Source organism: Phalangium opilio, unplaced genomic scaffold (assembly GCF_054372755.1).
Source record: "Phalangium opilio isolate 3A_F unplaced genomic scaffold, DU_Popi_V2 ptg000060l_1, whole genome shotgun sequence".
NCBI lineage: Eukaryota > Metazoa > Arthropoda > Arachnida > Opiliones > Phalangiidae > Phalangium > Phalangium opilio.
The window spans coordinates 5,180,617-5,247,675 of record NW_028324177.1 but is presented as its reverse complement, the minus strand read 5'-3'; the positions used below and the strand labels follow the sequence as shown (position 1 = coordinate 5,247,675).

The 67,059-nt window shown below is 36.1% G+C and overlaps 3 protein-coding genes across 3 annotated transcripts; 1 reads left to right on the top strand and 2 right to left on the bottom strand.

Annotated features, from left to right (window-relative positions):
- Positions 1-20,163: 20,163 nt before the first annotated feature.
- Positions 20,164-21,468, top strand: LOC149666731 (uncharacterized protein F54H12.2-like). The gene has a single exon (XM_089841636.1). The coding sequence runs from the start codon at positions 20,164-20,166 to the stop codon at positions 21,466-21,468; it is 1,305 nt and encodes a 434-aa protein (XP_089697762.1).
- Positions 21,469-22,117: 649 nt separating this feature from the next.
- On the bottom strand, positions 22,118-23,821 carry LOC149666730 (uncharacterized). Its single transcript, XM_089841543.1, has 4 exons — positions 23,578-23,821; positions 23,000-23,508; positions 22,649-22,937; positions 22,118-22,585 (listed from the first exon to the last, which is right to left on the bottom strand). Exons 1-2 carry the CDS (start codon positions 23,819-23,821, stop codon positions 23,030-23,032), a joined length of 723 nt encoding a protein of 240 aa, XP_089697669.1. The 3' UTR covers positions 22,118-22,585; positions 22,649-22,937; positions 23,000-23,029.
- Positions 23,822-23,932: 111 nt separating this feature from the next.
- LOC149666729 (uncharacterized) lies at positions 23,933-26,481 on the bottom strand. Its single transcript, XM_089841542.1, has 3 exons — positions 24,902-26,481; positions 24,461-24,830; positions 23,933-24,396 (listed from the first exon to the last, which is right to left on the bottom strand). Exons 1-3 carry the CDS (start codon positions 26,192-26,194, stop codon positions 23,933-23,935), a joined length of 2,127 nt encoding a protein of 708 aa, XP_089697668.1. The 5' UTR covers positions 26,195-26,481.
- Positions 26,482-67,059: the final 40,578 nt, after the last annotated feature.

The window sequence follows — 67,059 nt, the reverse complement described above, 5'->3', positions numbered from 1 at the left end:
AATATTTTTTCATGATCATACAATAGTTATCCTTACATTAATTACTATTTTAGTAGCTTACATACTAACAAATACTTTATTTAATAAATCCTTTAATCGATATCTTTAAGAAGGGCAAGAAATTGAAACATTCTGAACAATCGTACCAGCTTTCATACTAATTTTTATCGCTTTCCCATCATTACAAATCTTATACTTAATAGATGAAACTAGAAGACCTAATTTAACAATTAAAACAATTGGGCACCAATGATACTGATCATATGAATATTCAGATTTCAAACAAATTTCATTTGATTCTTACATAACCCCCTTAGATGAAGAAATACCGATATCAGCATTCCGATTATTCGATGTGGATAATCGAACAATCATTCCAACAAATATTAACATCCGAATACTAATTACTGCAGCTGACGTAATCCACTCATGAGCAATACCCTCCCTAGGAATTAAAGCAGATGCTATACCAGGGCGAATTAATCAAGTACCTATAATCTCTAATCGTTCAGGATTATTCTTTGGGCAATGTTCAGAAATTTGTGGGGCTAACCATAGTTTTATACCAATTATCATTGAAAGAATCCCTGTTAAACATTTTATCAACTGAATTAACAATTCTGACTCATTAAGTGGCTGAAATTTTTAAGCAATGGTCTCTTAAACCATACTATGGGAATTTCCCCCTTAATGAAAAAAAATAGTTAAAATCTTATAACAGTATCTTGTCAAGATATAATTACTTTAAGTTTTTCTTAATACCCCAAATATTCCCAATAAACTGATGATTGCTATCACTTCTTCCTATCACTAACTATATTAAATCTAATTAATATAACTTTTAATAAATCCTTAAAATCAGAGAAACATCTTAGAAAAAATATTAACAAAACATCAAACTGAAAATGATAACAAATCTTTTTTCTACATTTGACCCTTCAACTTCATCTAATTTATCAATAAACTGATTATCACTATTTATCCCATCTCTTATACTACCCCATATTTTTTGGACCAAAAGTAATCGTTTCTCAATTATCACACAAAAATTTTTTCACACTTTACATCTAGAATTTAAAAATATTTTAAATTGAACATTTACTAATGGAATCACAAGTCTAATTTTAAGATTAATTTGGCTCCTAGCAATTAATAATCTAATAGGTTTAATACCTTACATTTTTACAGCTACAAGCCATATGGTAATTTCATTAACTTTAGCCTTACCTTTATGACTAACCTTAATACTATTTGGCTGAATTAATAACACAAACAAAATATTTGCCCATCTCTTACCTAATGGTACCCCCCCAGCTTTAATAATATTTATAATTTTAATTGAGACTGTAAGAAACATCATCCGACCCATCACCCTTTCAATTCGACTATCAGCTAACATAATTGCTGGCCATCTTTTATTAACTTTATTGGGCAACCAAGGTACAATTATAAATATAAAAAATAACTTTTTAATTATTAATACACAACTAGTATTACTAACTTTAGAACTAGCCGTAGCTATCATCCAAGGTTATATATTTATCATCCTGATCTCATTATATACAACAGAAGTGCATTAACTACCTATGAAAAATTTCCACCCATTCCATATTGTTGACCAAAGCCCTTGACCTCTCACCGCTGCCCTAGGAGCATTATTCATAACAACAGGAACAATCAGATGAATCCACATTAAATCCCCACTACTTGTAACTCTTGGACTTTTCCTAATTATCATTACAAGATTCCAATGATGACGGGATATTCACCGAGAAGCTACACTCCAAGGGAACCATACATCTAAAGTTATTATTGGGTTACAATGAGGAATAATCCTATTTATTATCTCTGAAGTATTTTTTTTTTGTTTCATTTTTTTGAGCATTTTTACACAGAAGCCTATCCCCTAATGTAGAAATTGGAATAATATGACCCCCAAAAGGAATTGAACCCTTTAATCCCTTACAAATTCCACTTTTAAATACAACTATCCTTTTATCTTCTGGGATTTCAATTACATGGACACACCATAGAATTCTAAATAATAACTTAAGCTAAGCTAAAAAATCACTTTTAGTAACCATTTTACTAGGAGGCTACTTCACTATTCTACAAGCCTGAGAATACATTGAAGCCTCTTTTACTATTGCGGATTCAATTTATGGCACTACATTTTTTGTGGCTGCAGGATTTCATGGGCTACATGTATTGATTGGTACAACCTTTCTTCTAATTACAATAATCCGATTAGTTAACCTTCACTTACCTACAACTCACCATTTTGGATTTGAAGCAGCAGCATGATACTGACATTTTGTTGATGTAATATGACTATTATTATATTCTTTAATCTATTGATGAGGAGGGTGTTTATTTAGTATAAAAAGTACATTTAGCTTCCAACTAAAAAGTTTTATTTAAAAATAAATAATATTTATATTAATGCTTACAACAGCTCTTACTCTAAGTATAATAGTCATACTACTATCCTCAAATCTAGCCAAAATACAAAACCCTTCCATGGAAAAAAATTCTCCATTCGAATGTGGATTTAACCCTTCTTATAAAACACGGGTACCTTTCTCTTTACAGTTTTTCTTAATTGCTTTAATCTTTATTATTTTTGATGTAGAAATCATCTTAATCATACCCTCACCTTTATTCCTATTTAAATCTTATATTATAAGAATCTCAGTATTTAGATTAATTTTTATTGTTACTCTAGGATTACTTCATGAATGAAAAGAAGGGAGATTAAATTGAGTTTAGGTTAGTATTTAAAATTTATAAAATCTAATTTGCACTTAGAAATTGTGTCCCACCTAGCCTTTTAATAAAAGTGAAATTATCACATTCAGTTTCGACCTGAAAATTTGAACTAACATTCTTATTTTAGAGGAAACCAATAAGGAGGCGTCTTAATGTTAATAAGAATAAAGACTAATAAAGTCCTTCTAAAGAAGTTAAAATTTTTAAAGCCCTTCTATCTTGACTGCTTCAAAATCATATTATAAATTTAACTACTTAAATAAAAACTTAATAAAAAAATTAAACCTAATAAAAGTAAAAGAATTTGAACAAATAGGGTATTATAATATATTCGCTGAAAAACATCCCCTCATAAACATAAAACTTTTTCAACTCCTGAACCCCCAAAAATTTCTCCTCAACCTAAACCTCCTTTTACAAAAGAAACTCTATTAAGCTTAAAAAATTTACTTATAAAAAACGAAGCCAAACTTAATAAAAACCATATAGAAATAAAAAATAATTCTACTATAAAGATTTATAAATATTTCTCTAATAGGTAATCAGAACCAAAAAATTAAAAAAACACCAATTAATGTAAATATTTTTTCACCAAGAGACAAAACAACTAAAGCACTATAATCAAATAATAATCAACTCATTACACCGCCAAAAATTACCCCCAGTACTGAAAGAAAAAAAATAGAAAAGTTTATCTCTTTTCTTTCAGAGTAATTAAAAAAATTTACCCCTATATACCCATTTAGTAATAAATTATAAATTAAACGTGATCTGTAAACAATTGTAGAAAAAACCCCTAAAAAAAATAAAAATATATAATAACCCACACCCCTCTATTAAAAATAACTCAATAATTAAATCCTTTGAATAAAAACCACAACTAAAGGGGATACCCCCTAATCTTAAAAAACTTAACAATATACCGTAACCTAGCATAGGAGAAAAATTTAACAAACCCCCTAATATCCGAATATCTTGTAACCCATTACCCCCATGAATTATAGAACCAGCACATAAAAATAATAAAGCCTTAAAAATTTCATGAGTCAATATATGAAAATAAGCTCACTCTCAAAGACCTAAGGATAAACTGAACATTATTAAAGCTATTTGACTTAAAGTTGATAAAGCAATGACCCTTTTAAAATCTATTTCTATACATGCCCCCACCCCTGACATTAATAAAGTTAATAATGAAATATATATTATAACTCTCCCATTAACTCTAAATAAAAAAAGATCATGAAAACGAATTAATAAAAAAACCCCAGCTGTCACTAAAGTAGAAGAATGAACTAAAGAAGAAACAGGGGTGGGGGCAGCTATAGCTGCTGGAAGTCAAGAAGAAAAAGGAATTTGAGCTCTTTTAGTTATAGCACCTAAAAAAATACAACTAAATAACCAAACAGACAAAAGGTCCAAATTTAAACTATTAAAAAAAATAAAATCCCAACCCCCCAAATTTACTATCGCGAGAATACCTAAAAGAATTCCTACATCCCCTACCCGATTTCTCAAAACTGTTAATATACCTGCATTAAAAGAACGAATATTTTGGTAATAAATTACCAAGGCATAAGAAATTAAGCCTAAACCGTCCCAACCTAATAGTAAACTTATTAGGTTGGGACTTAAGACTAATAAAGCTATTGAAAGAATGAATAATAAAACTAAAGAAAAAAAACGTACCTCTCTCCCATCACCCATCATATAAGAGTGGCTATAAACAAATACAAAAAAAGAAATTAAAAGAACAACAGATAAAAACACAACCCCCACTCAATCAAATAATAAAATAAAACCCCCACTCCCAGAAACACTAAACAGTTCATACTCATACAAAAATACTTGCCCAGTTATTAATAAATACAAAGCCATAAAAAAAAAAAAAATAGTAAAAAACCAGCTCAAATAAAAAAATTTGACATTTACTTAAAAGGAGCCCTATCTTTAATTCCACAAATTAAAATTTTTTATTAAACTACTTAAGTAAATAATAAGACCCAGGTTTAAAACTAATAATAACAAGGGATAAATATGCCCCCATAAAACCAAATTTTCCCTTAAACTTCTAGGGTAGAATCTTCTAAAAGTTCAAAATCGACCATGTTGGCTCAAAGAAAATAAATATAGGGAATAACATCCAGCCAAAAAAAATATACACCCTAATGGAAATATTAATCAACATCTAACCTGAACTATCCCAAATGAAAGAAACAATTCCCCCACTAAATTTAGAAAAGGAGGAGCGGCCATATTTCTTACACTTAAAATAAATCACAAAAAGGAAAAACTAGGTAAGACTAGGATTAAACCACGAAGAAGGAGAAGTCTTCGTGTATGCAAACGCTCATAAATCATATTTACAATAGCAAACAACCCAGAAGAAGTAAATCCATGGGAAAGTATTATAATAACAGAGCCAAGATAACCATAAACTGATAGTCTAAAAACGGTATACTCCTATTGGATAGAATCCCGTTGGACCGAATTCAGATTTCTACAATTGTAGCCAAATTTAAAACAATTTATAGCCCAAGGAGCGATTTTCTGCTGAATGGGAATATTTATATGGAAGAGCTTTCGACTGAATGGGATGGGTTTACACTTATAAAATCATAGCGTTTTCCTTAAGTTGCCGAGCTGGAGTAGCGCAATAGATAAAGTGATTTGGATGATCGAAGAAGTTAAAGGGATAGAATCAAGGATTTCCGACTAGTACAAGATGAGGGCAGTTTTAGGTAAAAAATGTGCCTAAAATTATGTGTGCCAAAAAAAAATCGAATTAAAACGTTTAAAATTAAGAAAAGTACGTTAGATATTTTGAAATTCAAACTAGCCGCGAATACCGTCCAACTTGTTTTGTTACCCTAGTGACGTTGCTAACGTCCACTCATTCATTGGTTGTTTGGAAATAGGAGTATATAGGGGAACTCAAGTTGAGGATAGTAGGTTTTTTTTTCCGTCGTCTGCTACAGGAGCCAAATAGAAAATGTCATCGTCGACGTCGAGTCGTAGCTCGGAATCCGAAATATCAGACGGGCCTGACTCTGTAGTAGAATCCGATAGTTTAGACTCGGTTGAATCTTTCGAAATTCGTGAGTCAAGTGAGGAAAATTCAAATTCGGATAATTCGTTACTTGGTAGACTATGAAATGACAGAGATTTGTCCGAGTCTGTATTGGTACAGTCAAAAACAACGCACTTTCTACGACATTTTGGCAAAGGCTTAGTTTCCATGATCGATTTTTTTATTCTAAGTGGCCCTAAATTCAAGCTTTTAAGATTTAGTTTTCAAATTAAATGTGCTAAACCTCTTACTTAAACGATTTAATTGCTATGAAACTATTTAGCTTCTTTCACGCCTCTCAAAACACGTAAATCGAAATAAAAGTTAAGGCCAAGTTTATTTGTGATCCACAAGTGAAATAGTATGAAAACTACTGTTAGTCGTAAAGCTACCATATCTTCAAATAAGAGGAGCGTATGGAGGGGTGGGTAGATGTTTCAACCGTGTTTTTGCCAAACGACGCAGGAGGGGGTAGTGATCGGAGCAGTCCCAAAAAACAATACTTTTAAAAATTAATTAAAAATAGTTAAGTTTTTAAAAGTATCAATATATATATATATTTTTGAAAACGTAATTTTAGGTTCTATCTGATTTTAAAATATGAAATCTTTTCATTAGTAGCCAAAACATCGATTCTATCCCTTTAAGCAGCATCGAGCGCCGTCAGTACTTGGGAGGGAGACCTCTTACGTTAGGTAAGGTTAGGTTAGGGTTAGACAATTTCAAAAATGAAAGATGTTTACTGAAATTTATTGAAGAACGTTATTGGTGAGCATACATATTATTTCCTGCAATGTCAAGAAGTTTAATAAGAATATCAATTTTATTGTTTGGTCTGGTCTGGTTAGGTTAGGGTTAGGGTTAGGGTTGGGTTGGTTTGGTTTGGTTTGGTTAGGTTAGGTTTGGTTTGGTTTGGCTAGATTAGGTTAGGTTAGGTTAGGCTAGATTAGGCTAGATTAGGTTAGGTTAGGCAAGGTTAGGTTAGGTTAGGTTAGGTTAGGTGAGGTAAGGTTAGGTTTGGTTAGGTTAGCCTAGGATAGGTTAGGTTAGCTTAGGTTAGCTTAGGTTAGGTGAGGTAAGGTTAGGTTTGGTTTGGTTTGGTTTGGTTTGGTTAGGTTTGGTTAGGTTTTGTTAGGTTAGGCTAGGCTAGGTTAGTTTATGTTAGGATTGGTTTGGTTAGGTTAGGTTTGGTTAGATTAGGTTAGGTTTGGTTAGGTTAGGTTAGGCTAGGTTAGGCTAGGTTAGATTAGGTTTGGTTAGGTTAGGTTAGATTAGGTTAGGTTAGGTTAGGTTAGATGAGGTAAGGTTAGGTTAGGTTAGGTTAGGTTAGGTTAGGTTAGGTTTGGTTTGGTTTGGTTTGGTTTGGTTTGGTTTGGTTTGGTTTGGTTAGGTTTGGTTAGGTTTGGTTTGGTTAGTTTAGGTAGTTTAGGTTAGGATTGGTTTTGTTAGGTTTGGTTAGGTTAGGTTAGGTTAGATTAGGTTAGGCTAGGTTTGGTTAGGTTTGGTTAGGCTAGGCTAGGTTAGGCTAGGTTAGGCTAGGCTAGGTTTGGTTAGGTAAGGTTAGTTAGGTTAGGTTTGGTTTGGTTTGGTTTGGTTTGGTTAGGTTAGGCTAGGCTAGGCTAGGTTAGTTTAGGTTAGGATTGGTTTGGTTAGGTTTGGTTTGGTTAGGTTTGGTTAGGTTAGGTTAGGTTAGGTTTGGTTAGGTTGGACAATTTCCAACAATGAAAATTAATTACTAAAATTTATTGAATAATGTTATTGGTGAACATAAATATTATTTGCTGCAATATCAAGAAGTTTAATTAGAAAATCAATTGAAAAATAGGAATGAAAGGAAAGTTCATGATTGGAAAACCGCCCAAATTGCGGTATTCGGTCTAATGGGATTCGGTCGAACAAGACATTCGATCCAATGGGATTCGACCCAATGGTAGACAATCCTAAAAACACCCCCAAGAAATATACTTATATGCCCTACTGAAGAATAAGCAACTAACCCCTTTATATCTCTTTGGGACAAACATACAATTCTTATAATTACCCCTCCCCCTAAAAAAAAGATAAAATAATATCGCCATACTCAACTAAAAACCCTAAATATAAGGGGATTAACCGTAGCATACCATACCCCCCTATTTTTAGCATTACACCAGCCAAAATCATTGAACCAAAAACAGGTGCTTCTACATGAGCCTTTGGTAATCATAAATGCACTATATACCCAGGTAACTTAATTAAGAAAGCTAAATAAATAAAAAAAAATAAATAAGAAGAACTCCTAAGACTAATTAGGCTATAGTAAAAAAAATTTATAGTACCTAAATCCCTCCCTATTCATAACAATCCTAATAAAAGAGGTAAGGAACCAAATATAGTATAAAATAACATATAAATACCAGCCTTTAGCTTTTCTGGTTGAAAACCATACCCAACAATTAATAATAAAAGAGGAACTAAAGAAGCTTCAAAAGAAAAATAAAAATATAACAAATCTGTAGCTAGAAAAGTGAGCACTAAAGTTAATAATATAGATATACATAAAACTTTATATAATAAAAAATTAGAATTTTCCCTTTTAATCCCGCCTCTGGCTAATAAGCCTAAATATAAAATTCAAAGGGTTAGAAAAACTAAAGAATAGCTTAACAAATCACATGCAAAAACTATAGAGATTTGAGAAACTCCCTCTATAGGATAAACTATTACTCAACCTAAACAAGATAGGCCTAATAAAGTTAACAAAACATAATAAGGTAATTTTATTCTTAGAACTATTAAAGAAAATCAAAAAAAATAAAGGCTAACATTGTAATAAATTTAAAGAGCTACAAAGTTCCCCCCCATATCCCTTCACTAATCTCACTAGAATTCCCAGACCTAAACTTCCTTCACATACTACCACAAAAAGATAACATTATTATAATACAATTATTTACCCCACCGGAGAACGAAAATACCAACAACAAAAAAACAGATAATATTAAAAATTCTAATCTCAAAATTACTACTAACAAATGATAACGTCTTAACACTACACATATTAATCCCCCAAAAAATAAAAAAAAAACATAAAAATTTAATATAACCATTAAAGCTTTAATAGTTTATAATAAAACCTTGGTTTTGTAAACCAAAATAGAACTAATTCTTAAAGCTTTAAGAGAACCACACAGTAACTTTAATTCCCAAAATTAATATTATAAATTATAACTATCTCTTAAAAATTTTACTTTTCATATTAACCTCATTGATATTAATTAGTATATACACAATTCACCCCTTAGTTATTATTTTAAGATTGATTAGATCCGTTATTATTATTTCAATAATAACCTTTATAGCCACAAAAATTTCACTATTTGGCTATATAATTATTTTAATACTTTTGGGGGGATTAATTATCCTATTTATTTATATAGCTTCAATTGCCCCAAACGAGCCTATCTATACTAAGCATCTTAAACTGTTGACTCTAACTTCAATTTTAATCACAATAATAATAAAAATTTTTGAAGAATTTTACCCCTTGGGTTCTAATAAACCAAATGAAATTATTATACTAATGAGAAACCCTACTCTAATTACATTAAGTGCCACATATTTATTTATTACCTTAATTGCTGTGGTACAAATCACAAAAATTAAAAGAGGACCTTTACGATCGCAATTTTAATTAAAATGACAATACCAATTCGAAAAACACACCCACTAATTAAAGTAATTAATTCTGCCTTAATTGATCTCCCAGCACCTTCTAATATTTCTTATTGATGAAATTTTGGATCCCTTCTAATTTTATGCTTGATTCTCCAAATCATAACAGGAATTTTTTTAGCTATACACTATACCGCTGATGTAAACTTAGCTTTTAATTCATTATCTCATATTATACGAGATGTAAATATAGGTTGGATATTCCGATTTATACATGCAAATGGAGCTAGCTTATTCTTTATCTGCATCTATTTACACATTGGGCGAGGGTTATATTATGGGTCTTATAAGTCTTCTACTGTTTGGATAACAGGGGTTATCATCTTATTTATTTTAATGGCTACAGCATTCCTAGGTTATGTGTTACCTTGGGGACAAATATCTTTTTGGGGAGCCACAGTCATTACTAACCTATTCTCTGCCATTCCTTATATTGGAAGAAGCTTAGTTACATTATTATGAGGGGGTTTCTCAGTTGATAACCCCACTCTGACACGATTCTTCACTCTACATTTTATACTTCCTTTTATCCTAGCAGCAATAATCTTTATTCATATTGTTTTTCTCCACCAAAAAGGTTCTAATAATCCCTTAGGTTTAAAAAGAAATATTGACAAAATCCCTTTCCACCCCTACTTTACTATTAAGGACGTTTTAGGGTACTCAATTGTACTAACTTTATTCATCTCCTTAGTTTTAATTTCTCCCAACCTTCTAGGAGATCCTGAAAATTTCAACCCTGCAAATAGCTTAGTAACCCCTTAACATATCCAACCTGAATGGTACTTCTTATTCGCCTAGGCAATCTTGCGATCTATTCCTAATAAACTCGGAGGTGTCTTAGCCTTAGTATTATCTATTGCTATCCTAATGGTTATACCTTTAATAAAAAGAAATTTTCAAACACTACAGTTTTACCCTCTAAACCAAATTCTATTTTGGTCATGAGCTAACATCCTAATTTTATTAACCTGAATTGGAGCTTCACCTGTTGAAGATCCGTACCTAATAATAGGGCAAGTTCTTACTGTATTATATTTTTCTTATTTTATTACTAACCCTTTGCTTACTTTAATGCAAGATAACCTAATCAAAAAAATTTAATCGTTTAGCTAATTTTTAAGCATTTGTTTTGAAAGCATTTTATAGGTTTACACCTAACGATTTTCAAAATTTGAAACTAGACTAATACTACCCCAAACACAAATAAGAAAAAACCTAAAACCAAGGGTAAAAATCTCTTTCATGCTAGCATCATCAACTTATCATAACGGAAGCGAGGGAAAGAACCACGCACTCATAAAAAAACAAATATTAAAAATAAGACTAATAAAGAAAAACTTAAATTTAAAACAAAAAATAAATAAAGAGTAAAAATACACATAAAAATAATATTAGAATACTCTGCAATAAAAATTAAAGCAAAACCCCCTGCGCCATATTCAATATTAAAACCAGATACAAGCTCTGATTCCCCTTCAGCAAAATCAAAGGGGCTACGGTTAGTCTCAGCTAAACAAGAAATTACTCAAATAAATAATAATAAGAAATACAATACAAATTTACTAGACCCAAAAGAATCAAAAGTAAAGAGATTATAATCCCCGGGTAAAATTACTAGAGACAATAAAATTAAAGCTAATCTAACTTCATAAGAAACTGTCTGGGCTACAGCACGATAACAGCCTAGCATTGCATAGGCTGAATTACTTCTCCAACCACAACCTAATAGAGGATAAACTCCTAGACTAGAAATAACTAAAAATAAGACTACTCCTCAAACTAAATTAAAACCTTCCCAAATAAATAAAAATAAACTATAATAAATAAAAGCCAAAAATAAACCTAAAATAGGTCTTAAGTAAAATAAACCCTTATTTCTTAAATAAGGTCATACCTGCTCTTTAACTATTAACTTTAAACCATCAGCAAAAGGTTGTAATAATCCTATAAACCCTACTTTATTTGGACCTTTTCGAATTTGGATATACCCTAAAATTTTTCGCTCTAATAAAGTATAAAAAGCTACTCCAATTAACATACAAACTAATAAAAACACATAACTCAATAACACTATTATTAAAGAGAAAAACTTCTATTAATGAAGCTTAAATTCATCGCACTTAATCTGCCACATTAATTAAGTATTATTATTTAATTTATACTAAGTCTAATAAGTAAATTTATTTCTTTTACTTTCAAAAAATAATGTGCTAAAACACCAAAACTTAGGGCCAGGCCCTAACAGCCCTATATCTCTTAAATTTCATTTTAATAACTTTGATTTATTATATATTACTCCTTATTTTTTACAATAATAATTTTTACAAATTAATAAACACACGTTATTAATACACTTTAATATAAAAGATAAATAGATTAATTTAAAAATAAAAGAAGTTTTTACACCCTTAATTTTTTTTTTAAAAACCCTTAAAAATTAAGGGTGTAAAAGACATAAATAATATTTTAATGTCATAACGTAAACTTTTAAATTAGTATTAAATATGACAATGTATTTATTCTTAATAAAGAGAGCCTCAGGACAATTTTTAGAAATGTCAGAATGCCTACTTTTAATTTTTGGGTTAATTTATATCTTATCTAAGGAACTTATTTAATTTTCATGTGAACATGGTATAATTAAAAAACATTAAAGCCTATTTTAAATAAGTTTTATTTACAATAAAATGTATACTATCAAAGATAACATTTTTCAATGATCCCATTTGGGCTTTATAAATTTCACCCCTAATTAAATTCTAAATTTAACTCAATCAATCTGACAAAATGGAGACTAAGACTAAAAAAGAGTAAAACTTTGTTAGCTTTATCATAGCCACCCTTTATTTTTATAAGGTACTTTTTTACTATAAAAATTTTTTAAAATAATTTTGATTAAAAAATCCTTTCGTACTAATTTAATCCATGAATAATTAACTAAAGATAGAAACCAACCTGGCTTACACCGGTTTGAACTCAAATCATGTAAAATATTACTAGTCGAACAGACTATCTTTTAAAGCTCCTGCACCCTAAAGAAATTTTAATTCAACATCGAGGTCATAATCCCATTCTTCGATTTGAACACCCTAAATGGATTATGCTGTTATCCCTAAAGTAACTTAATCTTCTTCTCAATAAAATTGGATCAAAAATTTTAAAATATATTAGTTTTTAACTTTAACATACCACCCCAGTAAAATTTTTAGTAAAAAATAATATGCCTAAAACTAAATTTTACTTAAAATAAAGCTTTATAGGGTCTTATCGTCCCTTAAATAAATTTTTGCATTATTACAAAAAATTAAAATTCAAAGTATTTTTTTAAGACAGCTAATTTTCGTTAACCCCTTCATACAAGATCCCAATTAAGGACCAAATGATTATGCTACCTTTGCACAGTCAGTATACTGCGGCTATTTAATAAATAATAATACCATAGAGCAGGGCTTATTTTAATTTAATACCTTTGATAAACAGTCGATAAAATATTTTGCCAAGTTCCTTAAAAAAATATAACTTTATTTAAAAGGTACCTTTTAAACTTATTAAAAATCCCTTAAATATTTTTCTACTAATAATCTCATTATAAAAAAAATTTTAAATTTTTTAACCTTCTTTTTATTTAATTAATATAAATTTAATAAACATATGTTATTAAACAAATAGCCACTTTAAAGCCTACATATCCATAATTAATATTGTTATATAATTATTAAAATACTAAGCTTAGCCCTAATAAATTAAATATTTAAAAATAACAAAATCTAAACACCTATCTAAAATAATTTTTAAAGAAACCAGATATCAAAAAAAAACGGATAACATCTCACTACTATATAAAAATCTAATTAACTTTTGTCACAGTTAACTCTTTAATTAAATTTATATAACTCTTATTTTTTCGGGAAAAAAAACATTTTAAATATTAAAATTCCCTGATACAAAAGGTACTACATTTAATTTATTCTATAACCATAAAATTATTTTCCCTCACGGAACAAGCAAATAAAATTTTTCTTTAATAATAATAAGTATTTAAAATAAGTATTTTTAATAATAAAATTACAAAACTTAATTAATAAACTAACCTAATCAAAATGCCTCTTAATAAGAAGATCTCCTTAGTGTAAATAAATTGCTATAAAAGCTTCATTTTGCTAATCTAGATTCAAGTTCCCTTAAACTTACTTTGTTCCGACTTATCTAGCTTTAAAAACCAGAGTGACGGGCGATATGTACATGTTTTATAGCCTATTTCAAATAAGCATGTTATTCTTAATTTACTAGCAAATCCACTTTTATAATTTAATTTCATTAAAATTAATCCACAAGTTTAATTAATGTAACTCACCTCAACTTTTAGCATTTACCACACCTTGATTTGAAGTTATAATTAAATAATTATTTTGAAAACTCAATCTTTCTTAAAAAGTAAACTGACAACAACGGTATATGAACATTAGCTAAAATAAGATTTTATGGGGGGTATCAATTAAAGGGCAAGTTCCTCTGCTTGGTTAAAACACCGCCAAAATTTTTAATTTTATTTACCTAGTTTAATCCTTTAAGGAATTTAATAAATTAGAATAATAGGGTATCTAATCCTAGTTTTTAAACCTAATCTTTTAAGAAACGTTTTAGTAAAATAAAACAATTATAAATTTAACCTAAATAAAAATAATATTTACTAAAACACATAAAATTTCTTACCTCAAAAATAATCTTATTTTACACCTCTCGTCTAACCGCGGCGGCTGGCACGTTTTTCGCCGGTATTTAATTATTTAATCTACATATAATTCATTTAATATATAAAACCAAGGCCTCATTAATTTATTATCTCTAAACTTTAGATAAAACTTTAAAATAATAATAAGAATATAAGCCTAAATTAAACTGTTTAGGACTAAAAAGAAAAACACGTTATGACTAAAAATATATTAACCTAATAACTTAAAACTTATAAATAGTCTAAACTAAAAAAGTAAGCTAATTAAAGCTTTTAGGCCCATACCCTAAAGATGAGAACACCTCCTTTTTTAAATGTTAATAAAACCTCCATCTTTATCTTTTATTATAATAATATTATTAGGTACTCTAATTTCAATTAGAGCTACCTCATGGTTTCCAATTTGATTAGGAATAGAAATAAATATCATTGGGTTTATTCCTTTAATTATTAACAAAAAAAATATTTTAACATCAGAAAGAGCACTAAAGTATTTTACTATTCAATCAATTAGTTCTTCTGCTCTACTTTTATTTTCAATTCAAAACAATTTTTTTATACTAAGAACAGATATTATCACAATTGCTCTTTTAACTAAACTAGGGGCAGCACCTTTTCATTTTTGAGTGCCCTCTATCACTGAAAATATTTCTTGGAACATAATAACATTACTTTTAACATGGCAAAAGTTTGCACCCTTAATAATTCTTAATATTCATAATAAAATATCCAGCCTAATTATCTTAACCTTAATTAGCTCTACTATTTGGGGGTCATTTGGGGGGCTGTTTCAAACAAGAACAAAGAAAATATTAGCTTTCTCTTCAATTGCACATATAGGATGACTAATTAGTGCTACAATATGTAGAACTAATATAGTTATAATATATTTCTTAATTTATTCTTTATCCTTAATCTTTGCTTCTATAACCATAAAGGCCTTAAAAATAAACTCAATCAATACTACTTTATTTACAACAAAAAAAATAAAATCTTAATTTATACTCTAATATTGAATATAGGAGGGATACCCCCCTTACTAGTGTTTTACCCCAAGCTAATAGTCCTATCAATATTAATCAAATTAAATTGAATAATCCTAAGTATAATTCTTATTATAAGAGCTATAATAAATTTATTCTTCTACATTCGCTTGAGCTATGTAGCCCTAATACTAAATTCTTTCTCAAAAAAAATATTTTTCAAATTTCCTCAAGATACTCCCCTTATTTTATTATTATTTTATTAAGAGGGCCAGTAATCAACATATTTTACTAAAGCTTTAAGTTAAACTAAACTATAAACCTTCAAAGTTTAAAATAAATTTTTTTAAGCTTTAGAAAACTCTCCTTAAAATTTGCAATTTTAAATTCTAAATAAAATATAAAGCCAAAACTTTTAGTAAAAGGCTTTTAAAGCCATAAATAAATTTACAATTTATCTCTTATTTTTCAGACATTTTACCGCGATGAATATTTTCTACTAACCACAAAGATATTGGTACAATATACATAATTTTTGGGATATGGGCTGCAATAATTGGGACAGCCCTTAGTATACTAATCCGAGCTGAGTTGGGACAACCTGGGTCAATAATAAATGATGATCAAATTTATAATGTTATTGTAACCGCCCATGCCTTTGTTATAATTTTCTTTATAGTAATACCTATTATAATTGGGGGATTTCGAAACTGATTAGTCCCATTAATATTAGGAGCCCCTGATATAGCCTTCCCCCGACTTAATAATATAAGATTTTGATTGCTTCCCCCTTCTTTTTTACTATTACTATCATCAACAATAGTAGAAAACGGAGCAGGAACAGGATGAACAGTATACCCCCCTTTATCAAGAAATATTGCTCATACAGGAGCATCTGTCGATTTAACCATTTTTTCCTTACACTTAGCAGGTGTATCCTCAATTTTAGGTGCTATCAATTTTATTACTACAATTATTAATATACGAACACAAGGAATAATTATAGAACGAATATTAAAAAAAACATTAAACTGAAAATGATAACAAATCTTTTTTCTACATTTGACCCCACAACTTCATCTAATTTATCAATAAACTGATTATCCCTATTTATCCCATCTCTTATACTACCTCACATTTTTTGGACCAAAAATAATCGTTTCTCAATTATTACGAAAAAATTTTTTACACTTTACACCTAGAATTTAAAAATCTTTTAAATTGGACATTTACTAATGGGGTCACAAGTCTAACTTTAAGATTAATTTGACTCCTAGCAATTAATAATCTAATAGGTTTAATACCCTACAGTTTTACAGCTACAAGCCATATGGTAATTTCATTGACCTTAGCCTTACCCTTATGACTAACTCTAATACTATTTGGCTGGATTAATAGTACAAATAAAATATTTGCCCATCTTCTACCTAATGGTACACCCCCAGCTTTAATAATATTTATAATTTTAATTGAAACTGTAAGAAACATCATCCGACCCATTACCCTTTCAATTCGGCTGTCAGCTAACATAATTGCTGGACATCTTTTATTAACTTTATTGGGTAACCAAGGTACAATTATGAATATAAAAAATAACTTTTTCATAAATAATACACAATTAGTATTACTAACTTTAGAACTAGCCGTAGCTATTATCCAAGGTTATGTATTTATTATCTTAATCTCATTGTACACAACAGAAGTACATTAACTACTTTAGGAAAAATTTCCACCCATTCCATATTGTTGACCAAAGCCCTTGACCTCTCACCGCTGCCCTAGGAGCACTATTTATGACATCCGGAACAATTAGTTGAATCCACATTAAATCTCCTCTACATTTAAATCTAGGATTTTTCCTAATTATCATTACAAGATTCCAGTGATGACGAGACATTCACCGAGAAGCTACACTTCAAGGGAACCATACATCTAAAGTTATTATTGGCTTACAATGAGGGATAATCCTATTTATTATCTCTGAAGTATTTTTTTTTTGTTTCATTTTTTTGGGCATTTTTACATAGAAGTCTATCACCCAATGTAGAAATTGGGATAATATGACCCCCAAAAGGAATTGAACCTTTTGATCCCTTACAAATTCCACTATTAAATACCACTATCCTCCTATCTTCTGGGATTTCAATTACATGGACACATCATAGTATTCTAAATAATAACTTAAGCCAAGCTAAAAAATCACTTTTAGTGACTATTTTACTAGGGGGCTATTTCACTATTCTACAAGCCTGAGAATATATTGAAGCCCCTTTTACTATTGCTGATTCAATTTATGGCACTACATTTTTTGTGGCAACAGGATTTCATGGATTACATGTGTTAATTGGGACCACCTTTCTTCTAATTTCAATAATCCGATTAGCTAACCTCCACTTACCTAAAACTCACCATTTTGGGTTTGAAGCAGCAGCATGATACTGACATTTTGTTGATGTAGTATGACTATTATTATATTCTTTAATCTATTGATGAGGAGGGTATTTATTTAGTATAAAAAGTACATTTAGCTTCCAACTAAAAAGTTTTATTTAAAAATAAATAATATTTATATTAATGCTTACAACAGCTCTTATTCTAAGAATAATAGTCATACTACTATCCTCAAATCTAGCCAAATTACAAAACCCTTCCCTAGAAAAAAATTCCCCATTCGAATGTGGATTTAACCCTTCTTATAAAACTCGAGTACCTTTCTCTTTACAGTTTTTCTTAATTGCTTTAATCTTTATTATTTTTGATGTAGAAATCATATTAATTATACCCTCACCTTTATTTCTATTTAAATCTTATATTATAAGAATCTCAGTGTTTAGATTAATCTTTATTGTCACTCTAGGATTACTTCATGAATGAAAAGAAGGGAGATTAAATTGAGTTTAGGTTAGTATTTAAAATTTATAAAATCTAATTTGCACTTAGAAATTGTGCCCCACCTAGCCTTTTAATAAAAGTGAAATTATATCACATTCAGTTTCGACCTGAAAATTTGAATTAACATTCTTATTTTAGAAGAAACCAATAAGGAAGCGTCTTAATGTTAATAAGAATAAAGACTAATAAAGTCCTTCTAAAGAAGTTAAAATTTTTAAAGCCTCTAACTTTAACACTGTTTATTAATCAAAAACATAACTTCTAATTTTTCTATAGTGTAATTAAAACACCTGATTTTGTCATAATCAAAATACTCTAAAGTTAGAAATACAAAAAATTTAATTTATTTAAGAGAATCCCTTCTATTTTTACTATTACGATACGATAACAGCGTTGATACATTTTCTTAATTCCGAAGTAGAGAAAGCTATATCTTTATCGAAAAGTAGTACTGATAAAAAGGTTCTGATATTTGACTATTTTCCGTACAAACGTCGGGTCTCAGTCACTTTGAAGAAAGACTACACAGTTATCTTATCGGGGTTCTTGGCAATTACACTCGGTTTTGCGAGAGAAATGGTTGAAGATTTTCGTATCACCGATTATTATCTAGGAGATTTTACGGTCGATTTGAATTAGGGTTCTAAATCGGTAAATTACCATCGTAATTTACACGGTAATTTACCAGGGTAACTGTAATTTACGATTTTCCCGGGTAAATTACGAAAACGGTAATTACCCTGGTAATTACCGTGGTAATTTACCGTCGTAAATTACCACGATGGTAATTTACCACCGAATTCTCATGTCTTTCTCTTGGAAAATGGTCTAAAAGCTCCATATTTTGCTCTAGCCGCGCATGCACACTTATTTATTTTCATGAGACATGAGTAAGTCATAGAAATCGAACAGTAAGCGTGGAACAAATATGATTAAGGAAATGAAATTTTATTTTCTGGTCTATTCTTGTTATCGAGTTATGTACGACACTATGCTTTGAAAGGTTCAAGTGGTATTTTTCAATATTTAGCTTAGAAACGATCAATATAATTTATTTTTGAATTTTCGTAAATTACCATGAACGGTAATTTACGCGGTAAATTACCGCGTAATTTACCATTTTCCAAAATTACCGTAATTTTCGAACCCTAATTTGAATGTCGGTATGCATTCATTGTTCATTTACTCCGACATTGTGGAAAATCGAATTGTAGGTGACGTTAGTTCCCCTCTACTTCGAATTGTGAGTGTACAAGGGAAAGACGGTGATACTGTAGATAAAGACTTCATACGTCCTCATTATATCCCCGTCGCTAGTAATTCTTTTCACACAATAGATATAAGTATTACTAGCGAATTGGGAATTCCTGTTCAATTCGAACGAGGTAAAGTTCACGTCACGCTACATTTCAGACCGAGGAGAATATGGACGTCGTTATAAGTATACGGTAAGAGCTACTACCATCTTCATTTGATAAGAAGATATTGAGAGAGTCGAGTCATGGCGATGGATTACGAGAGATATTACTAAAATCAAGCGCATTTTGGTTCGAAATATAATCCGGAGTATGAAAATTATTATACTTTTCAAGCCGGAAACGGAAGTATTCCGGCGCAACGCGGATACGGGTTAGCTAACATAGTAGCCTCGGCATTTAGACGCGTTTTTCCACTGTTTAAAAAGGGAGCGATTTTTCTTGGAAAAAAAGTTTTAAATACCGGCGCGAAAGTAGCTACAGATGTCGCTAGCGGTGTTCCGTTGAAAAGCGCGTTGAAAACGCGAGGTACCGAAGCCGGAAAGGAAACGCTTTCACAATTTAGCGATGAAATTAAAAATAAATTAGGCGCGTCAGATATCGGAAGGGCGATGACGGGAAGCGGTTTTAAAAAGAAAAGAAAGAAGTCGAAACTGATTAGTTCGGTCGTGAAGGCCAAGAAGAGAAGGTCAAGTCCTATATATTCCGACATTTTTACGAATAGATCAACGTTAAATACGCGGAATGGCGTTGATTCATCCTAAATCGGGTGTCCTGATGATTTCCGAGTTGGATTTATTCGAGGTACCGCTTACTCAGTCTGGCATAATCGGAGGCGAGTGGATTGAGTTTGATCCGGTGTCCAACGTAGACGAAAATGCTACCATAACGTTCGTTATTCCCGGAAATTCCGAAGGTTACATCGATATTTCCAAAACCCTTTTACACGTTCAAGCCAAAATTATCAGAGCCGATGGTGAAGCCATTGATTACACGAAGGAAGTTGTGGGACCGGAAAATTTATTTTTGCACTCGCTCTTTAGCGAAGTGCACGTCTTTATGAACGAGAAATCCGTCACGGCTTCCGCTCAAAATTACGCTCACAAAAGCATGATCCAAACATTGCTAACTTTTGGTGGTCCGGCGAAAACCAGTTTCTTAACGAGTTCTCTCTTCTACAAGGACACGGCGGGTAAATTCGACGACCCCCTCAATAACGATGGATTTAAGTCGAGAAAAGCGATAGCCGCCAATGGCGTAATAGATATGATGGGTGTTGTTCATACGGACATTTGTCAGCAATCGCGGTACCTCCCGAATATGCTGAACCTAAAGTTCAAATTCACCAAAAACCCAAACGAATTTTGTCTTCATACAAATACCGATGTGAAATACAAAGTCAAATTCGAAATGGCGTGTTTGTATATCCGGAAAGTTCATCTAATTAATGAAATATTAATTGCTCATTCCAAGGCCGTAGAGCGCGGGACAATGAAATATCCGATTATCCGATCTGAATGCAATTCGTTTTCCATCGCTCAAGGATCCAAAATAACAATTCGAGACAACTTATTTAACGGTCAAAAACCGAAAAAAGTTGTGATTGGCCTGCTCGATCAGAACGCGTATTTAGGGGATTATAAAAAATCTCCCTTCAATTTTCAAAATTTGGGGGTTAATCATATAGCTTTGCACGTTGACGGGGTTTCGGTGCCTCACAAACCGTTATCTCCTAGTTTCAAAGACAATCTGTACTTTAGATCGTACATTAATCAGTTTCTGCAAACTGGACAATTTAATATCGACGAGGGCAATTTTATTTCAAGAGAAGAGTTTCCCAATGGGAATTGTTTATTTGTTTTCGACTTGACTCCGGACCTCTCTCATTCCATCGAACATTTTCAATTGATAAAGAACGGGAGCGTACGTTTAGAGATAAAATTCGAAAACGCTCTTACCCAGACTGTTTGCGTTATCTACTATAGCGAGTTTCAAAATTTGATTGAAATAGATAAAAATCGCGCGGTTTTCTTTGATTATTCGAACTAAGATTATGGATACGCTACAATTAACTGAAATATTGAAGAAAGATTCCGCGACCAAAAATTTCTTTCAAGGTGTCTTTGCGGCTAATAAATTACCTCGTCACGTCACTTCTTTTCCATCGGTTTACGTGGTCAATACGGGGTTAGCAAATACTCCGGGTGAACATTGGACTGTTATTTATTTCTCGAGAAAGAAGAATTGCGAATTTTTTGATAGTTTCGGTTACCCACCGGATTTCTTTCAGTTTAACTATTTTGTCGAGAAAAATAGTTCAACCGTGACTTTCAACTCGAAGCAACTGCAAAACAACACCAGCAAAACGTGCGGGGGTTATTGCGTATATTTTACTTTAAATAGATGTCGAGGAATAAATTTGTACGATATCGTTAGTAAATTTTCCAATAATACAAATATTAATGACCTTATGATTTCCGAATTTATGGAGAAAAAGTTTTCAATAAAATTTTTACCTTAAAACATTTTATTGGTTTTCTTTTTAAATCAATTAATGAAACATTTTTCCAAATTCAATAGAATTACAACAAATATTAGATGCATTTTGATTTAAATACTCAGAAGTAGTTACAATTAAGTATTTACAAAAAATATTTACATTTACAATTAACTATTTACAAGCAATAAATAAATCCTGCTCCCTTATATCAACGTGACCGTACGCGAGAGTCGAAATACCGTCGGGGAGAATGAAACGCTTGTCATCAGATGGATTCAAACACTGTTTTACTTGGCGCACCGAAAAAACTTCGTGTTTGTGACTGGTAATGCGCTTCATTTCCGCCGACGTCCGAGCACGGTTTACGAGGCAAGCCTTGTAATCTTCGTGCTTCACGCTCTTTTTAAACGTTCTTTTGTCAACGCCCTTAGCGGTTTTTTCTCAGCTCCGGTGGCACTGATCATTGAGTACATTTTGCTCCTGTAACCGCAAAACTCGGCTATTATCGCGCCATTCATTTCGTCTTTAAAATAGCCGAGTTTCTTTTTGTTGTTGACGCTGTAAAGGGCGTGACTAGGAGGTAATCGCTAAAATCATAGTGATTATCAGCGTGAAGCGCAAAATCCGCGTACAGGTCCGGGGTCTCAACGAGATATGTCAGGCTATCTGTAATGAGATAAATTAGTATTAAACTTTGTCGAATCTATTAATAGGAAAAAACACTTCTACCTGTATCCGTGAAAAGTAATTTTCCCTTATCCTTGTATTGCGCTTTGATGATGTCGTAATGAAATTTATACATCAAAAGCTTGGATAAATCTAGGACACAGAAGCCTGTATATATGGGACGATTCAGGATGAGATTCTTTTTGGTCATGTGAATCCCCACGAGATCGTTGTGGAAAATGGAAAATTTTTGGAAGGCGGGACTTGAACTTTTCTTAGTGGCGCGCTTTTCGGTTTGGACGAGATGGAAATCTATACGATTGCGTAAGTTTTCCGTCGTTTTACCAAAAACCTGCAACGAAATATTAGAGTTAGAACAACTCGCTTACTAATTATAAAAATTGAGGTTCTCACCGAATTGATTAAGAGTTTGAAGAATGATTTTTAAAACTCGTTAGCGGCCATTTGACGTTTTTGCGTGTTGAACATAATGTACGGTTTTAACCACGGCTCTTGATGAAAGGATAAAATCCTGTGTACATTACCGATTTTCAGTCCCTTTTGTACGTAATATTTCAAGTTTCGGTAATGTACGACGTACTTGATTTTGGAATTAAAGTCGGTGACGAGTTTGGGTAAACTGTCTTTTTCTTTAATCCCAAAATCAGACAGAAGTTCTTTAGTGTACGTCGAGAGCTCGAAGGATTTTATGGCCCTCCGTTCCGGAGCCATGGGGTAACAATTATGTTCAACGTGGAGATTTTCGGGATAGTCCAAGTCCACTTCCAAAATATATCCTATCTCGTGGTCGTCAGGGTGATTTAAAATAGTCGCCTCCGTGAATTCGAGAGAAGGCACCTCCCATCGAAACTTTCGGGTCGGTAGGGCGTCGCACATAACCGTACCGTACAAGTTATTGCAATCTAAAAACGGAAGAAAGTATATAGCATGAAAACACTAACGAAACTACATTTTCTACAAATTTGACTTACCAAGGTACGTTATGTACGTGCTCGGTTTTGTCTGGTCATAGGACTCGGACATGTATTTGTTGTTAGCTGTCGCGAGCCTATGACTTATGACGGATACGCCCCCACGAATCCCTTTCTCGATGAACAGGTGCATATCATTGTCCACGAACAGGTCCAATTTCGCATTTGTCATTTTTAAAGCGCATTCCCAGGAAAATCCAGGCAAAGTGTAGGCGTGCGCGCTGTCTAGCTCGTAATACGCCATACAAATTGACCTGAATTCTTGAAACACGTCGGCCAGTAATAAGGTATCCGACGTGGCGTACAAGTCGTGATAATCTCCGAGAGTACGAATGTTAAATTTCCTCCAAACGTTCTAAGCGTGTTCGTAGTCCAGCTCCATTACGGACTCGTCGGTCAAGGAATTGTAAAATCCTTCTTTCGAAGGCAATTCCGTCTCGTCGAAGCGTTTGGGGTCGTCCATATAATCGTAGGGGTAGACTTGTTTCCTGAGTAACAAGTCTACCTCTTCGGGCTGGTACACGGAGTTTAAACATTTGAATTTATCTCGCCCGCTCTTGACGAGATTACCGACGAGTGTTTCCAAGGAGGTTGGTAAGAAACGGAAACTGTCCACGAAGCGCAAAGAACCCAGGCCGAAGGAAATGTACGTTTCGGAGTTCGAGGGAATGCACTTAATTTCCGGTCCTTTAATTAACCCTATTCTTTGCATAATAAGGTGCGCGTCGTAACGCGACAGGTTATGTATTACGACCGGAATATGTTGCGGCATTCGGCGCTTCAAATTGCATGAATTATGCGCCGCGCCCAGAAATTGACCTACAAAATATGCTAAGTAAATAACTGGGGTATTAAGCTTTAAACATTTACCAAAATATATTACCTGTTACGTGATCATGATCTCGTACTCTCTCATCGTCGAATGTAAACGGTTCGCCGCAAAGGTAACACGTTCTTGTCGTTAAGAAACCAAGATTCTCCGAGAATATTAATTGGAGAGGTTTCTCAACGCTCAATTTTTCTTTAATCACCGATTCCTCCGCCATCAACCGGTCTAAAAATTTATCGGTAGCGTCCATTCCCCGAAAAGTCACGGGTTTGGACGGCGTACCGTCGGGACCAACCACAACGTAGCTAAATCCGCAAGACACGTGTAAAGCTAACGTTGTGGTAGAAGACAGCGAAGAATCGGGAAAGGCGGTGATAACTTTGGGCAAAACCGCTTCAAAATCCGCGTAAATAATCCACGGAACCTAAAACAGAATTATATTGATTAATTTTAGATTATGTAGATTATAAATCCCGGAAAAAAGAAAAGCCTCACCTTTTGCTGCCAATTATATTTTAAAATTGGTTTATCGACGGGCATCGATACTTTTTGAGGTCCGTGGATGTTACATTCGACGACGTGTTTCTCGTGGTTTCTTTGCGCATTGCACCCCGCAAACCGATGAAGGCAATAGCGACAATAGTACGAAGTGCAATGACTTTTGGAGAAACCAGTTAGGAGGCGACTTAAACTTTTGATTAAACAAAAATGTTTTTTGGATCCTTCCGTGAGCAGGAGTAAATCCACTTGGCGAGATTCCTCCACTCTGTGGGCGCTGATGTACAATGGGAAAATTTCGTTCGCGGGAACTAAGTCTTCCTCGAAGCCGAATATATTCACCGAGACATTATTGGCTTCTTCGAATTTTTTTACTTTGCGCGCGTTCAATTCGAAGGGAAACGTTATTCCGCAAAGATCTAATTCATTTTCGAAAGGCGCGTAATGCCTCGGTAAATTCGGATTATTTTCCCTCGGCACCGGATGTAAAGCGGCCAACACGCACCACAGAAAGCACTTGTCATCGCTCGTCTTTATGTTCACAAGTGCTTTTTTTCTCACCAAGCACACCGGAAGCTCTATGAAGGTTCCCCCGACCAAAGGCGCGTACGCGATAATATTGATTTGAATAAATAAAATCCTATCTAAAATCCACCCGCTCCCCATATCTTCGAACTCGGTCATCGCTTGATCGATTTTCCGAATGCTCGAAGATATTTGCCCCGAAATAGTTTCGGGGCTCATGGTGGTATTTGTAACTGACCGGAAGTAAGGGAAGATTTCCGCTTCCGCGTCATTTTCACCAAGGGGGCGGGTGAAGCGCGCGCGAATGGTCAGGTACCATTTTAAACCTTTTTTTAATCTTAGTTTTTTCGCGATAATTTGTTCGACGGATGTTTTATAAAAATTTAAAAGTTTCACCGGGTCCGTTTCCACGTCAACGAGAGTCAACCGGTTAGCGGAAACAACGTCTCCCAACGCCGCCTCTTCCTCCCATTGATGACTTTGGTGATCGGGTGAAGCGACACGTTTTGGGGAAGATGATTCGCTGTCCGAGGAGGATAGACGTCGCTTCCTCGGTACACCTTGCGACGTTGAAGGCGCGGACAAAGCGTCCTCCGAATCACCGGGATGGTCATTTAGGACGTGTCGATTTAAATTAGTTTTCCGCGTATATGATTTCGCGCACACCCAGCAAACGAACGTATGTTTTTCGTGTACCGATTTTTTATGAAGTTGTAAACACCTCAAAGTAGTAAATGATAGAGAGCAGATATCACAGGTATACATTTTAATTTAAACACACTAAACAATAAACGCGAGTAAAAAGAGAACGTCTAGCACTTACAAGATGATGAACAAATATGGAATTTAAAATACAGAACGTGATTTTTTATACTCGAGAAATTCTAGAACATTCCATCGAAAAGGCCTTATCTATTCTTGACTGAAACAAGATGTACCGTGCATAGAAACAGTCTTATCCACTCTCAGATCAATTCCGGGAAAACAAAAGGACCAATACGACATACAATTTGTCAGATGGTATAAGTGAAACGAAATCATAAACCAATCTTCCAAACGAAATATTTCACAAGACCGATTTCTGGGAAATTTCGATGAGTCACCCTCTTGATTCTTCATGAAACGAAACACTCGAAAATAAATATACGAGAAAACCAAATTTCTCAATCAATATATTACGCGTCTAATTATTCGAGAATACGTTGGATTAATTAACTCCATTCAAGTTCTTTCAATCTCGAAACTTCGATTTTATTCCGTAAGTATACTAGCACCAAATAGGTTCATTGTTTCAGTCAAATTGAGTATAAACAAAAATTGAATAGCGTCCTCTCCCAAAAACAAATTCACGCTTAACCTTTTTTGATGTTGAAATGTCGTTGAACTCTTGAAAATAGATGCGCAAACCTGGAATGTCACTTACTCCGCGGTTCGCGCGATATTCCGTGGTAATTAAACTTCCAAAAATTAAATATTTCTAAAGAGGTTTTCAAGCATATGGTTTAAAATTAATCACGTAGTATGGAACTCCTAGAAGTTTCTCGTAATCTAGACTTTCTCCCTTATCTTATCTACGAATAACAAGAGTCAAAACGGAGACGAAAAATAATAATATCTACTCGTTTATCAGTTCGACGAAACTCTAATCTTTTACAAACAAGACGGGCAAGACCATATTAAATTCTACCGCGCGATTCGAATTCGTGCAAACTTCGTATAGGATTTGTCTTATCTTATCGTCTTTCCCCAGCTTTCGAGGAGCTTCGGAATCAAACAGAATGAGCCAGACGTATTACAAACCCCGAAAAAGTTTCAAAAATTTCTTTTCTAGTGCAAAAAAACAATATGGTGTAACATGGCTGCCAGAATCTTTGGAGCTTCCACTCCTTGGTTCTGGCAGGGCATATCTAGCCTCCATGTTACAAGCCACTCCCCCTTCCACAGTTGTAATACAGAATATGTTATCAGTTGTGTTATCAGTTCTACTGTTGACTGTTGAAGAGACTAGTTCTCTCCTTTTGTAACATTGATACGGAGTTATTTTGTATTAACCAAGTTGGGTTACGGGATCATTATCCCTTAGTTGTTATCGTTAATAAACTAAAGACGAATTGTCTTCTTATTTTGGACTATTAAAGTAAGTTGTCTTTATTTCTTTTTATGGCCCTCGGGAGACTTTCTCCCTTAGTTAAATTATTCTACAGAGGGTTACATAAAATGGCGCCCGAACAGGGACTCGACTAAGCCTCGGTCAGTCCCGTATAAACTATTAATCATTGTCGGTATATCCGCCCCCCACGCGGTGCTAAGCCTCGGCTTCCACAATGATAAATTATTAAAGATAATTAAATTATTTTAATCTAAACCAATCATCATTAAATTAAATAAATTAATTAAAATTAAGATTATCTTTGTAATAGATGTATTGAAGTTAGATAACTTACATGTGTATTTGGTATAAACTGAAGTTGTTAAATTATTATTATTGTACAATTTAAATTAAATTATGGCTTACTCGGACAATAATACATGGAGGTCGCCTCGTCCATCGGAGGATGAGGAGGATGATTAAATATTAAAGAAAAGGGAAGAACAATCAAAGGAGGATCTGTTTACGTCTACGGAAGACGATGGCGACATGCTAGCACCGCCAGAGACAGATAATCCTTTGGAGGATTTCAACAGGATTCTTCGAATTGAGGATGAGAAAGACGAGGAGGATTCAGATACACGAAAGAGGACGGCCGCCTCTTCAGAATCGGAAGTCTCCTCTTACCAACTATCCCCTCAAAATAGTAATTCTGCCCCTAAGGGAAGTTCAACTCCCTCTAATTTCCCTCCTCAAACTGGGATTGATTCCCTTGTCCCTTCTAAATCAGAGTCCACAAATGTTAAGCCTAAAGTTAGTTTTGCTAATACACTACCTAATCCTAGTGTCAGAACAATTGGAACCCAATTTTCTCCGTCCCAACAAATCCCTCAATTAGGACCAGACACTTCCGACGAGGAATTAAAAGCCTTTATATTGCCCTTGATCCAAACACTGGCAGATAATTCAACCCAAAATGTAGCAATACAAAAAGCTTTAGCTACTAGTTTGGATAGGTTAGTTAGGGATCTACCCTCGTTAATAAATAGAGGTTCAACTCCTCAAACGGGAAAAGTCCCTATTGAACCACCAGGAAGGCTAGCTTTTATGGGATCGTCTAACGATAACGCCACCGAGTTTTTAGCTGCTTTTGAGGAGTATGCTAAATTTCACAAGTTATCAAATGAGGAAAGGTTAGCTGCATTGCCTCTCCTTTTACGAGGGCTTAAAGATGCAGAAACGAGGTACTCAACTAGTGAGAAAGAGTGTTTAGCCATATGTTGGGCAGTTAAAAAGTTTAGGCCTTTTCTAGAAGGTCGTAAATTCACGGTCCTTACTGACCATCAAGCTCTACAATGGTTGTTTAATATTAGGGAACCAAATTCTCGGCTAGTTAAATGGGCAATGTACCTCCAGACCTTTGATTTTACTATCAAACATAAGAAAGGAGTAGAAAACGTAGTCGCAGACGCTTTGTTGAGGGCCCCGATTAACGTTTTGAGCATAAACTTTAGTTCTTCTACTTCTAATTCTAATAGTAAATTGGATCCAACTAGTAGTAGTACTAGTCAAAATTCTACCGGTAGTATTAATAGTACAACATCCTCTAGTGAATCTGTTGAAGGTCGAATACGTCCTCCAGGTCCTAGAGCATTATATTCAGTCTTTACTATAGATGACGTAAGAAAGTCTCAAAGGGAAGATCCTTTTGCTTCCCCTATTATTAATTCCTTGCAAGGACCTAACCCAGTTAGGAATAAAATGTTTGAAATAAAAAATGATCTTCTTTATAGAAGACCTTACAGGAACCATCCTGAAAAAATTTATCTACCTCCTCGTTTAAGGCTAGAAGCCATGAGGTTGCTACACGACCACCCACTATCAGCTCATAGGGGCAAAGATAAGACCCTTAGTAAAGTAACTTATAGATATTGGTGGCCCACTGTAATTAGTGATGTTCAGGATTATGTTAGAGGGTGTTCACTATGCCAACAATTCAAGGCTAGAAATAGGAAAAAGCCAGGGCTAATGCAACCCTCAGAAATAACAAGTCCTTGGGATCAAATTAGTGTCGACATAATGGTACCATTACCTCAAAGTAGACATCACTACAAATATTTGATAGTTTTTGTCGATTACATGACTAAGTTTGTGGAAATGATTCCGCTTAAAACTATTACTGCTAAGACCTGTGTACAGGCTTTCAAGTCTATTATCACTAGGTGGGGAGCTCCTAAAGCTATTCTTAGTGATAGAGGGGTACAGTTTACTTCAAAACTTTGGCTGCAGACGTGCAGAGCTTTTAAAATAAACCCAAAGTTTACCACCCCCTATACTCCTAAGGGAAATCCCACTGAAAGAGTAAATAGAGTAATAGGCGAATTAATATCATTCTATGTAGGGAATCACCATGATAGATGGGATGAATCCCTTGACCTCCTTCAATTCGCAATAAATTCCGCGCCCCATGAAACCACGGGCAGATCCCCTTTCTTTTTGAACTTAGGGCGGGAGCCACGATTCCCTTGGGATTTAGATATTGAAGAACCCATTCAGGACAATGATGACCCCAGTCGTGATAAGGCTTTAAAGGTTCTTAAGGAACAATTAGCATTCAGCAATGAATTGTCTAAGTTAGCAAAGGCCCATCAGAAAAAATACTACGACCTCCGCCATGACCCTTTAGAGTTTGCGGTGGGAACCTTAGTATGGATGGAAACTCATCCTTTATCTAGTACGACAGGTCAGCTTATGAAAAAGCTTAGTCCTAAATGGGCAGGTCCCTTTAAAATAGTAGCTAAACACTCTCCCGTAGTCTACGAGTTAGAAGACGCTAACTCAGGGCAGAACGTAGGGAAAGTTAACTTAGAACATTTAAAACTCTATTGGACCAATGTAGCTGTCTTCGACAACGCCGAAAATGCCCCCACTTCACAATCAAACGTTGCAGATGATCCCGAGTCTAGTCATCCAACGGACGGTGGAACCATGGACCACCCTTCTGCAGAGACGTCCTCAGCCACGTCATCTGAATCATCATCTTCTACGTCTCCGTCACCTCAGGACGGTCAGGAAACCAATCAACCGAATTTCCCTGGTATTCCCGATGTCCCTCAAGCCTCGACATCCAGTACAGTAGAAGATCAAGCAGCGGATCAACCGATCCCGCCAACAGATTCTGATAGTGAACCGGGCATGGCCCTTTTTGAAGACCCTCCTCTCCTCCTATTTACCTATCATGATATGAGGGCTTTTCAGCTCGATCATCCCTCAAACGATAGTCCGCCTTCTGCGGCAGGGGAGGCTTCCCCGTCTGATCAAGAATCAGTCGAGGAACTAGAGCTACATAAGTCAACGTCCAGTTTTTCAGAAGAAACTCGAACACCGGAAGACAAATCAACGTCTTCTGAACAATCAGTCATGGAACCGGCGTTACAGCATTCTCCCTCTTCTGGTTTTTCGGAGGAAATAGTACCTCCTGAACCGAATTCTACCCCTTCGGAGGAAATATCAACCCCTGAACAGATACCTCAATCGAAATCCCAATCACAGCGTGCGTCAGACAGTTCATCTACCACGTTGTCGGATTCAATGAGAACTCCTCGTCTAAATAGGGCTACATTAGCTGACATTTATTTAGAACCGTTTAAATTGGGATGGCGTCGAGAGGTATGTAAGAGGGCGACGGTTCAGCCGGAGGTAACGAACTTGATATTTATTACCGACCTCCTGATGATAAAAGATTAAGGTCACCTTATGAGGTTCAAGTTTACCTTAACAATAATAACATCACGAACCTAAAAAGGGAATACTTCTGTTTTACCCGAGAACCAATCTCTGTTTTCCCTTGGGAATTTATTTCCCAAGCAACGAAAAGAAAATACTAATATTTCTAATGTCAGATGACCGAAGGAGGACGTCCACTACCCACTACTTTGATCCTCCGTAAGGAGAGCCTAATATCACGGTAAAAGGGAAGCCCTTCGGATATGAAGATGGAACAGAAGCTGAGGCAGCACCAAGGAAGAAAAAATACTTCATTCTTTTTGTGAACGAACTTAAAATTACCTATACCCCTGCTAATGATTTTAAGGGTTCCTCGGGGTAACCCTAAACTGGAAAAAAAAAATATATTTTTCTATTCTATATTTTTGTATCATAAACAAGTTCCTAAAGAGGGGGGATGTAACATGGCTGCCAGAATCTTTGGAGCTTCCACTCCTTGGTTCTGGCAGGGCATATCTAGCCTCCATGTTACAAGCCACTCCCCCTTCCACAGTTGTAATACAGAATATGTTATCAGTTGTGTTATCAGTTCTACTGTTGACTGTTGAAGAGACTAGTTCTCTCCTTTTGTAACATTGATACGGAGTTATTTTGTATTAACCAAGTTGGGTTACGGGATCATTATCCCTTAGTTGTTATCGTTAATAAACTAAAGACGAATTGTCTTCTTATTTTGGACTATTAAAGTAAGTTGTCTTTATTTCTTTTTATGGCCCTCGGGAGACTTTCTCCCTTAGTTAAATTATTCTACAGAGGGTTACAATGGTCACACCCAGAATCATCACCATGGTGGGATCGACAGTAGGCCTATTTCACACCTACTAATGTGTAAATTAGAAAAGAATGTGTAAATTAGATTAAATTTACACGATATGACTTAAAAATAAATTTCATGATAAAATGTTTTAGGAAAATAAAATTGTTGAAAAATCTGAGATAAGTAATTTTTTATTTCAATTAATTTATAGGAAATAAATCCATTACCAGTAAAATCAGGAGATTGTATTAAATTCTAAAGAGTAGTAAATACGGATTGTCTTTAAAATTATATGGAAAAAAAATATCCGCGTTTCAGTCAACTGAAAAAACTCTTATCGTTTTGTTTTTAAGGCTTGGACAAACTAAGTCCTTTTTATATAATATCTGTTCCTTCAGTCTTTATTCGTATTAATGTATTTTAAAATAACTTTTTACCTCTCCGAGTGACGTATGTCACGGAGAGGTTCTAATTTCGACGTGTGTGTCTGTCTGTCTGTCTGTCTGTCTGTCTGTCTGTTGTTATTGACTTACACCCCAGGGGACCGCGTTCGCAGTTTCCGAATCGAAGCAAATGTGTTCGCTATTTCCGGACCGCATTCACAGTTCCCGGAAAATTCAAAACTTGAGGCTATCCACAATTCAACTGACCACTATTACTTCATCTGACTAGTCAATTGTCCATTCCACATGAACACCAGTCTGTACACACTGGCTTCTAACACCACCATCTTCTGGTCTTTGTTTTTGTCCATCCCCCATGGACACCAGTCTGTACTTACTGGCTTCTAATCACCACCATCCTCTGGTCTTCGTCCATTCCACATGGACACCAGTCTGTACATACTGGCTTCTAATCACCACCATCCTCTGGTCTTCGTCCATTCCACATGGACACCAGTCTGTACATACTGGCTTCTAATCACCACCATCTTCTGGTCTTTGTCCATCCCACTTGGACACCAGTCTGTACATACTGGCTTCTAATCACCACCATCTTCTGGTCTTCGTCCATTCCACTTGGACACCAGTCTGTACACCTGGCTTCTACTCCATCGTCATCGTTGGGTTTAAGACATTCGCGGCGATCAGCTAGGGTTACGAGAAACGTCTAGCCTCCCTAAGGTGGGATCACCACCAAAGGTTTTCGCAATTGCGGTTGTTCTTGCTTTTAGCTGTAGTTCGACACCCTTATATACTACCTATTTGAGTGAGGCGAAGCAACCGGCGTATGCTTCATTTCAAACGCCAATATTAGTCAAGTCTCTCAAGAATGTTTAATTGTTCTTTATCAACACGATGTAACGATCAATAAGGCGAATAACTAACGAAGAAAATGTTAAATATTAATTATATTTATTTTAATATTTAAGATAATCTTGTTTCTCAATTCAAAATTAATACGGAAAGAGTTAAAAAGCAGCCTATGTTTTTGTCTGTGTGTGTCCGTCCGTTGTTACAGTAGTGCGCTGCGTTAGAAGTTCGTTTTGTTTTGATGTGTAAAGAAATCCTACAGAACCATAATATTCACTTTATCCTTAATATAAAGTGAATATGTGGAAATATTTTTCGTAATTATGATGCATTTAGTACTTTTGTAGCTTTAGAGCTCTATTTCATTTTGATATTCCAAAGATTTTTTTAAATATTATTATTTAAAATGGATGTTTATATATTACTTAAGCTATACTAGATCTGTTTATAGGATAATCCTTTCTAAAGTGAATACAAGCTCAACGCTACTATGTTGGTGAAATGAACTTTTATTTGTCAATAGGCCTAGTGAACCAAAAAGTAAACGCTTGGTTTTCGTTTCTGTAATGCAGAGACATTAACGGTTCAGAGTGAGCCGAAAGTTAAATACACTTTTAAATAATTAGGCTTAAATTTTATAATCATGGTGGAAATCTGGGCCGCGTTCAGCAGAGCCCAGCGCTATGAACAGTGTCCTACATAACGGGGTTTTGTGTATGAATTTAGACGTCATGGTGCTCAGCGCTGAGCTAGCGCGGTCTTCAAAGAAAATAGTCGGCATTTTGGATAACGTGACGTAAAACGCGTAGTTCTCAGCTTGGCGAAAAAACCATGGAGGAATTAATACAAATAGCTTGATGATTCTGATGGGACTATAGCTATTTAATTGGCGTGAAATCAGATGATCACGCGAGAATTTTAAGAGATATGTTAGTTTCTAATTTTAATTATAAAAGGTGTTATCTATCTCTATAAATATGTTATCATAAAATTTTTGTTAAGCCTTGGTACCTTGCACGCTTTATTGCGCTAGCGTCATTTATAAAACGCGGATGACCGGAGAAAAGCTATGACGACAGAGCTCACCGGTAAACATTTCCAAAATCCGCTGTCGTTTTTGGTGAGCTCTGCTGAACGCAGCCCAGACCAGTTAAAGGTCTGATCGTAATCGGATTATAGCTTCGTGTTTTCATGCTTTTTATGATGCGCATTTACTTTCAGTGTGTGTAGCCACAAATAAGCTTTGGTGTTATGTAACGTTAACAATCATGTTGACAAAACTAAGAAAATCGTTGAGGTGAAACGAGAGGATAGTCTTTACATGGCAACCCTGTTGTGAATATGGCTTTGAACATAGAGGGCATACAGTTGAGGAGTAGAAAATTGGGCCTTTACAAACACGTAAAGGTAATATCCCTCCAAAGTTTTATCTCTTCATTTCCCGTTTTTCCCCCATCGGATGATTTTAATGTGTACAAGTATATCATAATTGGATGTAAAATGTCGTCTGATTTAGAGTATATTTGCTATGCTTTGTATACTGCTTTAATATTTCATAAATTTTAACTTAAGAAACATTTCCATATCTGGGTAAATAAGTTTGTAAGTAGTCGTCTTGACTCGGAGAGGTAATATTTTGGTTTTCCCAACTTGTTATCTGTGGGGTCGGACACTTCTGATTTTTTTTATTTTAGATTTTAATATTTATTTTCTATTTTTCTTTTAGTTTTTTATATTCATTTTCTTGCCATAGAGACTTGATAGAATTCTCGAGACTTTATCCTTAAATTTTATCTCGAAAGTGTCGGGGTGATGTGGGGTGGGGTACCTCTTAATCTGTGGGGTCGGATACTTTTAAATTTTTATCTGTGGGGTCGGATACTTATGAATTTGTATGTTTGGGGTTTTTATATTTATTTTCTTTTAATTTATGTTATCCACTCATTAGGGTAGGGTATAGAGGGGCTATTCACTCGTACGATGTGGCTACTATTACGAGCCCTTGGGCCGTCTTGTTTAACCCTGTTCTGATTATACAAAACATAAGTCGAAGGAGACGTCGCGGTGGACGGAAACCCTTTTTTTAAAACAGCTTCATTGCCCATTTTTCAGTTTCCGAAGGTAGATATTTTAAAGGTATACTTAAAAGCAAAAATACAAGCGCGTCGGCAAAGACAAAAACTCCTATTAAGTTTAGAAGAAATCAAACTCATATTGTAAAGTAATTGATAAACCAAGGTACAGCGTTAATATCAACTTAATTAAGTATAATTAATGAGATATTAACGCAAAACAACCATATTTTCCGAATAGACAGGAATAATTTTTAATGAAACTAAATAATTCATAATAAAATTACACGAGTTGTTCGTCCAACCGATTTTTTCATTTAAAACTTAAATAAATTTACATTATCATAGAAAAACATTTAAGGCGCGAATGTTCGGCAAAAGATAATTAGGGAAAATTATTTATTGAAACTCATTTTATAAGCTAAAACAATACTGCGGAACCACATTTAAGTGTCAATTTCATATTAATTTGGCGTAATTAAAGTGGAATGAACAGAAAAGAACATTTTTTGGGTAAAATTCAAGGATAACTTTTAATTAGGGTAAAAGACTAAAATGATAACTACACGAGTAGTTCGTCTAATCTCAAATTGCCTATTTCACACTTAGCACTTAAATAAATTTACATTGTCATCTAAATTCATGAAAAGGCGCGAAGTTTAAAAATTCAGGTAGTTCGGCGAAAACTAAACTACACTATAAATTGAACTAACACTATTGCGCTACACTACAGCATTAATTTTAGCTTTACTGAGCATATTTAATTTGAAATTCACCCTCAACGTCCATTTCCTGGAAAGAGCATAATCCAGATGGATACTAATTAAATTATAATTCTGAGAGAGCGGTAGCTCTCTTAGATAAGACTTTATACTGCTCTTAATGTATAAGGAGGGTTTTTTGTTTGGCTGTAGTTTTTTTTTGTATTGCATAAATTGTTTTGAAAAAATTGCACAGAACTACAATTCTGGCCCACAATATGTGGTTAAAATTTCAAAGAGATTCATTAATTAGTTAATTTTATAAAAAATAAAGTTGCTAAGGGTGGTTTTCATTTCCATAAAATTCATCACACCTTTTGTTGAAAAACTGGAATTTTTCCCATAGAAATAACATGGGAAATTTTTGGAAAAAAACATTCCGGTTAATCCGATTTTAGAAAAACTATACGTTTGTTAGACTTGAAAACGGTTTTAAATGGAAGGTACAACACCTAACATTCCGCTAAGCAATTTTCATTGACTATAATTAAGTCTAAGTATGTTTAAATTTAAATTTTCAAAACCATTCCAATCTGCGATATTTAAGCAGTGTAAAGAGTCAGTTTATGATGTTAGCACTTTTAAATCTATTAGGTTCAAATCTCGTGGTGGTTGAAAAACAAGGGGACCTAGCTTTGTGTGAGCTAACAAGTTAAGTTGGAAAAGGTCCCCCACACTGCCTTTGGTACTTATAGGTACTTGTGGGTACTTGTGAGTGTTTGTAGGTACTTGTGGGTGCTTGTAGGTACTTGAACCATTGCACCACGGAAGCTTTGAAGAACGATAATCGTCACGTATTTTGGCAAAACTTTGACTTTTTTCGTTACATAAGAGACTTCACAACACCGCTTCTGGCTGGGCTCGAACCACCAACCTTTCGGTTAAAACCCGAACGCGCTAACCATTGCGCCACGGAAGCTTTGAAAAACAATTATCGTCACATATTTTGGCGAAACTTTGATTTTTTACGTTACATCAGAGACTTCACAACCCCGCTTCTGGCTGGGCTCGAACCACCAACCTTTCGGTTAACAGCTGTACGCGCTAACCATTGCGCCACGGAAGCTTTGAAATTAAATGATCTTCAGGTATTGTGGAAAAACTTTGAATTTTTACGTTATTTATAAGACTTCACAACAACGCTCCCGGGTGGACTAAAACCAACAACCCTTCGGTTTACAGCCGAACGCGCTAATCATTGCACCACGGAAGCTTTGAAAAACAATTATCGTCGCGAATTTTGGCAAAACTTTGACTTTTTTCGTTACATAAGAGACTTCACAACACCGCTTCTGGCTGGGCTTGAACCACCAAACTTCCGATTAACAGCCGAACGCGCTAACCATTGCAGCACAAAAGCTTTGAAAACAATTATCGTCACGTATTTTGGCCAAACTTTGACTTTTTACGTCACATCAGAGACTTCACAACACCGCTCCTGGCTGGGCTCGAACCACCAACCTTTCGGTTAAAACCCGAACGCGCTAACCATTGCGCCACGGAAGCTTTGAAAAACAATTATCGTCACATATTTTGGCGAAACTTTGACTTTTTTCGTTACATAAGAGACTTCACAACACCGCTTCTGGCTGGGCTTGAACCACCAAACTTTCGATTAACAGCCGAACGCGCTAACCATTGCACCACGGAAGCTATGAAGAACAATAATCGTCACGTATTTTGGCAAAACTTTGACTTTTTACGTTACATCAGAGACTTCACAACACCGCTCCTGGCTGGGCTCGAACCACTAACCTTTCGGTTAGGGGGGACGTAAAAGGAGGCCGGGCTATTTCGCCTCTCCTCAGTCGGAAAATACGTAGTTTTCGACATTCGCTTCGCGTTTACGTGAGTTTTCTGGTCCGTGACCAAATAAGGATTTTTTAAACTAGACATTAGGCCAGCGACTTTCCTGCACGTCGTCTGCTAAACCAAAGAAGTGGATAATTAAAATATTAGAATTTTAATGGTACCCTTGAACTTTCTCAGTAGTCTCGTGGACCACTGACCCCCCTCCGATTTAATTTTTGAACTGGACCAGGCAATTTTTAAACTGGTCATTGTAAAAAATTGTATTATGTTAATTACAATAAGAATACAAACTTTTATTGATTTACGTTTTTTTTGAAGTATTATTATAAATAAATGTTTGATTGAGCTAAATTTATGGTCCCCTTTATATATGTTTCTGCTTAGTGCAGATTTTGAAAATGTAAAACTGTTTCTTAACATTCTTAATTAAAATGAAGACTGAAGGAACAGATATTAATCAAAAATGTCTTGATTAGAATCAAGACCTAAAAAGTATCGATAAGTCTGAGGTTATCACTTGTCTGAAGGATCAGATATTAATTTTTCTATTTAATTGAAACTTAAATGCATGCTTAAGAAAAAACAACGTTCCATTACCGTTTTCCGTTGAAATAAATTATTTTACTGGTAATCAATTTCAAAAATTTACTTATCTCGGCTTTTCGACCACAATTCCATTACCCGAAAACATTTTATCATTACATTAATTACTTTTGGGAGATAACGTGTCAAAATAACCTATAAAACAATAAAAAACTGTAATAGCGGTCTGTTTAGCCATGACAAGAACCTTTTAAAAGTTACAAGCACTATATAACCCTTTCGAGACTAACAGGACCTGAGCAAACTATTTCATCATGTGCGACCTCGGCCTTGAAACTCTCTCATAGTCCCAGTGTGTGTAGAACATAATTTTTCGCTGTTATCTGCCAAAATCAATCTTTCTAGGTAGTGCCGCCTCCTCACTTGAATTTTTCATGATATATTAAGGTTTGAACGAACAAAATTCAAGATTACCATTTTCACTACCATGTCCCTCTGCTAACTTGAAGCAAACTTTCCTCTCTTTCTGCTGCTCATTACCGGTGCCATTCCCTTGACTTTTTGTTCGTTATAACTACTATCATGAGTTTATTTATTTCAAACCAAAATATAAAAAAATTGGATTTTTTTCCTTTTGTGCTACTTAAAATTTACAAATGTATATAACGTTGTCCGTGCCATATCAAATAGTCTCTAACCATTGTTAGAAACTAGAGAGAGAAATTGGGCAGTAACACTGATCATGCCCTGAACTATGTGAAAGAACAATACGACGGTTGACTAAAGTACACTTGATATTACATCATTTTGCAAAACCGCGAGTAAAAATCTAACTGTCCCTATTGAATTTGGCGCCATTGGTTTTAGAATAATTAAAATGTTCCACTGCGAAGCGTGCCGGTCACGAATGGGGATGTAACGTCTTTAGGAACCTTTTAAAACGCAAAACCATACACGTACTCTCCCAAAAGTAATTAATGTAATGATAAAATGTTTTCGGGGAATGGAATTGTGGTCGAAAAGCCGAGATAAGTAAATTTTTGAAATTGATTACCAGTAAAATAATTTATTTCAACGGAAAACGGTAATGGAACGTTGTTTTTTCTTAAGCATGCATTTAAGTTTCAATTAAATAGAAAAATTAATATCTGATCCTTCAGACAAGTGATAACCTCAGACTTATCGATACTTTTTAGGTCTTGATTCTAATCAAGACATTTTTGATTAATAAAAACTGTCTTTGCGACAAAGATGAGAAAAAGTAAGAGATAATTGCCGGAAGTAACAGAAATTCAAATTTTGACTTTTGTAGACATGATTATTAAACATTGAATATTTTAAAAAATTGCTTATCTTAGTTTTTTCACCAAAATACCTTTAGTAAAAGTATTTTATTGTGAAATATCTGCATAACATTACGCATGCTCCCAGCCAAGTCGAGCACTGACATCCTTTTCTCGAAGCAACTCGTGGCACTTTTAAACCCACTGTAACTTCGTGATGGTTAGAGGTAAAAGTCTGAAATTTTGCTTGCCGCGAGGACTGTCAATCCTAGCTCTAGTTTCCAAATTTCAAGTTCCTACCCTATATACTTTTCGAAATATCGCAGGTGAAATTTACCTTATTTTGTCACTCACTCACTCACTCACTCACCGATCATCAAAATTCTAAGGTACTTCTAGAGGAGATAGAAATTTAAAATTCAGGATTTAGTTTTCATTTATTTTATAAAGCACAGAAAAATTAAAACATCCCGAAATTTTTATAAAATTGTTCTTTAGTTCTTTATTTATAGGATATCGCGTACAATCTTTATTACATATTCTCTGCGGGTCGAAAGGGGTAATTCAGCGTAAATATGGACAAACGTTAGCGATTATATTGGCAAACGAAGTACCACGAGAGGGTCTTGTTTTAATATAACTACCGAAGTATAACGAGAGGGTCTACAAAAAGAAGTGAGATCCTATGAAAAACATTAACATGTACAAAAATGGGCCAAGCCTCGCCTCGTGCCCTTTCCGCTGTAAAACGTTCTGAGATCCCATGTAGAGCCAAGTCTCCCTTTTGATCTCATTCAATCGCCAATTGAACAATTATGTTATAAATTAAGTCCTTTTCCTAGTTAATAACCAATATTCTTTGACTCTATCATTATTATACATCTTTGTTCGTATCAAAAATATCGTGACTTGGCAAGCGCGTGTATATAAGGTTATGCATGACTCTTCTTATAAACTTGTACATATCCCCTCGACCATAAACGATTTAGTGAATATCCCTTCGATTATTTTAAAATCGGCAACGATTTAGTGAATTTCCCCTCGACTTCCTTTTAATATTACTTACCTGCGATTGCCAAGTCACGATATTTTTGATACGAACAAAGATTTATAATAATGATAGAGTCAAAGAATATTGGTTATTAACTAGGAAAAGGACTTAATTTATAACATAATTGTTCAATTGGCGATTGAATGAGATCAAAAGGCAGACTTGGCTCTACATGGGATCTCAGAACGTTTTACAGCGGAAAGGGCACGAGGCGAGGCTTGGCCCATTTTTGTACATGTTAATGTTTTTCATAGGATGCATTTTACTTTCTATTAAAAATATACAGTTAGGTTTGAGTATTCGGCTCTATAAGGAGAATAAAATATACTGAAAATCGATGATCGCTGATAAAATAAAACTAGTATTGAGACCTAACAAAATGTGTTAGTTAATTGACTATAACCCAAGGGATTGAGCATAGCACGAAGGGTCGGTCATTCGAAGAAATCATCATTCTCGAAATCGACATACATACACAAATATACACACAGACACGCCCAGTGTAATACCTCTCCATGACGTCATCGTCACTCGGAATGGTAAAGAGTGAGATAAAAAAATCTGTTTTATCAGGGTTTTTTTAAAGGCATAATGAAATGGTCAGACAGTTTTTTCATCGATTTATAATCACATAAAAATCAATAACGAAATTTAGTGAAACCTTTATAGATAAAAGCGATAAAAAAGGTCCCCCCCTTTACCGAGTTGAAATGATAGGCGTTTCGTATGTTATCAAATTATTTTAGCTGCTAGCCCATTTAGAGAAGGTTGTTTAAGTTTTAACAGGAGCTAATATGGTTTTCGAAGCCGGACATAAGAAAATAGGAAATAAGATGATAGCAAGGTGCTTGTACCAACGGTACCTAAATTTACAAGTGCCCCTCGATCAGATTCACAAAATTGTTCATTTTCGAGAAATAGCGAAGGAATTGGGCGTTAGTTCAAGAAGTCAAGAAAATGCAGCAAAAATGTTTAGGGGAAGATTCATAAACGATTATAAGAGTAGTGACCCAACGGAAGAAGAAGGACTGAAAACGATTTTTATGAAATTAGTTAATTCAACAACTACCGAAGCTGACCCTTCTGAATCAACATCAAATGAAATTCAAACAAGATGGGGAGATTTATTGAAAGAAAATTATACGCCCAAGTCAGGCATGGCATCAAATACCGCATCTAGATTGTCAAATTTCAGTCCTAAGTTTGTATAAATTATTTAATTGTATTGTAAATCTGTTAAATCTATAAGTTAATTTTATTTTATTTTTCTTTTAGTTGTCAGTCAACTCCCGTTAAAGAACAAGATGAAAGGAACAATTGGGTAAGTTGGTTTTTTTAGCAGCTTAACAATAAAATTAGTAAAATTACACTGTATTTCCACCAATTAGGATGAAGAAGATTTAATGGCGGATAATTTAACCCTAACTGGTCCTGCAATCACAGTTTCAAATATGACAGGCTCTCATGTCCCATTGCCCAATCAGATCTGAATCTCTTATGTCTTTTCTTAAACATGAAGAGGAGGCAAAAGCAACGCCATGATTTTAGTTATTTTTATTTATCACTTTTATTAATTCATTTGTTTGTTTATATTTTTAATTGTCTGTAATTTTTGTACAAAATTTAGTTCTTTTCTTTTGATAATTTTACATGTCTTTAGAATAAATTCAATTGTTCAAAGTAAAATATTGATTTTTATTAAGAGAGGGTGGTCCTAAATAGTGTTCCTGGCTTTTTTAAGTCCAAAACTTGGGCCTAAATAGAAACAGCCTTTTATTAATGAAGTCTTAAGGCACCATCTCGATTAAATCCGCTACATTTTTCAATATAATAAATAACTAAATCTAACAGAAGAGGATGTTTGCGCCATTCTTCAAAGGGTTCTAATTCTACATAACTTTCCATGTTGGTGAAATGTTCTTTTTTTTTTTTTTTTTGGAGGTTTCAATGCAAGCGGGTCAGAGGACCTCGGCAAGGATGTGATTAGTCAGGTTTCATTATGTGTGTAAGCAGGGGAAGGAAATGACGTTTACTTGGGAGGTGACGGATGGGGTGTGGGGGTCAAGTCACCTCCGGCGGACACGGGGCAGTCGGCACCTATAGGGTAGGATCGCCGACATGTGTCTTATTCCCTCAAACTTTGCCTCCCAGAAGCTTAGCTTACAGGAGTACGCCACACTCCCGGCTGTTGGTGAAAATTACAGCAACCAATTTTTCAGAGTAGAAAATGACGGGTAAACTGTTCCATAGCGGCTCTTTGGTGACACGTGACCTGAGTTTAATAAACACTTGCAGTTTGTTTCCATAAGTCATTTAGAATGTTTTAGCAGACGATGCATGGGAGAATATCTACTATTTTAGAATTTGGGGTAATTCGGCAAAAGTTCGGCAAAAATAACTTCGGGGTAAAATAGTGTTTCACCCCATAATATATTGCCGAAAAACCCCTGTTTTACCCCAAACTTTTGAATTTCCTCAATATTAATGTATTATAAAGATAATATAAATTAATTTCAGTGTTTAATAGTAAAAAAGGGATTTACCAGCTTATAGCTTAGTTTTAATCTTAATTTTGTAGTTTAATTAAAAGTTATTTTAATTTTTGTCCCAAAAATGTACGTTTTTGGTCTAATTTTATATTAATTATATTTAATTATGTGGAAATTAATGCTGGATTGTGGTTCGGCAGAGTAGATTTAGATAATAAATTGAGATTCAATTAACAATTCACATTAATATCAATGTTTTATTGAAAATTCAATCCTTGCCAAAAAAACCCTATTTTACCCCAAACTTTTGAATTTCCTGAATATTAATGTATTATAAAGATAATATAAATTAATTTAAGTGTCAAATAGGAAAAAAGGGGATTTACCAGCTTCTAGCTTAGTTTTAATCTTAGTTATGTAGATCAATTAAAAGTTATTTTAATTTTTGTCCCAAAAATGTACGTTTTTGGTCGCATTTTACGTTAATTATACTTAATTAAGTTGAAATTAACGTTGGATTGATGTTCGGCAGAGTAGATTTAGCTTATAAATTGAGATTCAATAAAAAATTCACATAAATGTCAATGTTTAATTTAAAATACAATCCTTGCCGAATAATCCCTATTTTACCCCAAACTTTGGAATTTCGCACTTCTTCAACGACTCGGCATATTTTTTCATTTCTCCCCGTAATATTTTGCCGAAACATCCCTATTTTACCCCAAACTTTGGAATATCCCGCTTATTAATGTTTTTAAAAATAATAAAAATTAATTTCAGTGTTAAATAGGAAAAAAGGGGATTTACCAACTTCTCGCCTAGTTTTAATCTCAATTATGTAGATCAATTAAAAGTTAATTTTTGTCCCTAAAATGTATGTTTTTGGTCGAATTTTTCGTTAATTATGCTTAATTAAGTTGAAATTAACGTTGGATTGTGGTTCGGCAGAGTAGATTTAGCTTATAAAATCAGATTCAATAATCAATTCACATTAATATCATTGTTTAATTGAAAATTAAATCCTTGCCGAAAAAACCCTATTTTACCCCAAACTTTAGAATTTCCTGAATATTAATGTTTTTAAAAGATAATATAAATTAATTTAAGTGTCAAATAGTAAAAAAGGAGCTTTACCAGCTTCTAGCTTTGTTTTAATCTTAATTATGTAGTTCAATTAAAAGTTATTTTAATTTTTGTCCCAAAAATTTATGTTTTTGGTCGAATTTTACGTTAATTATGCTTAATTAAGTTGAAATTAACGTTGGATTGTGGTTCGGCAGAGTAGATTTAGCTTATAAATTGAGATTCAATAAACAATTCATATTAATGTCAATGTTTAGTTGAGTTTTTGATATTTGCCGAAAAATCCCTATAAGTGTCGTTGGGGCAAGACAGGGTAGCTTAGTTAGGCTTATTTAGTTTCTGAAATGCATTTAAAGGATTAACTTGATTTAATTTCGACGTTTAGTGTAGCCCCCGTATTTTTATATTTTACCCCACTCTTTTTTGCCGAAAAGTGCCGAAACGGACACTATTTTACCCCGAATAGCCGAAGGCGAAGCCATAAGTCATTTAGGATGTTTTAGCAGACGATGCATGGGAGATTTCTACTATTTTAGATTTTGGGGTAATTCGGCAAAAGTTCGGCAAAAATATTTTCGGGGTAAAATAGTGTTCCCCGTCTAAATTATAGTCTCGAATGTGAAGATATGTTCCGTGTGGCCTTTGAGATTGAAAAACACATATTTTACAGTCCACTGACTCTAGCCAGTGTCCAGCAGCTGCACAATTCTTAACTGCCTCTAATTTTAGCAGACCACGGGCGCCGTGCAAAGGCCAAAAGCCTAAGTTTTTTTATTCCAGTGCATTGGGGACGGGGTTGACAGCCGCCCACCACTGGTGACGGAATTCACTCGAAAATCGTATAATAGAAATTGGCTTCAGCTATCCCCAGGCAACCCAACCAGACAGCAACCTGCTGGAACGAACTAGGCTGAAATATAAGATGTGAAAATGACGCAGAGATTTCATCTGACCACAAAACTTAAGCGAAATCTTTAAGGAGCGACGACATAAGCTAATAGTCTTGGTGACCTGCCTACAAAAACGTAACTTAGCGTCGAATATAGTACCCAAATCTTTAGTTTGAGTTGCTGTGCGGATGGGTTTGGAGTCAATTAAGTAGAAGTTCAGCAACATTCAAACGAATTGGTTATTAGAAAACTATTATTCTTTCATTGATAAAACAAGACATTACCATGCAAAAACGGAAGTGCCGGTACTTTCATTTTAAGGCATCATTGCTCGGTCCACTGATAAATTTCCTAACGTTGGGATTATTTGGGAAATATACATTCACTTCTGTGTTTCTGAAACTCGAAAATGTGCAGTTACAACCCATATTTATTTAAGAAATAATAAATTTAAATCCGAAAGACAAACTACTCCCATAATTATACATTTAATATTGCAAAACTCATGAACTTAAACATATTTACTTTTATTGTTTAGTAATAAACAATTTGTATGTTGTGTTTAAATCATGGTGGGAAATACATTTTTTTATTTTAAAATCTATATTTTAACACAAATATTCACCTTTTTATTAAGATTTGGACTAACATTATTTATATTTACACCAATGTTGTAAAACGAGGCATTTTAAATTTCGCGCCAAAGTGTAGAATTTCCCGCCATCTACGTGTTGCTGTTGGAAGTAAAACATCCAGTGGTTACCGCAAATCTTCATTCAAAGGTTCACGCAATTGCGCTATTTATTACCCCTTATCTGGAATCAATCGCTTTATTTAGCCTAAATTTCCAAAAATTGTTAAAGAGGCATAGCTAGAATTGAAACGGCAACAAAAAAGCTATGTTTAAAATGATTTTAGGAGTAAAGTTTATTAGAACGATTTAACTAGAATTAAGGTAAATTACTGACAATTAAAATAATTAATATCAATTATATTTATTTAATTATTTAAGAAAAACCTCTTAAGTGCAGGGTAGATAGCCCTCGTCTCGACTCGGAGAGGTTTATTTTGGTTTCCCAACTTGTTGCCTCTATAACGTCATTCATTCGAGGATTCAGTAAGATTTTCGTGAGCATATTGGCTCAAACCAAGTGTTAGTCATAATTTTATAGGAAAGTTTAAATAATTTGGTTGGCGATTGGTAACTTAATTCACCATTGATAGGCTAGTGGTAAATTAACTCACCATTGGTAGGCGTCTGCTAAACTAAAGAAGTGGATAATTAAAATATTTGAATTAATGTCTGGACTCTGGTTACCCTTAAATATGTCCTTCAAAGCTTTTACAATCACCCATTACATAAGACTCGCCATGGATTAACTAACGGATAGCGTTAGTTAATCCATGGACTCACTCAATAGTCTGCCTAAGTTAGGCAACTTTAGCCTTGGTAGAAACAAACATCTAAAATATAAATTAAAAAGGTATCTTAAGTAAAGAATTTCAACCGAGACACATAATTAAACAAAAATTAGACCCGCCAGTGAAGTTTTTAATAAATATAGTGTTAAATTTATTGAAAAATATCAAGTTAAAGTTTCAAGGCGGTGAATTGGCAATTTAGCGTCGTCTACTGTAGAGTAATCTTTTGAGGTACTTACATTTGTAATTAAATTAACAAAACTTAGACTTAATTAATTTTGATGAAACTTGAAAAAGGCACACCTTGAATAGTTACTTGTTAATTTAAAAGTATTCCGAAATGTAACTTCGCTTTAGTTTTTAAATTATACGATGTGCTGGTGCACCAAAAACACCATGTTATTCCTATGGGAAAATCTGTGAATTTTCATTTAACATTACGGGAGGGTGTGGGATCTTATATAGAAGGGCCCACCGGCCTTCTAGAATACATGGATGGTATATTATATCAATTTTCAAGTTAATTTTATAAGGGTTAAACTTTTACTATATTTTCAGTTTTTTTTCGCGCGGTGGTCACCAGGCTACTCTCGCGTGATAAGATTGCCCATGTGGGGGCTGTGTGTCAAGAAGCGTCTTCGCATCGTAAGAAGTTCGGGAGTTTTGTCAAAGGGAACCTTCGCGAGGATTCCAGATCCATTGTGTTGAAACTAAACAATACACTAATATCTGACCCGCATCGTCTGGCTGAGAGCTTCGCTGAGCATTTTTCACGCGTTTCCTTAGACAACACTAACCCAGGGGAAACTTACCATATTGGGGAATCCGGGATAGCTGCTAACCCTTATACAACTCAGATTATATCGTTAAGTGATATCTATCGCGCCATTATGAAACTTCAACTGGGGTGGATCGTGTCCCTGCCTTCATTGTTAAAGGTTGGGGGATACCGATCTTGGAGCGCATTTACAACTTGTCTATAAACAGCCGTACCTTTCCGAGTTATTGGAAGCGGGCCCTGGTCGCACCTATCTTTTAGTCTGGAGCGGCCTGTGAACCGGGCAAATAACGTCCAGTCTCTCTTGTGTATCTTTGCTAAGGTTTTTGACATGACGATGCACGAGCACTTGCAGAAATGGTTTGGGTTCTTCAATAAAGATTGTTACCATGGGCTCTCGCCAGGTAAAAGGGTGGATACCAACCATGCTGCCTTCATGAATTATGTGGCTCCGGAGGTTGAGAATCGCGGTCAAGTCGATGTAATTTACTTAGACTGGGCTAAAGCTTTTGATCGCGTACCCCACGGTTTTACGCGCGACAAACTTTGTTCATTGGGCATCAATGGCAACCATTTGGAATGGTTTTCCGATTACTAAAAGGATAGGGTCAGTGTTCTCAAATGCAACGGAACGGTGACATCTGTAGAATACCCAGTAAACTGCGCGGTTCCTCAAGGGTCTTCTCTCATAAGTATGACGCTTGAAACGCAGAATTAGCGAAATCTCATTTGGTCAGATAAAAAATCGCGGAGCTCGGTTCGCTCGCTCAGGAGATTTTTCCCTTCCATTTTCGCATAATTACATTTAAAGAATTTTTAAAGATTTTATTTGAAATGATAGCAATTAGTTTAAATTCTGAGCTGCACTTCAATTTAATTTCGCCTGAGATCTGAAATGTCAAAGCTCACAGATTAATTTCACAGACCTTTAAAATATCTTTAATTATAAAAATCGGTTTTCACTGAAAAACCTCTCTTCCTACCCGACCCTTTTAAATAGCTTGATTTTGTAATTTTCAGTCACTTTTAAGTCTTTTTTGCTTATAGATAACACATCCCTACCCTTAAAGGGTGGGTGAAAAAGAAAATCAAGAGATTTTTATCGATTCTTCTACTAATTATAAGACCTATCTGCATAGTGAAACATCCAGGAAATGCCTCCGAATGATTTTAAAAATCAAAATAGATTCAGATTTCATAAATAATTTGATATAACCCCACAGGGAAGGGTTCTTTCCCCTCTTCTTTGGTACCTGCTGGTGGATGAGCTGCTGGATCGACTCGGGGAGGGGGGTGTCACTGCTTTGGCTATGCGGATGACATCGCAGTGATTGTTAAAGGGACGTTCCCTGCAACTATCGCTGCACTGATGAAAACTGCCTTGCATGATGTTGAGGAATGGTGTAGGGAAGTCAAATATGAAAGTGACCGTAGATAACTTGGAAATCATTTCCTTCTCAATTAAAAAAGCAATCATTTGCTGGTTTAGTTTGTTTTATTCATTTAATTTGAAATATCCATCAAAACTTAAGAAAACGATGGAATATTTCCAAAAGATAATTTTTGGAATCGATGGCAGAAAAATTTCAATTTCTGTTACAAATTTCGTAAATCAAATCTGTTAGACTTGATCAAAAATATTAAAGAACTTTTTAGTTTTGCATAAAATCCTGTTTTCTTTTTTTTAACACCCAATATATTTTAAACTGAAACCTATTTAGTTTAGGCAAATAACTCGACTAAATTCGAAATAGAGCAATAACAATACATAGTTACGTCCTAGAACAACAATAGATTTTAAATCAAATTTTAATCCAGGCAATGAACTCGACTAATATCAATATTGAACAATATTTAGTTTAGGTGATGAACTACGCTAAATTCAGAATAGAGGACAATTTAGTTCGGTTTGAGAACTTCATTAAATTGTAAAAAAATCCAAATTTTGTTCAAGTAGTTCTGGTCAGTAGATTATTACTAGAACCTAATTTAGTTCAGGCCTAGAACTTGACTATGTTGTAAATAGAACTAAATTAAGTTTAAGCCAAGAACTTGCCTAAGTTACTAATAGACCTAAATTAAGTTTAAGCCAAGAACTTGACGAAGTTGCGAAAACCACACAATTTTGTTCAGAACAACAACATGACTAAGTTACTTATAGAACAAAAATTTGCTCAAGCAGAGACCTTGCCTAAGTTACAACTAGAACAAAATTTTCTTCAAGACAAGAACTTGACTAAGTTACTGAAAGAACTGAATTTTGTTTAGACCAAAAACTTGCCTAAGGTACAAATAGAACAAAAATTTCTTCAGAACAACAACTTCACTAAGTTACTAATGGATCTAAATTTTGTTCAGACCAAGAACTTACCTAAGTTTCAAACAGAACAGTATTTAGTTCCGGTCTAGAACTAGACTATGTTCCAAATGCAACAGAATATCGTTTATGCTAAAAACTCGATGAAGTTCTAAATAAAACAACCAAGTGCTGTTCAATTTTGAACAGAAAGAGTGCTGTTCTACTAAAAACAAATCCCTGTTCTAAATAGGGGACAAGCGCTTAGAACAGGGAATCGTTCAAATTTCAACATTGTTTTAGAGTGTATCCACTCATTAAATCTAACGAAATAATGTACTTTGGCTTATTCAAACCCAACAAAATGTCTTCCACCGTAGGAAAGGGATAAGGGTCAAGCTTAGTATCCTTACTATGTGCTCTGTAATCCACACAGAATCTCCATCCGCCCTCCTTCTTAGGTACAAGGCATATTCCTTAGGACCATGGGCTTTCGGAAGGACGTATTTGTCCCGCCTTTAGCATTTTATCTCTATGTTCCAAGGTGATTGCTCTTTTTGCTTCTGTACAACGATAGGCAAATTTTCTAATAGGCTTCCTGTCTCCTGTATCTATTTTGTGTGTATTCATATGTGTACGACATGGCTTAGATGCTGTTATCGCAGGAAAGTTTGTTAAAAAGGCCTTAAGTTCCTGGATTTGTAAAGGTGGCATAGTACTTTCCTTAAATGCAGGACTTGAATCTTGCTTATCACCGGCCGAATCAAGAGTACCAATCGATATCGGGGGTACCGGTAACAAAGCATAAGATTTAGTGTTTAAAGTTACTGTTAAGCAAGGAAAATCTATGTTAGCTAGATGTGTCATAAGGAACAGGTTCCTCAGAGTCCTTGTCGGGAATCGATGTGGGTTGAAATCGATCAGTAGAACGATATAGCTTAAGATGAATGTTTCCCCGTTGCTACCTCCTCAATTACGTAACGTAATGCGTCCAGTTTCTCAAAAAACCGATACGGACCATCCCATTTAGGAACCAATTTAGCAGAGAAATAGGATGCACCATGGGAAAGGGGGTGTACTGCCTTCCATACAAACATGCCTACATCTAATTCCCATTCATCCGTACGCTTATTATAATAATGTTGCTGGTTAGCCTGCATACGATCTACATAAGTCCTAACGGCTAAAACATCTGCCTGTAATTGGCTAACCCTATATTCCAATCTATCACCCAACTGAGCTAAGTCAGGGGGTTGGAAAGGATCCAAAGGGAGTTCCCATGGTAAGCGAGCCTCTCGACCATGATTTAAATAAAATGGCGTACGGCCAGTAGTCTCATGAGGTCTTGTGTTCAGAGAGAACTCTAACACATTTGAGTTACGATCCCAATGTCGATGTTAATAGCTTACATATATGTCTTACATAATGCCTATAGACTTGTTAACTCGTTCTGTAGCGTTAGTTTGTGGGTGATAAGGGGTAGTGAAGGTGCATGCGTAACGTGGTTTTTATGCAACTTGAGTATTTTGGGATAAGTGGGACAGTTAGGTGAAATTACGGGAAATATTCATAACCATATTCCTTTAGACTAAAATAAATATACGGCGATATACCTTTAAAATAAATTTTTAACCTTTTTGGCTTATGGTTTATGGTTTAAAATTAAACTTTCTTCCCCCGGGGCTTGAAGGGTTGGTTAGCGGGAACCCAGCGTTTTACGCTGGATGAACGCAGGTAATACTTTTGGCTCGTGGTTGCTTTGTGCGCATATCGTGGCCGTCGCCTCTGAGCTGTTATCTTATTAAGTTATCTGAGTTCTTTAGCAGTAGAAATCGTTTCCCACATACACGTTTGAGAAGTATAGGTCCCCCTGTCCTATTGACCCCAAAAACACCGAAGGTTACCTATGGTTCTTTTGTCAAATATTTTAAAATAGAATTTATCACAGTCAAGGGGTTATTGTATATATTGTATATAATGTATAAAGTACGATCGAGCCGCCGCTAGCTGAAGAATGAGATTGCACCCCACAAGCCGCCAAGGAAACAAAGCCAGCCGCGCGATAATCGCGCCCGAAAGATAACGCGTGTTCGTGAAACCACCACGCGGAAAAACAAAAGATGCCAGGGTTGCCGAAAGACGGACCAAATGTATATAAGTGACTGTTTTTGTTTTGTTTTATATTATTATTATTTTGGATGGGTTAGTAATAGGGTTGTATTGTCAGGAATGTGCAGAATGAAGTTTTAGGATTATTGACTATTGTTTTAAGTTGTTTGAGGTTAGGTTAATGCATACGTAAGATTGTAGTTTAAGTTTAAACTCAATGTGTTACATATGATGCATATTAAATTCAATGATTCCATGTTAACCTTCCGTATCCTTAATTGAAATTAATCATATCCCTAGTTGATACCAATGGTAGATTCGCAACCTCCCTAATAGTGTGGAGGTATGCGGAAGAACCCGGATGATATAAAATAAGGCAAGTTATTTGAGCGCAGGAATTAGCCGGATGCGATGAGCCAAGGTTTGGTAAAGGTTCATGGATACTGAGTTTAAAGGTTTACACTCATTGCTTCGAAAGTTAGTTCCTGAAGAAAAAGACGTTGAGATGTTTTGTAGTTTACTTAATTTATTTAAAATATATAGACAAATAGATAACACAACTGTGGATAGTGTTAGCAAATTCACTCCGTACGATAATCCGACGTTTACCAGAAAATGACAGAGAAGAATGTCAACTTGATATTTTAGATGTAGCTATAAAACATTTGAAAAACAGAAAGTCGGCAAACAAATAAATTTACATTCTTAACATTACATTTCTATAAATTTATTTCACAAAGTACAAATCCACGTCAAGAATAAATAAAATCTAGTTATGTATCAATCCTGGAGTTATTGCATATTGCCAGGCAACCTCTCCCTCTGGAGTCGAAAAATACTCCGCCAATTTTTCCCAAATCAGTATTTCCTGGCAGCAGTAGGTGCTATATTTACAAGGGCTTTAGCAGGGTTTTGCCTAAATCTGAATGCCTTCGTCATCACAATGGTCTGCGTAGACAGTTGGGCAATAAATCTTGCTACCGCTTTTCGATTCTTCTTTCATCAAATAATTATGCAAAACCACAATTGCCTTGACAATAGCATCCACATTGTCTGGAAGCATGGCAGTTGCTTCTCCTGTTGAAATAATATCTGACTTTCCAAAGCAAATTTTTTGTTGTCTTCCCTTTAATAAAATCAATAGTTGATCAAACCTATCAGGGCTCATTCTAGTTTAGTTCTGGAAATACCTATGATCATGTAAGTCGATCGAAGCTGAACGAATAAAAATATAATAACTTCTATTTATTGGCCAAGGCATGGATATACATATTATTAGATACATACCAAAGATCCAAAATCTCCCTCAGTTTTTCGATTGAGCCAAATTGGTTCAACCCACCAACGTTTACCTCTTCTTTGTTTATTTTTTAAGTACTAATAACTTTAATAAGATAATTTTCTTTAGAATAAGCAAACATTGACGTGCTTTCTCCGCCATTTTAAAACAGTAATAAAAATAAGCAAGAGCTGGAGCTGGAGCTGTCTCCTACAGCGCGCATTTCAAACGCATCCATGAAAATAGGAGTCGCATAGAAACTTTTCCTCGCTCTCGTTTACACGCAAAAAATTACACTCCAAAACTTCGCTAGGAACGTCGCGACGCTTACAAGGGACCATGAAAACGGGGCTTAAATGACTGTGTCGCGCGTAATTACTCTTATATACAAAGGTCGCCCAATGATAGGCTTGACTAACTGAAATACACCAATTATGAATGTAATCTGCAATGATACACACTGTTTCAAATACTATCAATATTTCTTTAATTATTTAGTACAAAATTTTAACTATTATGTTGAACCGTCATTTGACGTCGGATAATCATTGAGTTTAGTGCTGTTGCTGTCCTCTTGAGTCTTTGACGCTTTACGTTTCATAGACTTAATTTGTTTTCGAGCTATATAACATTTCGTGTTGATGGCCTATGAATGAACTTCATGGTATATTCAACATTTTGAAAGTCTTTCTGTAGGTATGCTAAACACATGAGACAGGACAAGAATTAACCTGGATATATGCCCTTGTAATCACTCGACGTCGTACAATACATAATAGCTAACTTTTATATATTTATATGGAAAATAGACGTTTGCTTCAAAAGAGTACGCCGGCCATTTAGAGATCTGACCATAATCTTAATAGCTAGAGGAAAACCGCGATTGCCCAACAGGATGTAATGCAACGTCACAATACATGTATAGTTGTCTCATGCAAAACCCACTAAGTAGTATAGACCCACACTTCGTACCTCCGTAGGTGTAGAATGTAGGTGTAGAGTGTAGGTGTAGAATGTCAAGGTCACTGTGTCAATGACCTATGACGTCATTATGCCACGCCCCCCTGGGAAACTCCCGAGCGCCCCCTCGCGGTAAACTCGCGCGCCCCCTGGCGGCTGCGCCCCCTCGCGGGAAAACTCGCACGCCCCCTGGCGGGAAAACTTGATCGCCCCCTCACGGGGAAACCCGCACGCCGCCTCGCGGGAAAACACCTGTCAGTCTCTTCTACAACTGTATCTGTGACGTCATTGGCGGGAAAACACCGCGCGCCGCCTATTGGGAAATTCCTGTCAGTCTCTTCTACAGCTGTATCTGTGACGTCATTGATAAGAGAGAGAGAGAGCTTTAAACGTACATTGACAAGGGTTAAATCTTCTACAACTGTATCTGTGACGTCATTAATAAGAGACGAGAATGGATAGCTTGAAACGTACATTGACAAGGGCTAAATCTTCTACAATTGTGACGTCATTGATAAGAGACGAAGATGAATGGATAGCTTTAAACGTACATTGACAAGGGTTAAATAGAAAATCTTTCTTTGAGAAAGTGTAATTATGGAAAATAAGTTAAGCCGAGTGTATTATAACAGTGAAAGTCCTCTCAGTTACGGTAGCGCAAAGCAATTGAAACAAGGAGTGAAAAATGTTTCGAAGAAAAAAATTAAGACATGGCTTCAGTCTCAGCCAACATATACCATTCACAAATCAAGGAGGATATACTTTCCAAGAAATCGTACTTACGTTACAACAGCCAGTGAAGTATTTCAGTGCGACGTGATCGATCTACGAAATCTTAAAAAATATAATAAAGGGTTTCAATATATTCTAACTATTATTGATATCCTCTCAAAATATGCTTTGAGTCTTCCTTTGAAAAATAAAACTAGTAAAGAGGTTTTGAAAGCTTTGCGGAGAGTTATTAAAGAAAGAAAGCCGTTACGAATTTATGTTGATCAAGGTAGTGAATTTTTATCAAAATTGTTTAAAGATTATTTAACCTCTACTGTATCCGCTACGTTATGAACTTGACACATTTTCATTTAAAAATGATAAATCTTTACCGCCACCCCATAATATACGTTACTTACGTGTACCTTTTAATTTCCATTAAAACAATACCAGAATCAAAATAAACTCCTTGACAAAAGGTTGAAATTCTGAGTCAAAACTAAAACTTACAATGGATTGCGCAACTTCCAGCAGGGAATTTCCCAATAGATGGCGCACGGTGTTTTCCCGCCAATGACGTCACAGATACAGTTGTAGAAGAGACTGACAGGTGTTTTCCCGCTCAGTGTTTTCCCGCGAGGGGGCGCAGCCGCCAGGGGGCGCGCGGGAGTTTCCCAGGGGGGCGTGGCATAATGACGTCATAGGTCATTGACAAAGTGACCTTGACATTCTACACCTACATTCTACACCTACGGAGGTACGAAGTGTGGGTCTATACTACTCCACTAAACCTCTAATGACCGGCGTGTCCCTCTTCGCATGTTTCTTTAAGTAGGTAATGAAACGGTCATTAACATGCTGCTTACGACTATTCAATTTTCTACCAGTAATAGCGTCGATAATAATTATGTTGATAGAAGTCTTGGCATAATTGCTACCAAGCGCTGATCGTTCACTTACGCCTTTTCAGTGTAACGTGAATCCAGAAATGCGCGTATAGCTGCGCCAGGTGTCGTGCTGCGAGCTTTAATACTATGTATTATGTTTTCCGCAACATAATACCAGCAACCAGTTACAGTTCGATTTATTGCGACAAACCAAATTGATGTAACTAGTGTCTGCTCTTTAATGAAAAGTCCTCGAGAAGGTCCAGGCATGTTTCTTAATATGGGAAGATTAGGCTAAGGATTTAAATAGTATAGTAAGTCGACACGCAAAAAAAACGTACATTTATATCACCTCATGCTTTGTTGGCTGGGCAATTAGAACGCTGGTCAATAGGACGTCATTTGGAAGATCCGCCCCCAATTTTCTTTGCTTAGTCATTGGGAATTGCATTCAGTCTAATAGATGTGAACGACTAACCTCATTTACCTCCATAATTGTTTTAAAAACATCAATAGTTTCAACGGGCGCTTAAAATCAATAATGATAATACACAATTAATATTTCATTAGGGTTTAAAGGGAGTGGTTAATCAACTACTGAAATAGGGAAGAGTACTTCACCAACGAGATCTTTCTTAAACACATGAGAAGACACTTCTTTACTTAAAATTGGTAAAGTACGTCATAAGCTTGTTTAATTTAGACATATCTGCCAATAAGAAAGTTTTTCGGTGACTGTTGTTTCGGTGAACACTTCAAATAAATATTAGTCAATTAGCAATATTTCCCGGCAGTATCGGATTATTTGCGGCTTGAATCGTGGTGTTCATGACATCATGGTTCTTTTCTGCATCTTCCTTTTCACCATCTTCAGGCATGATATTTTTGGTCGCAGGTTCCAATTCATCAAGACGTCTGAAGGACATATCTTTGATATTTTCTGGTGCATCTTTATTATGAGGTTCGAGATCCGCAACAATATTGTGGCGGTAATGCCCCACCGGCTCAACGTTGGGTGGCTTTGACTCACTCTCTTGTGCTAGCGAAAGGAATGACCCAACGTCTTTCTCCGCCTGACTGTAAGTCAGTTTGACGTTTCAATACGTCTATCTAATTTAATTGTGTTGTGGTGTTCGATATCGTATCCATCTCTTCAGTACACATACTTTCGTGAGAAAAGTCATCACATTCATGTACACTGTTGGTATACATCGATTTTGTCCGTTTGACTCTTATTGTGAAGGTCAAGATCTGCAAAAAAGATAGTGGATTTAAGTACAAAGTGAGTAGGCGTGACGTGGGGTCACTATGACTCACTGTCTCGCGTAAACAAAGGAAGTGCCACTATATGCTTCTAAATGTTACATTTGGCCAGACTGACGTCCTTTTTTCGTTGTTTTAATTGTATCTTCTTGGATTGAAGTTCCTTCGTTGTGGCTTCCCTTTTTCTTTTTGTGAGAAAGTTCTGATAACGTCATCATCCAAATTTATATATAGCATTCCCAACACCACCTCTGGGGTTTTATGTTGAATTTTAGCCTTTAATATATCCATTTCTTGTTGAAGATACTCGTAGTCTGTAACAGAAAAGTAACCACGTTAGTTGAATAATCTCAGAAGTGGAGGTGTTGTTTGTTCCTATTTTGGGCATTCAGTGTTTAGGCCTAGTCGTCAGATATGTGCACGGTTGTGAGGTCTGATAATCAGAATATACAACTAGTAAACACAAAGTTGGCTGCACAGGTTGAAATTACCTCTTGATACGTACAACATATCTACTGAATTATCCAGATATACTCCGTTATATTCAATAATAAATTGCCGTTATTATTACACTGCAGCCATTATTATTAATAAATTGTTAACGTTTTGGATTAAAAGGACGCCGTAAGCCTTGGTCCTAACCCTATTTTCTGGATCAATTTCATTTATTCAAAAGAACACAACGGATTACTAAGCCTTGGTACTTAAGACAGTTTACATAAAAACGAAACATTTGGTTTTACTTAACATCACGGACATGTGGAACGTGTGCAACAAAGGGTCGTTTACCCTTGGACCAGCAAACTTTCGTAGTTGCTGATTTAAGCATTTCGCATTTATTAATGAAAGCGTCTTCTTTCGCTATGCTTATTTTATCATCCTCGATCCAATACACAAGGGCATATTTTGAGGCTTTCGCGTCCTTTTTTGGCGTGAATTCTAGAGGTCCAGTATTCATCCAAGTTACACTATTGCGTTCCTCTCAAGCATAATTTAAAATTGTTTCTCGAGTAACTCTCTAATATTGTACATCTCATACTGATATCAGGTTGTCTGACGTCATATAGTCACTACAGAGTGGTGTGAGTTTCACCCATATATCACCTATGTAATCAATCAAAATGCGATGTGACCATTCAGACAGCCGTTCACTAACGAATTACCACTCAAACATTGTTGTTTTTTGACGCAAGATGGACTCTGGAACTAACTGGTTACAAACTCTTTATTAATTTAATTAAAACATTAAAGATAATTTCCAGAAACACTGACCGGCAACTGACAACTGATATCTGAATGTTATTGGGTTAAAGGCTTCTCGATAAAAAATAAAAGGTTACAAGAATGACCGCGATGCATAAAAAACACAAGTATAAAAAATAGAATCTGGATATAGATAAAAAACAACCGTTATTATCTCTAATTTACAACAGTCCTTCTTAAGATCGGTGGTTTCAATCTTCTATCCAGGAGGTGGTAATTTAATTATTTCCAGTCCCAGGGCTTTGACGCAGAAGATGTGCGTCGGACGGAACAGGCTCTTCGTACAGATGTCAGCTGGCTTTTCCTCTGTTGGTAGATACCGCAAGGCTATATGTCCCTGGTCGTAGGTGTCTCGAATGAAGTGGTAGCGGATATCAGTGTGCTTTCTATCTTTCGGACAGCCTCCATAGTCTGCGTCAACGAAACCCTGGATTTAGTTAAAGCATTAAAGTTAATTTCCGGAACATTACTGACTGAACACTGACAAGCGACTGACAACAGACATCTGACTGACGTTATCAGAATGTTATCCGGTTATATAGTTAAAGGCATCGCAATAAAAAATAAAAGGTTACAAGAATGACCGCGATGCATAAAAAACACAAGTATAAAAAATAGAATTTGGATATAGATAAAAAACAACCGTTATTATCTCTAATTTACAACAGTCCCTCTTAAGATCGGTGGTTTCAATCTTCTATCCAGGAGGTGGTTATTTAGTTATTTCCAGTCACAGGGCTTTGATGCAGAAGAGGTGATTCGGACGGAACAGGCTCTTTGTACAGATGTCCGCTGGAATTTCCTCTGTTGGTAGATACCGCAAGGCTATATGTCCCTGGTCGTAGGTGTCTCAAACGAAGTGGTGCCGGATATCAATGTGCTTGGTTCTGGCATGGGAAACAGGATTCTGAACGAGTTTCTGGGCACCCTGGTTGTCGTTGTACAGCTCGATCGCCTGAACTGATACTCCAAGTTCGTTGAGAAGTCCTTTGAGATATATGGATTCTTTGGTTGCGTCGGACATTGCCATATATTCTGCTTCTGTACTGGACAAGGCAACGGTTCGCTGTTTCCGTGCTTCCCAGGATACTGCAACGCCGGTTAGTTTGAAGACATATCCAGTATACGACTTTCTATCTTTCGGACAGCCTCCATAGTCCGCGTCAACGAAACCCTTGATTGGCAATCCGGTCTTCCGATAAAGCAACCCATGATGAAGAGTTCCCTTCAGGTATCTTAGAACTCTTTTCGCGGCAATCCAATGAGTTTCGTCATAGCTTGTGTTTTAACTGGCTCAATGCGCTGACTGAATACGCCATATCCGGTCATGATGACACTACCAGGTACATGAGTGAGCCGACCAGAGATTGATAATAGATACGACTGATGTCTTCTGCTACTGGGTTTTCTGGATTTTGCAACTTGTTGTTGGCATCCATTGGAGTCGCTATTGCTTTGGAGTCTTGCATGTTGAAACGTTTCAGGACCGTTTCTGCATATTTCGCTTGGGAAATCCGGATGGTATTTTATTTAGATCTTGGTGAAATTCCATTCCGAGACAGTGGTGGATTGGCCCCAGGTCCTTCATATCGAATTTTCTCCCAAGTTCAAGCTTTACATCAGTCATCCAATCCGGGTTGTTGCTTGCAAGGATCATATCGTCGACGTAGACTCCAATGATCATAACATCTTCCGCGACTCTTAAAACGTATAAGCAGGGATCGCTCTTCAATGGTGTGATTCCAATCTCCGAAAGTCTTTGATGTAACTTCTTGTACCATTGACGGCCCGATTGTTTTAGGCCGTAGAGGAATTTCTCGATGCGACAGACTTTATGTCCCTCTTCTTCTAGGTCCCAGGTCCATTTCTGTGCTCTGGCAATGATCGACTTGTCGAACCGGGTTGACTTGACGATATCTTCTAGAGATTCTGTTAATCCTTCCGGGACGAACATATATATTTCCTCCTCGAGTTCGCCGTTAAGATAGGCCGTGACGACATCCATTTGGTGAACTTCCAAACCGATTTTCACAGCAAGGGCCATAAGCAGTCTTATTGATCTGGATCTAATGACGGGTGCGAACGTCTCTTGGTAATCGATCCTTGGTCTCTGGGCAAAACCTTTTGCTACGAGCCTGGCTTTCCTTTTCTCTACTTCTCCGCTGGGTAAGTACTTCGTTCGGAAGACGAGACGATTTCCAAGGACCTTCTGGTTTTCCGGACAGTCAACGATGTCCCAGGTTTCGCATTTGATAAGCGAAACGAACTCTTCCGTTACTGCTTTCCTCCAATCGTATGCGTACGGAGAAGCCAGGGCTTGCTTCATGGACAAAGGTTCTGATAAGATGGCTAGGTTAGTAGGTTTGCTTGCTCGTCAGTAGCCTCTTCAGTAGACTCTTTTGAGACGCTCGGAATCATGTTGAACTTTTTCTTCGGTCGTCCGCGTATTCCAGTTCTTATTTTCTTCGGTCTTCTAGGACCTATCTTCAGGACGAGGGTTTCTGAGGGTTCTTCGAAGACGTTTCGTTTTCCTGGGCATTAGATTCTAACGGGATTTTATCTTTGAACTCCTTTTTGACTTCTTTGAATTCTTCCCTGCCTGGCGATTTTACAGCGTGTGTAGTGGCCGGGACTTCGATTTCGCCTTTAGCTTTGCTTCCGTATTTCAGGTTGACTTCTGGAGTAACGAAATCATCATGTCCGCCTTGTTTATTAAATTCTCCCAGAAACTTGACATTTCGACTTCGGTAAATTTGCTTCTCTAACGGAACCCAGAGTCGATAGGCCTTCGAGACTTGAGAATAGCCGATGAAAACCCATCCTTTGCTCCTGGCTGCAAACTTCCCCTTCCTTTTACCTTCGTCCAACAGCAAAGCTTTGTCGCCGAAAATCTTCAAATGTTGCAGGGATGGCTTCTATCCGGTCCATCTGGTAAATGGTATTTCTCCATTTATGCTCCGGGAATGACAACGGTTTCGAATGAAATTAGCCGTGGCCATCGCCCAGAATGATGATGGAAGTTGCGCTTGCATCATCATACATCGAGCCATATCCAGGAGTGTTCTGTTCTTTCTTTCAGCAATGCCATTCTGTTCCGGGGTGTATGGTACGGTGAGTCTTCTTTTTATCCCAGAGTCTTTTAGGAATCTGTCGAATTCATTGTTGCAGTATTCGGTTTCGTTGTCGGAATGCAAGGTCTTGATTTTTCTCCCGGTTTCCACTTCAGCTCGATGCTTGAATTCTTTGAAGGCTTTCAACACTTCGCTCTCGTGTTTTAAAAAACTGACTTCACTCCACCGGGAATAATCATCAGTGAAACGACGATGTACTTGGCTCCGCTCATCGACGTTACTCTCATCGGGCCGCATACGTCAGAGTGTGTTATTTCCAGGACATGCGAGGTGCGGCTATCTTCGGTTTACGGGAACGGCTCCTTCGATTGCTTTCCTTTGATACAGATTTGGCAGATTCCCAGGCTCCCTTCTTTTTCAATGTTGAGTCCCGCAGCCAAATTTTTCCGGGTCATTTCCTTTAAACTTCTCTCGTTCAAGTGACCGAGTAGGAAATGTCAGTTCTCCAGGTTGCTTCTAGGCTTTATTTCCGCTTGCACTGCATGGACCGTTTCTTCAGCCTTTCTCAGGAAATAAAGGTCTCCAACTCTGTCAGCAACTGCAATCACTTCCCCGGTTGCCGTCTTAATCCAAGCCTGCGACTTCTTGAATGTGACCTCACGTCCTTTGTCTGTCATCTTGGGAATGGATAGGAGATTTGTTCTTAAATCTGGGACATGAAGGGCTCGTTCCAGGCGAAGAATTCGATTGTCGCTGCCATTCGTTGCGGGTACTTTTACTTCGCCAACACCTCGTATCTTCGTTGACTCTGTAGTGGCCAGGTTTAAAGATTTCGTGGTCTCTTCGTAAACGTTGGAGCAGTCTCTGTTGGAAGTCATATGTGAGGTGGCTCCGCTTTCCAGGCACCAGGAATCGTGATCAGCTTTCAGGTGCAATGCGAATTCTTTCTCGGCCACATTTTCTGCCAGTACATGATCGGCGTTTTCTTTCTTTCTGGTTCTTATGCCTGAACCATTGTCTCTGTCGGGGCAATTGGCTACCTTGTGGCCAGGTTTCCGGCATCCATGACACTTGTACTTGAAGGTTGTGCTTCCTCGTCCACGTAAGCCTCTTCCTCTACCCCTTTCTGCATTTTTCCGGGAAAAGTGGTTTGGTGTTCTTATATTTCTATGGATTAATAGACTCAGGTAATGAACACTTAAATTTAATAACAATGGATTTATACAACGTCGTCATTCTAACCAAAACTATTGATTGCCTATGCTAGAACTTAAGATGAAGTAATAAACATTTTAAAGATAGATAGGAACATGGAGTATTATACATTGAGTAGAACTTGGTTATGACAGGTGGGCTAGGACATTACAATTCCCTTTTCTTTAGTGATGTCTTTAGGAGACTTAAATATAAACTACGCTTCTTCAATTAGTCTTTTCGGTTGAACGCGATGACGTCGTAGATGGTAACGGTTGGGTTCCATTAGAGGAGCCGGAGGAGTTGGCGAAGCTGGTGTAGACGTGTTATGAGAAGAAATGTCTTCAGTGATGATAGGGTTTTCATTTGCAGTAGAATCTTCGTTTGATGTTACAGGCGGCACGGACTTATAAAAGGACGCGTTACGGGTGATGACATCAACGGCAATTTCCGACCAAGGTCCTATCGGTAAAGGGGTCATTCTTAGAGGTTCGGTGGATGAGTGAGGTGTGACTGCGAGGCAGGGTATGCAGGATTTGATCACTTTCTCGACGCAGGCATCCATTTTAGGAAACCAAACTTTGGTTCGCAAGAGTTGCTTCGTCTTAAAAATTCCTAGATGTCCCTCGCGCGCGATAGCTATAACACGATTTTGTAAAGCGGCTGGGACGTAGATGCGATGATCCTTTAAGATCACACCGTCAATTACTGATAACTCGTGTTTGACTTGTGAGAAGGCCTTGAGAACGTCCTGGTCAGCTTCAGACGGATGAATGTGCCAGTTATCCGTAATCAAGCGTTGGATTACGCGTGGTACCGTAGAATCTGCTTTGGATTCTTGCACGAGTTCCTCATAGGTGACGGCTTTCGGTGTAGCCTGACGTAGTATCATGCATAAGTGATCTTCGGTGGCAGGTGAGAGAGGGGAAGTACATGTGTTTGGTGTCAAAGTGGCGATGGGGTGACGTGATAAGTAATCGGCGGGATTAAGTTTGCCGGGCTTATACTCTAGTGATACGGCATAAGGCATCAGCCTTAAATTCCATCTTTCGATCGTAGCTGACGTTTTAGCTTTTGGGTTGCCTAACAGCGTCAGGAGAGGTAGGTGGTCTGTAATGACTTTAAACGCTGAGCCATAAAGGTACAGGTGATAATGTTCGCAACTCCACACAACGGCGAGCGCTTCTCGTTCCGTTTGCGAGTATCTTGATTCTACCTCAGTGAGAGATTTACTTGCGAAGGAAATGATGTAAAGATTTCCTTCGAGTCCAATTGCGATAAAATGGCGCCAAGGCCGGTGGGGCTGGCATCCACGTAAACAACGGTTTGTTTGGCGGAATCAAAGTATGAAAGACTGAAGTCTTGGGAGAACTGAGCTTTCAAGGTTGCCAAGGCGGTCTCCTGATCGGTACCCCAATGCCATGGGACATCTTTCTTGGTGAGAACCCGTAGTGGTAGGGTGGTGTCAGAGAAGTGCGGTATGAAGCGCGAGCAGTAAGTGGCCAGTCCGAGAAGACTGCGCACTTCATCTGGTGTGGATGGTGTTGCAATTGTTTGCAGAGCCTTGGTTTACGTTTTTTGAAGTGACATTCCAGATGGCCCCAAGATATGACCATAGAATTCCAACCGAGGTTGACTAAACAGACATTTGTCCTTATTGAGCGTAACATTATTTTCCTGATAGCGGGTTAGAACCTTTGTTAATGCTATGTCATGTTCAACTTGGGTTGCGCCAAATATTAGAATGTCGTCGGTGGCATTAACGGAACCATTATTATCCTGGATCATGCAATAGATGATGTGGTGAAAAACTTCGGCGGCAGAGCTTATGCCAAAGCTTAATCTTTTATACCGATAAAGCCCTCTGTGAGTGCTGAAGGTGGTTATTGGCCTGGAATCTTCATCCAATGTCAGCTGGTGGTACCTTTTGTTTAACTCTATCCTTGAGAACACAGCAGCACCATTAAGTTTTTGTATGATGTCCTCAGTGGTCGGCATAACATGTCGTTCTCTTGAGATAGCTTGGTTAGGAAAACGCATATCCACGCATAGTCGTATTTTGCTGCCTTTTGCTACTAAGACAATGGGAGATACCCAAGGGGTAGGGCCAGAAACTGGTTCAATGATCTCATCAGCCAGAAGTTTATCGAGCTCTTCCTCTAAAGCCTGGCGTAAATGAAAGGGGACTCTTCTGTGTGGTTGCGCTACCGGTTTGACGGATTCATCAATAGCAAGTGTGATATTCACGCTCTGGATCTTACCAAGACCTTGAAAGAGATTAGGATATTGTCCAATGATATCTTCTTTATTGAGTGAATTGAGCGTGAGTAATTCAGCAGGTGATGGGAGTATGTTGAAACGGAGTAGTGTTGGATATCCAATTAACGATGGAGTAACCAAACCTGTATCCTGAGTAACATAAAAGTTCTCCGTAGCGCTATGGTCATTGATATGAATATCAGCCTCAATAGTCCCTAGTATAGTCATAGGTGTCTTAGATCCATAAGTGTGCACGGCGTGATGAGTTGGTTGTAGCGGTGGTTTATTGGTTAAGGCTTGATAGGTGTTGTAACTGAGTACGTTTACATCCGAGCCCGAATCCATAAGGACAGTGATTACGTCGTGTCCGATATGAACCCTAAGGAATGGTTTGGCGCCGGCTGGTTTGTCCTCGTGAGCACTTACAGCGAAGAGAAATTCAGTGTCATCGTCGTGTTGTTCTTGCAACATACGAACGTTGGGACGCCTTTGGTTTGAGGTAGGTGGACCCTTCTCTGTTGGGGCCTGATGAGATTGATTGGATGGTGAGCGACACATTTTAGCAAAATGATTCAATCTGCCACAGTTACTGCAGGATTTGCCTTTAGCTGGACAAGGAGATTTTTGGTGCGGGTAATGGCCACCACATAAGCCACATTACGATTGCTGAGAATTAGATACGGCACGTTTGGTGAAACGATTATTTGAGGCATGTTTTGCGGTCGAGTTCTTAAGATAAGAAATGGTGGTTGGTGCCGATGGTAGATGATTGGTGTTCTCTATTAGGCCAGGACAGATTGGCCAAAAATGGGCTTGACCTAGAACATTTGAACATAAAGATGAAACTTGGTACATGTGTTGTTTTTGACCCAACAAAAAATATACTAAAAGTCCCCTGCTGTAGAGCGCTAGCTTTAGCCGCCATCTTGGAAAATAGCCGCCGTGAATTACAGCTACAATGTATTCCACGTTCCTCTTCAAAAATTATGAAAATTGGTACACATTATGATTGGAACCACATGAACAACATGGCCAAATTGTACACCTCTGTGTTCAATAGTTTGGTCGCCATATTGGAAAATGGCCGTCGTTAATGCTAAGTACAGTATATTTCACCATGTTGTTGGAAAATTATGAAAATTGATAGGTACTACAATTAGAGCTGTGTGAATTTCATAGTAAAATATTGAAGCTATTAGTCAGATAGTTTGGCCGCCATGTTGGAAAATGGCCGCCATCAATGCTATTTAGATACAGTATATGGTTGGAAAATTATGAAAATTGGTAATTATTATGTTGAAGACCGTTTAAACATCATACTTGAATATTGGAGACGTGCTTCTGATAGTTTGGGCGCCATCTTCGAAAATGACTGCTCGAAGTGCGAAATATATCACCGATAAATAAATTTTTTCGATATTTTTTTATTGAGTAGATGATTTTCTTGAACGTATAAAACGCCATAAAAAGAACTATTTTCGAGTCTAAATTATCGATCCTTCTTCAAAAATGGTCCCTGAAATATTACTATCCTAAAATCTGGGAAAAAAAAGGAAAGCCATATTACTCGGATTTTGGTTAGGGTATATACATTCTGGTGTCGTTAAAGAATAGATTTAAGACACATTTTTAACATTTCGTTCATATTTCTCGTCATCCTGAAGATTTTTTATTACGGTTAATACCTTGAAAATGACCACACATTGCCCAGCAAGCTAATCCAGATCGTCTGCATTCACAGTTCTTTATACAAGATGTTCTGCAGACTGCAGATACAAATAATGAGTGTTACAAAATCATCTGATGCCGGAAGGAGAATGGTGTGAATGGGATTAAATCGTTCCCTAGCTATTTTGGACTTGAAGATACGCTCGGAAAAAAATGTAGTTCTACGGTGTCGGTTGTTGGATGAAGCTTAGCGAGATCAAATGAGGACTTGACAGTATATGTGTCAACGGTTCCATTATACGTGTTATATCTACATAGTTGAAGCGTGACGTGTCAATTATCACCCTAAAAAAGCGAAACGAAATCTCTCTTCGGCAGCAGCTATGGCTTCCCTAGATGCAATATGGTCATTAAAAAAGCGCAACAAATTTGTAAGATGTTGATTATCTGTCAATACTTTAAACCACGCCTTATCATAACCACACCAGTCACAGCACATAAATGGAAGAAATGTTCTCTTAAACTTTTTAACTCAAAGGACTTATCGTGGCGGAGGGGGCCAGAGTTCGGTGTGACGGTTCGGGAGTTCCTTGGGTTCGCC

Excerpts from the sequence above, each read along its gene's own strand:
- LOC149666731 (XM_089841636.1), top strand. The coding sequence starts at position 20,164 with ATGGCGTTGATTCATCCTAAATCGGGTGTCCTGATGATTTCCGAGTTG.
- LOC149666730 (XM_089841543.1), bottom strand. The coding sequence starts at position 23,821 with ATGGCGTATTACGAGCTAGACAGCGCGCACGCCTACACTTTGCCTGGA. Across the intron at positions 23,509-23,577 it reads CACGTACATAACGTACCTTG|ATTGCAATAACTTGTACGGT; the intron begins GTAAGTCAAATT and ends TTCCGTTTTTAG.
- LOC149666729 (XM_089841542.1), bottom strand. The coding sequence starts at position 26,194 with ATGTATACCTGTGATATCTGCTCTCTATCATTTACTACTTTGAGGTGT. Across the intron at positions 24,831-24,901 it reads AATATAATTGGCAGCAAAAG|GTTCCGTGGATTATTTACGC; the intron begins GTGAGGCTTTTC and ends ATTCTGTTTTAG. Across the intron at positions 24,397-24,460 it reads AGATCATGATCACGTAACAG|GTCAATTTCTGGGCGCGGCG; the intron begins GTAATATATTTT and ends CATATTTTGTAG.